Source organism: Chanodichthys erythropterus, chromosome 19 (assembly GCF_024489055.1).
Source record: "Chanodichthys erythropterus isolate Z2021 chromosome 19, ASM2448905v1, whole genome shotgun sequence".
In the NCBI taxonomy this organism is placed as follows: domain Eukaryota; kingdom Metazoa; phylum Chordata; class Actinopteri; order Cypriniformes; family Xenocyprididae; genus Chanodichthys; species Chanodichthys erythropterus.
Genome location: NC_090239.1, coordinates 32,701,459 through 32,773,547, shown reverse-complemented (window position 1 = coordinate 32,773,547; position 72,089 = coordinate 32,701,459). Strand labels below are relative to the sequence as shown.

General features: G+C 36.5%; 1 protein-coding gene and 1 long non-coding RNA gene across 2 annotated transcripts; both read left to right on the top strand.

The window, feature by feature from the left end:
- Positions 1-26,359: 26,359 nt before the first annotated feature.
- Positions 26,360-28,295, top strand: LOC137007428 (uncharacterized). Its single transcript, XR_010892618.1, has 3 exons — positions 26,360-26,568; positions 27,466-27,733; positions 27,873-28,295. It is a non-coding gene; the product is annotated as an uncharacterized lncRNA (long non-coding RNA).
- Positions 28,296-35,866: 7,571 nt separating this feature from the next.
- On the top strand, positions 35,867-50,624 carry slc35d1b (solute carrier family 35 member D1b). Its single transcript, XM_067369591.1, has 13 exons — positions 35,867-36,137; positions 36,542-36,575; positions 41,211-41,297; positions 41,391-41,458; positions 41,593-41,664; positions 41,773-41,841; positions 42,081-42,183; positions 46,363-46,455; positions 46,588-46,655; positions 49,323-49,401; positions 49,557-49,639; positions 49,943-49,995; positions 50,146-50,624. The coding sequence occupies exons 1-13, from the start codon at positions 35,956-35,958 to the stop codon at positions 50,154-50,156; spliced, it is 1,002 nt and encodes a 333-aa protein (XP_067225692.1). The 5' UTR covers positions 35,867-35,955; the 3' UTR covers positions 50,157-50,624.
- Positions 50,625-72,089: the final 21,465 nt, after the last annotated feature.

The following is a 72,089-nucleotide window of genomic DNA, read 5'->3' as shown; positions in this document are numbered from 1 at the left end:
CACTGTCAGATTATGCAGACTTGTGAGAGGGTGGAAAAGGGACTTGATTGAGGAAAGAAAAAAAAAAGAAAGAAGAATACACCTTTTCTCCCCTTCAAAAATTTTAAATTTAATCACTGTTCAGACAAATAAAAACACTAAATGTATGCAACACTTTGGGAATTTTTATTCACCATTCATTAATTTTCACCATTCATTTTTTGATTAAAAAGCACATTAATTTTAATTTTCACTTCAGTAAAAATCCAATTTAGTAAATGAAAAGATTTGTCCAAAAAAAAAAAAAAAAAAAAAAAAAAATGATGGCAGTAGATGGCTTTAGTGCTTCATGCATTGGTTGATTTTCAATGTAAAAAAAATATTAAGTTAAAAACAGTATGACTGATTCTGTTTGATTTTTATTTTAATAATAAAATAATAATAAAAAAAGTTACATAGAAAATGAATGTTTAAGTGTGTGTTTCTGTGGTTTCTGCATTGTAAATGTGTTAGAATCTTACCACTTCATTTATGTTTGTGGTCTACATTGTGTCTGATTTTTATGCAGCAAGCCTAAAAAAAGAAAAACAAATGTGAAAATTGCACTTACAGTTTCACCCATTATACCCCATGATCAGAGCCGATCCTCCTTATACGCAAGTTACGCAAGTTGCATAGGGCCCCCGAACCACCAGGGGGCCCCCTTGCTCATCAGTATATAAATAGACATGACGATAATTTACCATAATGTGAATGTTTCTTTATAACATGCAAATATATGTGTGGTGTCTACTAAACATTGGCGGAGTCATGTGGAAATATTTTAATAATGAATTATTTTTATTCAGTAACTCGGACATCATGCAGTGCGGGAGTTAGGCCTAGTAACAGACAAAGCAATAAATTCAAGTCGTAAAGTCGTAATAAAGGTCATAATAAAAAGTCGTAATAAAGCAAGTCGTAAAGCAATAACAGACAATCCAGGGCTCCACAGAAATGCCCCATGATGAAATGTAACTTTCAGTTTGTGTTATTATACACATCAATAATCAAAATGTTCTTATGCGTGGTTCATAAGAAATAAACATTCATGTTCAGTATTACACGTTGTTGTGTGACTCAGGTACTTTAAAATGCCCATTAATCTAAAATTAGCTCATATAGAGAATTATTGATATATTTTCGTAGGTTTATCTAAGCTTTCTTCACTCTAAAAAATGCTGGGTTGTTGATTTGGGTCAAAATGGACAAACATGACTGTTAGGTATTTAATTAAAATATGTACCCAATGATGGCTTTTGTCCATATTCGACCCAAAATTTGGGTTTAAAGGTCCCGTTTTTCGTGGTTTTTTTGAAGCTTTGATTGTGTTTATAGTTTGCAATATAACATGTGTTCATGTTTCGCGTGTAAAAAAACACAGTATTTTTCACATAATTTACTTATCTGTATACCGCTGTTTCCACTGTCATAAAAACGGGCTGATGACTTCCTTGTTCTATGAAGTCCCTCCTTCAGAAATACGCAACGAGTTCTGATTGTGCCAGCGGTTCCTGTGTTGTGATTCGACAGCAGCTTAGCGCTCCTTGCCCGGAAAGGTCACGCCTCTTACCATAACGTGTGCTGCACATAGTTTTACATGTGGATTATTGTGGTATTGTGCCAAATGAACACAAAAGACAATAATTCCCGAGAGACTGAACTCTTTAATCTCCACAAGCAGCGACAGAAAATGTACAACGTTAGCACTCACTTAGAAGAGTACATCATATGGTAAACAGCCATATACATAAACATAGTCCCCTCTTGTGGCCATTATGTGCACTGCAGTCCAACATTAACTATTGCAGTAAGGATACCACAATTATAATTTTCGGGAACCGAGTTAAACATAAATTGTAACCATTGATCTCTAAGTACAGCGTCCCTGGGAAGGCCAAACAAAGGTGATTGGACTGCGGGATGAAAATAACAGCGTTTCGACGTCATGGCGACAAACACACTCTACAAACGCAACTCTTGCTCTTCTCCGTGGGAGCGCAACAAGACCACACCCCCTTTTTTGTGTATTCCTGTGGGCGGAGGTTAGCCAAAAAACTGTTTTAGTAACGTCATTAAAGAAGGAAGTAGAGGAATGTAGTCCAAACTGGCCGTTCGATGTAGGCGACTTCTGTTAAATAAAATATCTCGCTTGGCATTGAACTTTGAGCTTTAAAATTTTACAGATTTTATTTATACTTTAACAACAACATTACACACTAACTAAAGTTTGAAACATGGGATCACGAAGAACGGGACCTTTAAACAACCTAGCATATTTTATTATTATTATTATTATTTTTTATCATGCTGTAATTCGTTAGTAAATCTCGCATTTAGAAAGCCGATTTAGCTGTGTGTTATAGTTTTTCTGACAGCTGGTACCAGAGCATTACTACTAACAAAAAGTATTTATTTTAGCTGTCAATGAAAATTTGGTTTTAATTTTACTTAATTGTCTTTACTTCCAATTTAACATGTTTTAATGGGTTTCCTTTATATTTATATGCGTTTTTTATAACTTTCAGTTCATTTTTCCTTGATGTTTTAATTCCAATAACTATAGAAAACCGGTAGTGCACCTTGCATAAACCATTGTAATTATTGGTTCAATAAGAATGCACTGACAAGGGCCCCTTTACAAAGTTTTGCTTAGGGCCCCCAAAAGTATAGGATTGGCACTGCCCATGATTGCATATTTGTGTGTATGTGTGTGTGTTCTATTTTACTGTTTATGATCACCCAAGGTAGCGAGTCCTCGCGATTATGAGGTCTACTTCCCTGCGTACATACAACAGTGACTTGCATCATAATTGTTGTAATCCAGTAATCCAGTCTGTGTTGGTAGACTGTATGTCACGGCATAATCTCTGGTTAATGTTAGAAGCAATAATGCCATATCCATCAGCAGTGAGGGATCATTCACATGTGATAAATTATGTTTGAGTTAAGTGAGAAAGAGAAGCAGTCAGCTGCTTTGGATACAAATCCTGACCCCATACAGATTATTACCCACCTCAGTCCCTAGACTAGGTGTGGGGTGGGGATAGATTTAGACAGTTGGATAGCAACCTTAATGAAAGGTGTAATAATCTGTCAAGGAGGTAAAATTTAGCACAACACCACCAATAAAGGTACCATAGTAGAGCGGATGAGTGACAGCTCAGCAGCATAGCTGCAGAGAAAAGTGATATCACTTTCCCAAACAGGTTCGCCCTGCTTAGTGATGCACCCACTGAGGAACCTGTGGAAAGCTCCCTGGTTATTAGGGATTCTATTTTAGGGAATGTGAAAGTAGAGACACCAGCCACCATATATAACCAAATATATACCAGGATACCAGCTAGAGATCCTGACATTAGAGCAAATTTTAAAGGAACACTCCACTTTTTTAGAAAATAGGCTCATTTTCCAACTCCCCTAGAGTTTTACCGTTTTCGAATCCATTCAGCCGATCTCCGGTTCTGGCGGTACTACTTTTAGCATAGCTTAGCATAGTTCATTGAATCTGATTAGACCATTAGCATCGTGCTTAAAAATGACCAAAGAGTTTTGATATTTTTCCTATTTAAAACTTCACTCTTCTGTAGTTAAATCGTGTACTAAGACCGACAGAAAATGAAAAGTTGTGATTTTCTAGGCTGATATGGCTAGGAACTATACTCTCATTCAGGCGTAATAATCAAGGAACTTTGCTGCCGTATCATGGCTGCAGCAGGCGCAATGATATTACGCAGCGTCTCTCACATACGTCTCCATGGTTGCAAGGCACGATCCCTGTGCAAGCAGGGGCAACCAAAGATAGCCTACGATAATTTTCTGACAGTGTCAGAAATTCAGCATGATCATCGCACAGTGTGTTTGCTGCTACGACCTACGTCTACTGACCAGCCAGTAAAATTGCGAAATGAAATCAACGCGACATGGCGCTAAAACTTAAAACTGCTTACTTGAAGCTCTTTTCCCTTGTTCTTTCGCCGTTTCCTTTTTTTTCAACACATATAAAAAGTACAACTGCCAAAGTGTGATTCAACATGGTATTTTTGTTAACCACTAGCGCATACTGACGTTTTATTCTTCTAAACTTGCATCGTAGCCTACGGTTCAATAGGTGTCATCATCGTACAGTCTACATGCATGTCGTACCCAAGTTTAATAGATCTATGTCGCACAGTGTGATAAAGTAATGATCTTATAGGATTGCTAAATCATGCAGTGTATCCCAGGCTTAAAGTCAACTCACCTTTATTTACATAGTGCTTGTCACAAAGTGTGTCTCGAAAATAAAAGCAGAATTTAATTGCAGCAGTATTTCAGTAACTCAAAACAAACACTTCAGAATGTACACGGGTAGCAGAGCAACACCTAACTAATGACAAAAACAGACAAAAGCCAACTGAAAAAGGCTGTATAAATAAATATAAAGATAAACAAAGGAGATAATCAACGAAATATAGATAGTGTGTAACTGAATCAGTAACCTAGGCAACTAACACAAGTAATCAAAACAGTTGGTAAAACTAGAACAAAGGAAACACAGAAATACAGTTTTAAAAAAGCAGTAATAAACAGGAAAAAATAATGATTCAATGATGCAAGCAGAATTCAATTCTGCTGTAAAACAGCTCTAAAAACACATTTGCCCAGTTTTACAGACAAAGCCTAGCCCCAGAATAAAATGCATTAAAGAGCTGTTTTAACTGAAAACAACTTGCACTGGCATAATCTTAAAATATGTCAGTGTCATTGTTTTGTCTTAAGATGCACACCAACTATGTGTTTTTCAAAGGCATGGTAATAAAAGCTACTTAAATGTCCTAATTGAACTAAGACCCAATCCTGGCTTAATCTAAGCCCCGTCTCTGAAACCGGGCCAATGAATGTCAGACACTGTAATCTGCTCTGACCCTATCGTGACGTGAGTGTAGGCCTACTAGAGTCTGTCAGATCCAACTCCTCTCTATCCTGATGTTGCCATTTGATTATTTCAAATGGCAACCTGTGCCAAGCGACCAGTGAGGGACATTTCAATGGTCAATGTCTGCATCTTTTCTATAACTGACCTCACATAGAAATTAACCAAATGAACTTTACATCTGCCTGAATCTTCTCATTCAATGCTGGATGGACCTCAAAGACCCTTTCCCCCTGATCGTACAGTTAAATCAGTAAAATAATAATAATAACTATTAATTATTAGCCGCTTTTCCACCGTCGGGCCAAACAGTTCTCATTGTGTAACCATTCCATTCCGTGCTGATCCGGGCCAGCGGTTATGGTTCCATTTTCCACTGAGGGGCCGCTCTTTGGAATGTAATATAAAAGTGTCAGTCATTGCCTTGGTAACACAACGGTTTACTAATGATATGAGATGTAATAATGGCCGCGTTATAGAGGATGATTAGATATGTCTTTTAATTTTATTATTAATTTGTGTTTATGTAGCTCAAATAGAGAGCTTAGCCAGCCACGGAGAAACTGGTAGCCAGGCAATAGACAAGTGATCAATCCTGTGTGGCGAAGTCACTTCACGGATTCTATGGGTTGTAATTGTGCCATACCAGGCTCCAGTGGAAACACAACTGGAACTGTTCCTCACCATTTTAAGAACCGTTTGGCTCGACAGTGGAAAAGCGGCTATTGACTTGTGATTTAACTGTACTGTATCCAGAGAACTGGCCCCTGGTGTTTCTCCCAAGGTTTCCCCCATTTTACTCATTATCCAACATCAAATGGAGTATTTAATCTTCAATAAAAATGAACTGCGCTACTCTCTCATGAATAGTGAATCAAACTGACTTTCTCTATGTTTAGGTGATTGGCGGTTAGCTGTAGATGTCACACAGTCAGGTGCACAGGCTTCAAAGTTCAGCATAAACTCTGAATCAAACCCTGGACTGACAGAAAAACATTTATAGCATGGTTAGACCACTGAACCTGGGTTGGATTTGTTGTCAACTTAAACATACTCTGAAACTTTTTCAGCTTTTTCAACTTTTTTCCCCGTTTTCTCAGCCAGCTTCAAACAGCAGACCTCAGGAGTGCTATTAGAGCTGAATCAACAGAAAATAACATAAGTGAACCGATGAGAAATAACTTTTTTTTTTACCCATTTGTGCAAGTAGGTACATAAATATTGTCTGTGCATATCAAACAGTGGGATTCTCGAGTAAGAGCTCTCTCTGTATTATAGAATAAAACTTAAGGACAAAAAAAAAAAAAAAACATCATCATGCAAGAGCTGCTTTGAAACATTGTGTATGGTGTAAAACATTATTCAAATAAAATTGACCAGACTTGACATTTCAAAGCAAGATGGGAGGAGAATTCATGTTCACATATAAATCTAAGTTGAATTGATTTGATGTGGATCTGTGTACATCTTAATTTTTCTTTTTTTAATGATATGAATTATACAGTTACAAGAAAACAGTGCCTTGTCCAGTAAACAAGAATTAGGCTTGAATTTTTTGCTTTTAGATTTATAGGCAGAAATTGGAAAAACAGCTTGAAAATCAATTTCCACATTTGGGCAGGCACAGTTTTCCATTGATTGGTCAACTAAAGATCGCCCCGTCCCATTGTCCATTCTTACTCGGTTCTGTGCAACAAAATAATAGTCTTCTGTTGCTGTAGTTGTATTGATTCTTTAAAGCAGGGGTGGGGAACGTTGATCCTGGAGGGCCATTGTCCTGCAGAGTTTAGCTCCAACTCTAATTGAACAGACCTGAAACTAATCAAGGTCTTCAGGATTACTAAATTTACAGGCAGGTGAGTGTTTTTTCAGGGTTGGAGCTAAACTCTGCAGGACAATGGCCCTCCGGGATCAACGTTCCCCACCCCTACTTTAAAGTGTTTATTGCAACTACATATTGCAGGATCTTATAGCAAATCAGGCAGTGATGACTTAATCAGTACTGTGCAAGAAGCAGAATTCTATGAGAGGCCTGAATCAACACTCCAGGACCATACAAGTGTCCTGTCAATGTAGCAAGTCTGAGCTAGTTAGTTATTTCTCCATGGGCGATTATATCAACTAGGACAGTTCTTCTCAAACCTGTCTTGGAGACCCGCCTCCACTGCACATTTTGGATGTCTCTCTTATCGGACACACCCATTTGGGGTTTTTCAGTCTCTACTAATGAGCTGATGAGTTGAATCAGGTGTGTTAGATGTGACATCCAAAATGTGCAGTAGTGGGGGGAATCCCAGGACAGGTTTGAGAAGCACTGATCTAAGAAAGCCCCCTCCAACATTGTCAACTTTAGGCAGTTAAACCAAGTCAAATGTATCTGAACTGCAAGAGCAGGAAAAGTAGAAATTGTGAACCACATGGTGATTAACATGAAAGGAGGAAAACATAGTTACACCCCGAATTAAAGGCAATGTCTAATTGGTAAGAACCTCTTTAGGGGTTGGACAACCAGCAGAACTTAAAAACTCTAGATACAAAAAAATCATAGTTCTAGTCTAGTCACACTATTTTTCTTATCTTTCTTTTACTTTAGTTTCTTCTCTTTTCCGTTGAGAGTCTCATCTAAGTTTAGTTTTGCCGCAAAGCCACCAGTATCTGATGGGCTCTAATCTTTTCCTACCTCAAACTTCAATACACTTATGAGACTCTGCATCTATTCATCAATGCTGATTGGCTTTCCAAAACGTCACCCCAGAAGTGAACAAACTGCCTGCAAATCAACAAATCTGGGAAACACCTTTCAGAGAATGATGCAACAGAAGGAAATCCCCATTCAAAGACATAACCCAAGAAACACAAGTAATACCTCCAGATTCTAGCTGAACTGGTGCATTAAAGGATTAGTTCACTTTGAAATTAGTCCAAGCTTTACTCACCCTCAAGCCATCCTAGGTGTATATGACTTTCTTCTTTCTGATGAACATAATCGCAGAAAAATTAATATATATCCTGACACATCCAAGCTTTATAATGGCAGTGATAGGGATCAGTGAGTATGAGCTGAAGAAATGCTTCCATCCACATCCATTTATCATAAACATGTGCTCCACACGACTCCGGAGTGTTAATAAAGGCCTTCCAAAGCGAAGCGATGCATTTGTGGAAGTTATGAAGTAAAATATTGCGCTTTTGCACAAGCCTCCTTCCGTATTCATCGTACACATAAAGTGTAAAACTCTTGCAGTTCACAAAGTTACGCCATGTACGCCTTCCCTATTCAACTTACGGAAAAAGTCTAACTGACGTGACACCAGTTTACACTTTCTTCATAACTTCAATACGTAAGGCAGTCTGGCGGAAGCTACATATTTGACTTCATAACTTGTTAAATATGGATATTTTTTTACACAAACACATTGCTTCGCTTCGGAAGGCCTTTATTAACCCCCCAGAGCCATGTGGAGCACATATTTATGATGGATGAATGTGGATGGAGACACTTCCTTCAGCTCATACTCATCAATCCCTATTTTAAGACTATAATGGTAGTGCCATTATAAAGCTCAGATGTGTCAGGATATATTAATATTTCAATATTTCTGCAATTATGTTCATCAGAAAGAAGAAAGTCATATACACCTAGGATGGCTTGAGGGTAAGTAAAGATTGGGCTAATTTTCATTTCAAAGTGAACTGATCTTTTAAATGTTAAGTTTCATAGCCTCATTGAAAACTCAATGTGAGGGTTAAATTAATGATTTAGTTAATGTCTTAAACTTGTTACCGTGCTTGTTACCTTGCTTTCACTATACTTAGGATATTAATATCTGTTGCAGAGTTTGCAGTTGCAGCCCGTTCAATTTGCTGGGCGATTCATTTGATCTGCCATAATATTCATTGTTTATTTTGGAAATATCAATGTACCTCACATCTGCAGATATTCTAGAGCTGTGTGTGCTTATTTCATGCACACTTGAGTGCTCTTTGTCCCAGGGGAAAGTAAATCTGCTGTTGCAGTTAACAGCTTATAAGTTTAGCAAAAATGCTGAAATAGCTAGATGGACAATATGATCACTTATAAAACATAAATTTGCTCAAGGAACACAACACTTAACATTGGGGAAAATATATTAAACTGCTAGCAGGTATTGAGATGTGTTAAGGAAATGTTTCCCAAAATTTTAGGCTACTAAAACAAATTTATAGACTGCATGGGCAGGCAGTTTCCTATGTGCTGAAAAGCATGATTTTTCATTGCTGTCCAAAGAAAGAGAAACTTTTTTATTTTCTGGGATTATTTCCTGAAAGAATACAAATTAAGGATCATGAGAAAAACAACTCTGGTGAAAAATGAAAAAGTGAGAACTTTTTCGAAAGCAAAATCATTGATCAATCAGCCAGAAAAATGAGTTCAAGAGTGTCTAATGTTGTTGATGTCTTCATTAAAATCATAAATGACACAGAAATTAACTAGAATAGATCAGTATAACAGCCAGCTTCCTTATTAGGCCAGTTCATAATTTCTTACTGCTATCTTGTAGTTCTAACATGGTTGACTCACATCCCCTACAGTTTCCCCCTGAAAATAACTCTTGTCATCTCTCAAATGCAATGTGTGGTTGCATGGTTGGACACAAGACGTGAGAATCAGTGATTATGTTTGATGGCATCTTGGTGTGACACATTTTGAGTGTCACGTTTGAAATCTATATACGCATACAAAGCTATAATTGACAAGTTGCATTTAGTACTTAGTACTTTTATGGTACAGCAAATTTTTACACCAAGCTTGGTGGATCCATAAATCAGCTGAGCTACTGGCTATATTCATAGGTCTGTTTCTTTGGTTTGAACTTTTTTCACACCCTCAGGTGAATCAAACCGCAACTGCTGTTTTGTGACAATCAATGATTTTGGAATTGCGTGTTGCGATAATGGAACATTCTGTCATGAATTTATGAAGCTGTTATGCTTTTATGTGTTTATTTAAATTCTACGCAATCAGACTTTTCACCTGGTGGAAAAAAATAGGGTGAATTCAGGGTGATTGAGGCAAATTTTGCCATTGAGATGACTTAGAAAAAGTGTCCCAATCAACCTGAATTTACCCTATATAAAAACAGACCAAAATATAAATTTGAACAATAAAAAAACACCCAGCAACAAGAACATTTTGGCAACAGAATGGCAATGTGCTAACAACTACTGAGAACACCTTAGAAACAACAAGGAATGGATGGGCAAAAAAAAAAAAATACTTTAGAAAATTTAAAAAAGTATATATATTTTTTTTTTTTTTTTTTATCATACCTATAGTCTCTCTCCAGTAATTAGAGACGGATGAGAGGAAGTGAATGAACCTACACCAGAAGTGTAATATTTCCTCTGACACACAAGATGGCTGGGACTACAGGGACTATCAAAAGACCAAGGGTGATTTTAATCAGTTCTTATAAGAGTTACTGATCCTCGCAATGGGCCTGTCCTGTTTCACCAGCCACTTAATGATGTGGATCGGTGTTCGGCAAAAATTGTGTTCTTTCTGCTTCCCATGCTGTGGGCATAAACTCTGGGGAATGTGATAAGTAATGTCGGTTCTCAGCTGGTGTCTGTCAGAGTGAGAAGCATGTAATCCTCCAAAGGCTTTGACTGTGGCAATCGCTCTAGCTATAGTGTGTCTCTAGAGACATTCATGCATCTCCATGATCAGAAGTGGTTTGTTTATGCTTTATGCGTTCATGCTTTTTGTTTGCCAATCATGGCTGAATGTACTGTATTGTGTTTATGTTTTACCATAAAAAGGATTATAAACTGAATCATGCTCGTTTATTGCTATTGAAATTGATTCCATAATAATCAATATTCAATTTTATATTTCATGGTACAAGTAATATGTTCAATCATGGAAAAAGGGACTTTAATGGTTTAAGGCGGATATGTTTTCAAAGCCTGCTTCCATGTTAAATGTAATGGTTGGAACAAGACAATTTAGATCAATTCAGATACATTTATCAAGAAGAATAAACATGTGACTTTGGACCACTCTACTGGTTTTTTATATGTAAGATTTGCTCAGCCTTTCCCTTTTCTCTGAAGTACAAATTCAAGCAGTAATTGCAGAGGATAACCTATTAAGGGCCCATATAAGTAAAGAACATATGTGGATTACTACTATATTAGAAATTTGGGTCACAATAATTAAAAAATCTAAATTGAAAGATACTCAAATAGTGAGGTGGTGTGCATATGACACCGAGTTTACACCTAAAACTTTAGACAAATTTTTAAGAAATGGATTAAGAAATTATTCGTATTATTCTATCAAGAATAACAATATTTCCTGAACCTTTCAAGAATTTAGGAATCGGTTCGAGTTGGGTAATCATGACTTGTATAGATACTTCCAAATAAGACACCACTTCAACACAACAATGAATAAGGGGAATTGGGAACAAAATGATTTTGTGAAGAAACTCTTGTCTGCATTTGAGGCTACTACAATTATTAAGGTTATTTCTAAATTGTATCATTGTCTTCAAAACCACAGAGCAGAATCCACCTCTTATGTCAGAATTAAATGGGAGAAGGAAGGAAACATGACTATAATAGAAGAGGCTTGGTTAAAAACATGTAGATCCTAATGGAAAACCACAGGCTCTCATCAATGGAGGTTATTTGCCTGGAAAAATGTAATTAGATTTTTTATTTCACCGGCTCAAAAATGCCATAGTGAAATAGGATAAGGATGTTGGAGACGCTGTAAGTCAGAAGTAGCAAATCATCACCATATATTTTGGGCGTTTCCAGTCATTCACATATTTTGGAAAGATGTACACAGGACATTAGAGGCTATATTAAAGCTCAAAATTCCATTACATTTTTTTTTTTGTCTTATATTTCAGAAATCTGGATTTGCATGAAACCAATTATATAGACCTATGGAGAATATTTCTGGTTGCAGCTAAAAAGGCCCTTACACGTAAATGGCTTCAACCTACTTCACCCACTATAGAAGACTTGAAAGCAATTTTAATTGACATATGTAAGATGCAAATCCTTACCTTTTCTTAAAATTAAAGCAAAAAGGGGCTCTGTTGTGGAAAATATGGAAGGAAAATATAGGAGTAATTATTTAATAGATTTAATCATAGATTATTGTTGTAAATTAGACACTAATTATGCAAAGTTGCCACTAGATTAGACTGGGTAACACTATATTTTACAGTGTCATTGTTACATATGGTAGGAAGAAAGTCACTATGCATGTTACAAGATATGTCTAGAAAAGATTATCATAATTAATGATAAAAGGGAAACTAATCTGTCAAGTTGGTTTGGGGGGTGTCAGTCCAACAGTGTTTAGTTCCAACCCTGCAGCAACACACATACCTGTAGTTTTCAAATAAGCCTGAAGGACTTGATTAGCTGGATCAGGTGTGTTTAATTAAGTTTGAAGCTAAAATCTGCAGGACTGTGGCCCTGGTTCAGATCCTTGAAGATACAGATTGGTGTGGGGAAATTATTCAATTATACAATTAACTGTCACAGTTGATGGTGAAGTGCACAACGAAAGGAACAGGGAAACAAAACAGTCTTTATTAGGAGGCCTGAAAATGCAAACTTTTGAAAATGGGTTTCAAGGTGTAAGTTTTTGAAAACAATACTATTATCATCTCTGTGTAAACTGCAAAAACGCAAATCTGTGAAAACGGTGACGGCATGCACATGCGTATTACGTGTTTGGTCTATCCACCTTATTTTGTGCGACACTTAAAGAATATCAAGGTGCAGTAAACTGTAAAAATAAGGTGGAAAGGCATGTGCGAAACGAGTGCTCTGTAAAAGAATGCATATATGCGCATGTGGTATGTGTAATGCAAAGTTTTTAGTCATTTAGTACATCGTTGTCATGTAAATGTACCCTAAATCTACACAGAACACTCTGTGGAGAAAACATAAACAACCACATTAAACTTAAACGATACCGGACAAAGGAACAGAATGAAGCTCAGGGCTTAAATACATAGGGAATGTAATCAAGCTGAACAGAAACAGGTGTGTGGAAACTAAGGCTGTTGCCTGCTATACCCTTAAATAAGGCACAATTTCAGGGGACAACCATTTGTAGAGGTGTCTGAAACCACAGTGGCTTTATTGAGTGAACTCATTCAATCCAACAATGCACCGCAATAACAAGTGTTATTACACTAGACTGGTGGTTTCACATATAATTCTTTGCCTTAATAATTAATCTGCAATGCTAATATTAGCTTTTTTTTTTTATCAAGCTTGTATGTTCAGTTATTTCACTTTAATGGCAATTAAAAGGACCTATTAATTGCCTTTAAAGTGAAATTACTGAACCTAAACATACAAGCTTTATAAAAATGGTGATGGTAATTTTAACATTAAAAATCGTGTATGAATAATCAAGTAAACCCAAGTTGCTTCAGTCCAGTTAATGTTTATGTTAAATTTACTTTATAAAAATCATTAAATGATTTATGAGCAAAAAAAACTTTTCTTGATAAAAAAAGTATGAAGTATCAGTCAGAGGACAGAAGGCATGAAGTAAATTTGCATATTAAATATGATACAGTAGGCTAATATATTCAAAACTAGGCATTATACTTATTGTTCAACAGAATTTTACAAAGAATGTTTAGTTTAATTTATGAAAGAGTAAATGTTTTAAAAGTTTATATAAAATTTTGTAACACGAATTGCCAAACAAGCATTCTTTTTTCAACAAATTTATACTCCGACGTATCCTGTGAGATACAAACATTAACAGACAAATTATGAAAAATGTCAATATTAAATTCTTAAAACTTGTAACAAGTTAACGCTTAACAACAACCTTTTAAACATGTAAGCCCCCTCCAAATATTGTAAATATGTCAAATATATCAACTTTTATCAGAAGGTGAGTAGATTTCCCACTACAAGTGGTCATGCTGTTTTTAAATGCTGCCCATGACCTAAACAAAGAGTGTAGGAACAAAGTCACCAGATCTAAATATTCACAACAAACACCCCTTCAACACGAAACCAAGAAATGAGACCTAAACTTTCCCTGACTCTCCCCACACTCCTCTCAAATGTTTGCATCCCCCAGGATACGCCACCCATTTTAGGGTTAATTCTGCCCTTATTTTGTCATTGTTAATTAAAAAATATATATTATTATAGGCCTATCCATTTCTGAAAATTCCAGGTTGCTATGGTCGCTCAGGTTCTTTATGCATTTAACTCGTGGATATGAGAAATATGTCGTTCCCTTAACATGAAGAAGTTGTGGCCACAAGAAAAAAAATATGTTTTTTCGAGGCCATGAGTTTACATTGAGTGGCAAAGACATAAGGATGTCGTTACCTCGAAGAAATGATCTCGTGGCCACAACTTATCACGTTCCCACGAGTTAATATGTCATGGCCACAACAAAACTAAGTGAACCGAACATGTCCCCTCTTGGTCACCATACCCGAACCTATGATTTTCTCTGATTTAGATATCCGCACCCGATCATCACATTACAATTATTCTAATTCTCAGTGTTAAAGGTGCCCTCGAATGAAAAATTTAATTTTTCTTGGCATAGTCAAATAACAAGAGTTCAGTACATGGAAATGACATACAGTGAGTCTCAAACTCCACTGTTTCCTCCTTCTTATATAAACCCCATTTGTTTAAAAGACCTCCGAAGAACAGGCGAATCTCAACATAACACTGACTGTTACGTAACAGTCGGGGTGTACGCCCCCAATATTTGCATATGCCAGCCCATGTTCTCAACATTATGAAAGCCATTACACAAGGGCAGCCAGTATTAACGTCTGTATCTGCACAGCTGAATCAACAGACTAGGTAAGCAAGCAAGGACAATAGCAAAAAATGCCAGATGGAGCAATAATAACTTACATGATCCATGATATCATGATATTTTTAGTGATATTTGTAAATTGTCTTTCTAAATGTTTCGTTAGCATGTTGCTAATGTACTGTTAAATGTGGTTAAAGTTACCATCGTTTCTTACTGTATTCACGGAGACAAGAGCCGTCGCTATTTTCATTTTTAAACACTTGCAGTCTGTATAATTTATAAACACAACTCCGTTAGCCACGGAGCACAGCCACAAATTCATTCAGAATCAAATGTAAACAGTATAACAGTATACAATACTCACATAATCTGACTCATGCATGCTGCATGCATGACGAACACTTTGTAAAGATCCATTTGAGGGTTATATTAGCTGTGTAAACTTTGTTTATGCACTGTTTAAGGCAAGCGTGAGCTCCGTGGGCTTGGAGCACGAGAATTAAAGGGCCAGTAGCCCTGAATCGGCTCATTTATCATGATGCCCCAAAATAGGCAGTTAAAAAAATGAATTGAAAAAAATATATTGGGTATTTTGAGCTGAAACTTCACAGACACATTCAGGGGACACCTTAGACTTATATTACATCTTTTTTTAAAAAGTTCTAGGGCTCCTTTAAGCATAATGATATTGCAGCATATTACTCTAAAGTAGGCTGCTTTTAACCCTTTCACATAAGTTTGAAATATTCTAGCTGACCCAGAGTATTTTATTTTTTTTAAGGGAACCGTTATTTTAGAACATTTCCATGGTGATGCGTCATGCTTGTCATGTGACACACCGCAGCCATAATAACACTGTATGACAAATGTAATTTTATTTAAAATTTACAAACTTGCTTATTATGTCATCAACTATCTGATATTCCAATTCTGAAATATGTGTAAGTGAGTGTGTTTTTTTTCCCATATGTGGGACCGTACTCTCAGGGGCACAGAAATAAAAATCCGATATGTGGGAATATACTGCTCTAAAGGTTAAATGAACAATTACTTAAAGTAAAAGTAAATTACATTTCATTAGCAGCCAAAACACAGGCCCTTCAAACTTAAATTGTTACTGTTTCTGTCACTGCAACTTCCCAAACACACACACACAAGAAATTAAATATGTTCAGCCCAAGCAAAAGCTGGATATAGGCTTTATTAGTTTATTGGCATATACAGCACTTTACAGCCATTACATATCACATACCCAGTACTTGATTCATCCTGGTTAACTACTTCACAAAAACACACCCACACGGTTCTTTTCTTTCCTTCTTTTTGTTTTGTTTTATTTCTCCTTTTTGAAATTTCTTTTACCGCCATTGCTGCCTAAACAAGTTGACGCCGCAACTGTGTAGCTTAAGCTTGGCATTGGCAAATATCGTTGCCTATAATAACAAATTGCTTGTGATGTTACTCATTTTGTAAGTCGCTTGGAATAAATTAATAAATGTAAACGTAAAGTAAGTGCAAATTCAATTAGAATCGATTGTGTTTCCCATGTGCTTCACATAAGGAGAGCTATTCCTATGGTTACTGACTATGCAGAATCAGTAATTTAGGTTCCATTCCAGTTAAGATACTGCCTTAGACAGAACCTGCCTATGTAGACAGTAGGCAGCACAGCAGCTCATTAGGTTTATAAGTAATTTTGGTATAAGTAAGTAATTCTCAAACTTTGATTTTTGACCACTTTGAGGACTTTTGCATTCGAAATATGCTATACAGTACATTCTTTTATTAGTTTGTTTTTATGCTTTTGTTCCAATGTGATTTTCCATCTTGCCTTTAATAAGGATTTGCTTTTTTATTAAATCACAAGGATATTTTAATAGCATGTCAGGTGTAATTTTATAGTCAGTATGTGCAAGAAACTCAAATTTCAATGCTTAAACAGCTCAGTTTTGCCTGCTTAGTGCTTGATTAAAAAATTCTACCTCATTATATCCTCTCACAGTGAAAGTCAATCTGTGAGCCAATTATGGATGAATAAGAGTTATAGTGATCTGTGCCATAGTGTGGTTCACTCGTGTATAAAGCAGGTATACTGCCAGGTCTCACTAGGAGCCCTGTCAATATATTGCATAGGAAAGTGTGTTTCATGTTTTGATGCGTTTCCTTTTGAAACAGGAATTTGGAATGTGACATATCGAAGGATTTGTCATTTTATTAAGTAGTCAATGGTCTTTAAGGGTGCTTTTATACTTGGTTTGATTGCCTGATCCGAACCAGAGTTCAATTGCTCCCCCTGCCCACGCTGGACTGTGTTCAAATTTATATTATTAATTATACACTTGTGTCTATCTGCCGTGGATGTACTGCAAATGCTCTAAAGAATGCTGAAGGTGAGCAGAAATGAGATATACAGCTCTCTGCATGCAATACACCAGTCACGCTCATCAGGAATGTGAGTGGAACACACACAAGCACACATTTTTATCAAATTATGTTTCATTAATAGCGGTTCACTTCTGCAATTTAGTATTCATAGCATTCATAGCAGTGAACCGTACCGGAGTTCACATGAACCGAAACCCAGGTACAGTTTGCGGGTATGCACCAGAGTTTGGAAGACAGCGTTCACATCATCCAAACGAACCAAACTCTGATGTCAATTGAACCCAAGTGCGCTGCAAAAGTGCTAGTGTGAAAACACCCTAAATGTACATCACAAGTGACAAAATCATGATTTTTTTTTTCATTATTTGAGAAGCATTTTAAAAGCATGAATTAGTTCAGCACTGTAACACTGACCTAACCAGACACTGTGTTACACTTTTATGGCATGAAAAAACGACATACAGAAAGGAAACTATTCCACGTTGTTGTCTTAACCGACAAGTGGCACTGCATTTTGAAATCTTATTTGACTCATATTAACTCATGGGAACGTGATAATAAGTTGTGATCACAAGATCATTTCTTCGAGGTAACGACATCCTTATTGAAGTACCGTTCTTCATGTGTATTATGCTTTTTCACTTTTTCAACTTTAGTTAGTCTGTAATGTTGCTGTTTGAGCATAAAAAATCTGCAAGGTTACAAAGCACAAAGTCCTCTCCAAAGAGAGATGTTTTATTTAACATAATCTACTTTTCAAGAACTACAATGAACAGCTCGTTTGGACTACAATGCGTTTTTTTTTTGTTTTTTTTTTATGGATCTTGTGAAGTCGCAATATTGCTTAATTAAATAATCTCCGCCAAACAGAATTTGCAAAAATGGGGGCAAGGCCTGGTTGAACTGCACTAGAGACGATGAATATTGTTGTCCCTGTTTTTTCCACCCTGGAAAAAGTTTGTCCTAAGGCCGATGAACTTAGAGTGGTTAAAATTATTTTTAATGCTGTTTCTGTACATTATAACCCCAACATTTGTCTGTGCCCTGCACATTTTATGGAAGACAGCTTCCAGAACTTAAGAGAGTACAATGCAGGCTATGCACAAAAGCTTCTCCTGACGGAGCCATTCCCATTTTGTCAGGACAATCGGTTGTTTATGGATCACAACTTGTAAGTATGTCTTATTATTTGTAGTTGTGTTTTCTATTAACAGTTCCAATTATTTTGTAGTTTTATGTAGTTGCTATGATGTAAACAAAGGCCAAAGCTTTGCCTCCACTAGCCTGCTAACTAACATTACAGTATTGATGTAGTGTTTACTGTAGCTTTTGTTTAAGCTCTTGATTTTTTAAGACTGTTCAACACCCCTTAGGAAAATTAACCTTGGTTTTGTGATTGCTAACTGTTTGTATTTCTTGTATTTCCATAGTCACAAATTCAATGAGATTGCATACTTTCTCAGTGATAATATTAATAATAATAGCATGGCGATATGCAGGTCTCTTTGTAGCTTTGACTTTTTACAGCCTCCTCCACAGGAGCTTAATAGAGTGGCTAACTTTGAGACAACTGCCTGCAAACCTCTGCAAGAAACAGTGCAGCACCTTAAACATTGACATTCTACTTACATCCTTCTTTAAAAGTGTGTGTAGTTGTCTGGAAGCTGACCTACTAGAGATAGTAAATGCCTCTTTCTGGCATTTTTCCAAGGTTTTTAGGCCTATACTAAAAAGGAGCAACTTGGATAACTCAGTTTTGAACAACTATAGATTTATCTCAAATGTATGGTAGCCGAGAGAGCTCAACTTGCTGCAAATGTAGAAAACACATACAAATAGAAAAAACACCAGCAAATTAAGAAAACATCTTCTTTTTTATATATTTTAAAAGATTTTTGGCAATTTTTGCCTTTATTGTGATAGGATAGTAGAGTGGACAGGAAGCGAGGTAGGGGAGAAAGAGAGAGGGGGACGGGTTCGGGAAAGGTCCATGAGTCGGGACTCGAACTTGGGTCGCCTGGAGCTCAACAACGCATTATGTCGGTGTGCTGCCCAGGAGGCTATCGGCATCGACAAGCTACCGGCATTTGACAGAGCATGCGCTGAAAATGCTCACGATGCAACCAAATACAGATATGAGCTACAAATACTCACAATGCAACCAAATACAGAAGCGCTGTAAATAGCATAACGTTCAACGCGCTGCAACTGAAGAAAACACATGCAAATAGAAAAAACACCACCAAATTAAGACAACACTGATGTAGAAGCACCTGACCCTGGTTGTAAGCCTAAACTTGACATAAACTATAAACTTGTCCCTCAATTCTGATTGGAACGTTGTTCCAGGATCAACAAAGATGTTGATCCAGGAACATGCTGTACTTGGTGAAGTCATGTTCACCTCAATCTCAGCATGCTTTGATTAAACCCAACGTGTTTTAACTGGCTTAATATTAGTGATCTTAGTTTTATTTGGTTTATATTCTACTGCTAAGTTCTGCTAGTTATTTTGGTCCTAGGTCGTTATAGTATTTATGTACAATTAAAAGTACTTTGAAGTTAATTACCATGTTCAGAAAGGAGCCCCTAAAGAGACATGGTGATGGAATATAATTGGGTAATTAAATTATATATTATATGCTCAGTTTTCTTGGTTTTGGTCAGGAACCTGGCAGCAGAATTTTGTATGAGCTGCAATTGTCTAAAGGTCTTTTTTTGAAGGCCAGTAAGAAGTCCATTGCAGTAATCTACACTGCTGGTAATGATTAAGCTTCTCTAGGTCTTTATTGAACACAAATAATCTGATTCGTGCTATGTTTTTTAGATGTCAGTAGGTTGATTTGGTTATTGCTTTGATATGGCTCTTCATGCTAAGATCAGATTTCAGAATTACCCCAAAATTTCTGAATTCAATTTTAGTTTTTAGACTCCCTTGAGTTAAGGTATGCCTTCACCTTTGATATTTGTATCCTTGTTTCCAAATACATTGACCTGTGTTTTGTCTTTATTTAGCTAAAGATTGTTTTGGCACATCCAGCAGTTAATTTCATCTATGCACTGGCACAGAAAGTCTATGGGACTGAAGTCATTTGGTGATAGAGCTAGGCAGATCTGGATGTCATCTGCATAGCTGTGATTAGCAATATTATTGTTTTGAATTATATGGCCTAGTGGGAACATATACCATTCAAGGTGCAAGGATTGAACCTAGCTCCCAGATGATGTCAGATGTGCCTCATCGATAACCTGTTTTAAGCTCAGACTAAAAACATCGTTTTAGCTGTGCATTCCATGATTGAGCACTTAGAGTAATTAAATCAATCCACCAAAATTTTCCCAAATCAGACTCATGGTCTGAGGATGTAACCTCTCTCCGGAACTCAAGCCTGTGCCTTGAGAGATAATCTACTTCTAGATACTACTCTCATCTAAGATCAGAAACTGAGGAAGTTCAACTGATAGTTAGGAGGGGTATAAAATAGTCTTTTACCTCTTTTTGAAGCAGACGTTTTTTAGAGCCCTGAGATGGCTGAGCTGCAGGGAAATCCTGCTTAGGCATGGCCTGCCAAAAGAGCAACATCGTTGACATGCAGATTAAGGCTTGACTCGTGTCCCAAAGGCAAAGGAACGCAGGGCATGAGAGAGTAGTTTGTCATAAAGCATGTACAAATGGACTGCTGTCATTGTAGATGCCAAGTCCTGTGAAATTAGCAGAACAGACTCCTTAAGGCAGCAAAAAGAAAGTCCAGTATGCTTCAAGGGTCTGACACAATTATCTATTGGGGAGCCTGCCCTGGTTTCCTGACCAATTGATCAGGGACAACCTTCTTGAGCCGCAGGCTGGGAGGATTTAATTGCAGACCATAAGTCTTTCTGATGATCATTTTGAGGATGCTGAAGAAAACCACAGTGGGAACAGCCTGCAGGTGCTGCAGGCTCTTCAGTCTGTCAGGGAAGTTGCTTGAAAGCTGCTGACTGCTGTTTAGCAGTACATAACTTAACAATAACTGTGTTCACCACGGCACCAAAAAGTCCCATTTGAAAGATGGGGCATTCAATAGAAAAGCATTGTCTTTGTCTTTAATCTCAGTGAGATTCAGGTAAATATGTCTTTCTGTCATAATCATACCTGCCATAGAACAACCGATTGTGCAAGCTATGCTTTATCACTCTAACTGCAAGATCAGTCGCTCATCTGAGCTCCTTGGCAGCCTTAGGAGTCAAGCCAGCTTCTTCATCCAAGTCCTCAAGGATGTCAGCTCGGAATGCCTGTAATACTGCCATGATATGCAGAGCAATGTGACCAGCAGCCACAGAAGACATATAAGATGTAGACTCTGTCCTACACAGCTTAGACAGCAGTGTTGAACGTGATTTCCAGGCAAGAGATAAACAGCTAGTGTCTCTTTAACTGCCGGCATCTCCAAATACTGTTCCACTAACCCAGAAATAGTGGTGACGTCAGAGGTAGCTGGTTTAGACACTTGTACTGAAAAAGGCTGCTTCCAAGAACTCGAAATCTACTGATGGATGTCTTGAAAACCAGGCAGTGGTCTGCAGTATGTGCAGTACAATTATCTAGGATTGAGTGCAGATGTTGAGCTATTAACCACGGTGCAGGTGGTTTCTAAGCATATTGCTTAAATATTGGAGTAACAAATCTTTAAGGACTAAATTGTGATCTTTTTTCTAAATAAACACAAATACATTTACTTATAGCAGATCATGAGTTCTGCTATATAGAACGCAATTTAAAGCCAAATTATCAAGCAATCCTCGCTGTAGTTAAAACTTTAAAACACAGCATGCTAAAGGAAAAGTGTTCAAAAGGAGCGCATCCACTACATATATTTCTATTTAAATTGACATAAAAACGTAAATTCTGGATTCTGATTTTGTGAAATTTCAGTGCTTAACTCCATTAATGAGAGCGCCATTTTTAATCTAAGGGCCAGATTTAATAAACGGGGCAAATTATCATGAGAACGCAATTCCACAAATGCTCCGATGGGAGTGGCGAGTTTTGTGCATGAGCTACTGCTGATGGGCAAATTAAAGAACACAGATGCAGTCAAATCATTTACATAATGACCAATGCAATCTACCAAGAGCAGTTCAAATTAGCGCTGGGTTGCACATAAGCAGGTGCTGGTCAACACAGGCACAACTTGTTGCATGTAATCTGACAAAGACGTATATATAGGCCAACATGGCTTGGAAAACGATATGTTCGGGTAATGTCTTCCTCTTGCATTCCAAAGAAATGAATACAAGTGGAAAATATTTTCTCCCTTCTACCATGCGCTCTCAGTTCTCTGTGGTGTCTCCTCCTAGCAGCAATAATTGCAGCAATGTCACAAATAATTTGAGGCAGTAAAAGATGGCGCAAATACCAGTAAATTGACTAGCGCAAAAATTGCATTGCTTGATTCATTTAAATACTCTCCTCCCATAAATTTTGCATCTGAAAGGGAAACTCCTACAAATGCATAAAGGTCAGCCACAAAAGCAACTCAGTCCATGGCTTTTCAGTGCTAAGTTTGCACCGCGTGTCTTTAGTAAATCCCGACAGTAGTTTTTTAATGCAAAATTTACTTCATTAATTCACTCACTCCAGTAAAAGAGTGCGTAGGCCTACGCATGTCAAGTCAATTCAAGTCAAGTCACCTTCATTTATATAGCGCTTTTTACAATGCAGATTGTGTCAAAGTAGCTTTACATTGATAATTGGTATATAATTTTTCCTTTTAAAGAATAGTGTCAATGCAGGCAGATCAAAAGCACTGTTGAATAAATGTCAAGGATACTGTTGAATATCAAATGTCAAGTCAAATTAAATTAAATTAGGGCTGCACGATTAATCGTATTTTATCACAATAACGATATCTGCTTCTCTCGATTGATTTTAAATAATCGTCACGATATTGGCCCGCTCTATGAAAATGAACATAATTTGGAAATATTGGAAGTAATATTAGGAATTTCCCTGTTTTATCTTTTGAAGTTCCTAAAGGTTTTACCAGTTTTCATAATGTTGATCAGCTAGAAATGATTTTTCTTTGCTTTACGAATTTGCCGGGCAATTTGAATCTGGTTTGTCTTATTGCAAACAAATTGTGTTGCTTTAAAATCTAATGTGAATACATATTACAAAGCGCTCACCAAAACCATGTTTTGTATTGATTTACCATCTAACGAAGTTATCATAGTTGGTTAAATTTAAGTCTTTGTGCCACCTACAGGCCTTTTGGGTGAAGTGTAGGTTGGTAAAGAACTTGCAAAATATAGCCATAGTTACATTACTATTTTGATAGAATAAACATGATTAATAATCGTGATTATAATTTTGAGGAAACTGTGGCACTGGCTGTCTGATGATGGTCTAGTCCATACAGTGCGCATATATTTATGCCTAGTTTATTTTTTATAAATCCCTAAATATGCATATTTCTATGCCCGTTTTGTTCATACGCAACGTTTATACGTCATTCTCCTGGACATGCTTTATATTAGGTGTCCTTAAGTACTATATACAATACCTAAACTTAAAGGTGCTAAAGAGGATGTTTTGTTTTATACATTTTTGCAATATTACTTGAAATTGTCTTTACTGACAGATAAAAGACTATTTATTAGGTGCACTGAAATGAAAAATATTAAAATAAATCATCTGTGCACGAGGTAGGGCCTTAAAAACATTCAAAAACTCACTAATGGTCTTTAGTTTCTCAGTCGACGAAAAGATCCTCTTTAGCACCTTTAACCACCTTACTAACTATTAATAAGTAGTAAATTAAGAGTTTATTGAGGCAAAGGTCATAGTTAATAGTGAATGTGTTCCCCGAACTGAAGTGTGACCAGATATTTTTTAATAAAACCTGAGAGGTTTCTGTTGCTTCAATGAAAGTCCAGAAAACGAAAACTTAAAAAAGGTATAAAGGCATTTAACAAATATTGAGAGGTTTAATCCATGTTTTATAAATAGATACAATTGCTTTATATGAACGGGTTTAACAGATGACATGAGTGAGTAAATGATGATAATTTAAATTTTTGGATTAACTATCCTTTATTTTAAACATCATTGACTAAAGATCTAGCAGAAGGATGAAACTCAAATTGTTTTAAAAATTAACACTTTAATGAGAGTAACATTATTTTGTGATGTAGTCACCATTTTATAAAAGTAATATGATACTCAAGGCTGTGCTAAATATAGTGAGAATACTTTGCTGTACACCATGCTTAATGACACCTTTTAGCTGTAAATATATTCACAATATAGCACAGACTTTCATATTCTTTTCTTAACTGATGGTTTATTAAATGTTATTAGTGTTTTGTTAAGGTCAGTAAATTGCAGTAAATGTTGAGTGTGTTTGGTGTGTTCAGGCCGTTGTCTAATATAGACAGAACTCTAACAGAGAGTGAAGACTACATCACAGAGATAGAAAGCAAGAACTAGAGGAAAAGAACGGGAAAAGAACTGGAGGGTCTCAGTAGGGGAAAAGAGATTCTCGGTATGGCAGAGAAAGCTCTAATTGAGAGAGTAATTACCGTGTTTGTGAGTCTGTATTAAACATTAGTATACCACTAAATGAACTGTGAATGTGTTTGAGCATTTTCATGTTTGTACTGCTACTGCCACAAGGCATGAATAGATGAATATATTTAATAAGCATTCATAAAATTGAAAATATGCTTCTCCCTATTTGTCCTCATAACAAAGACATCCATATACAATTACTTTTATTATTGCTTTTACACCTAACTACACCTCTGTTAGGTTATGAATCAGTGATTTTCAAACTGATGTTGGAGAGTTTTTCTACACAGAATATTCTATTGCTAAGATTAGAAATGTCAAACAGTTAGAGAAAGTCTAAAAAAATCAGATGTGCAGAAGAACCAACACCATGCACCAACATAAATTATAAGCTTTCAAACTACACATCATATGCACATTATTTAAAAGAAAAAGGAAATGGTGGTAATGATGAACAAATCCTTTGTCATGGTTTCTGACACACTCACCTGTATATGTTGATTGTGTGCTGACTGAAACAGTAGTTGAAACAATAATAGATACAGTTCCATCCGAATCAGATTCCAGATTCCACCCGAATCTTTGTTCCAAGAGGCACATTCTATGAAAATGCAGACATTGAAGAAACCATGCCCATGACAGAAGATCCACCTCAGGCTTCAACAATGAATCGGCAGACATTATGTGAAAACTTGAGAAATGTGACTGAAACAGTTGTAATTCACAGAGTTCACTGTAAATGATATTTCTAGAATATTCCTGTTCAGTGGGAAATCATGGGGGAAATCCAGCAGGCTCAATTGGAAGAATCTGCTCCTGCTCAGTACATTTGTCCTCTCAAAGTCATGGAAAACATTGTTCAGTGGGTGCATTTCTCTTTGTGTTCTGGGCATCCAGGGGAGAACAGGACAATTCAGCAGGACCAGAATCACTTCTGGTAACCTTCTTTTTCAAGAAATGTCACCCACTATGTCAAGAATTGTACTGTATGTGCCCAGTCTAAGTCATCTAACTAGTTTCTGGCTGGTCTCCTGCAACCTCTGCCCATTCATCACTTATTGCAGCAGCAACCAACTAGACTGGTGTCGATATCTTCCGTGGGCAGAGTAAACTATCTGTCTATCCAGAACTATCTGCAGAAGCCTGCACTTGGTCAACATTGTTCCAATGTAGTTGCTGGTTTCAACCTCCTCTCTTCCCCTTGCCTGGTGATCACTCTAAACTACATGTGGTCGATCACTGGATGCGAAAAAGCAATCAAGTCTAGGAAACGACTCATGTCTACCAGCAGAGAGCCATTCACCACCAAAAATTACAGGCAGATCACTACATCTGCCCTTCCCCATCCTCCAGCCAGGCCAGAGGGAATGGCTCTATATTAATGACCTCTGTCTTTGCCTCCCCTGCAAGAAACTCACCTCCAGATATGTTGGCCCCTTTAAAATTCTTATTCTGTTTGTTAGTAAATTAACTAAGTAACCTATATACTCTTACTTCCCACTAATTGCAGCAATTATTCTACATTCCATGTGTCTTTGCTGAAACCCCCAGGCATTCTCGGGCCTGGGGACCTGAAAATGCCTGAGGACCCAGCACTTCCACCTCCCCTGCATGTCGATAGTCAAACGGTCTATCTTGTCTATTCCCCACTTGATTTTCAAGGAAGGGGTTGACGACTGTACTACCTGGTGGACAAGGAAGGCTACAGAGGAACAGTCATGGGTGGGTGCAGATGAGGTCTTGGACCCACACCTCATCACATTTCATACCAACCCAGAATGACTATGACCCAGACCCAGTGGAAGGCAAAGGCCCCAAACTAACACATCTGCTCTTCCTTGGGAGGGGCCTAAAGGGGGGAGTAATGTCATATATACAGTACGTCTATATTTCTAACAAAGTTTTGTTTAAAGCACTTAATTAATGATATCTTTATATTTTCCATGACCTAATCTAAAGTGAGACCTATTTACTCATAATAACAATTAACAAATCCTTTACTACTGGTTTAAAATACTCTACATCACTTATGTTCAATAAATTGTTAAATACATTGTTAAAACAATTTATTGTTGTTTAATAAATTGTTAAAGCAGACAGTTAAATTAGTGTCACTATTTAAGAAATTTGTGAATTAAGTGTGTGCGTGCAAATGATTTGCATAATTTGCGTAATTTGCAACAGTAGCATAATTTATTGAATAATACATTTATGAGAGAGATTAAGGATTGTTATAGAGGTTTTCCATCTAAATGTTTGCACATTCTGCCATCGCCTAAATTTCACACAACCCTCACATATTATTCATCTGTTATTTAATGTTATATATTTATTATATCGTCTAAACTTGAAAACGTGTCTCAGGGAACAAGTATACTTCTCTGGAAGTAAATTAATGCCAAAAGTTTTTGAAATAAAAAGCTTGTTGAATTGCACTAATTGAAAAAATAGTGCATTACATTAACTGTGCTTGCATTTTGATGCATTGTATTTTTAGGGCTTAAATTCAACATGGTCCTGTATTTAAGCTGTGAATATTTCAAATCAAAATATTTCACACACATTTTCATTATTAAAAATTCAATAATTTATATTCACCTTTCAGATTTCACTTCCAAAATATTTATTCTGTTTAAAAATACAACTTATAAAATTCGATTACTAACATTAGGCTACTTCCAATTGTCAAATGATTGTATACAGCATGGCAATGTGTAACACAGTGTGTGATGTGATTACTGTAAATGTGTTCTTACTGTGACTTCTTCCCTGCAGAATTGAGACTAGGCCAAATAGGCAGAAGAAAAATTTTGACTTACCAACAAGAGCAGGCTGTGGTCAATTTGGTTTGGGCCAGAAATGATATTCGCCTTACAGACATTCAGCAGTGCAACTTGGACAATGACGACATATTTACCAACATGGTTTGCTGACTATTGCATGTGTGCTGAAAAGGCATCAGGTGTCTTTAAAACAGCTATAAAGTGTGCTTTTTGAAAGAAATGCACATAGAGTGAAGGTACTGAGGACTGAGTATGTTAAGGTATGATCAGTTTCAAGATGCCTGTTGTGAAAAATTTACCAAAAATTCTATATTATTGTAATCAGTAATTGTTTTTTCTAATTGTCTTTTGATGGAGCTGGATGCTGATGAAAACATCACCTAAATTCATATTTTTCAGTGAGGCATGCTTTAACCTGGCCAAGACAAGAAGGAGAGGTCAAAATTTAATTGGCCAGCAGGAAACCGTCCAAGTACAACGTGGAGGCAATATGCACGGCTATATCAGAAGACCTCATACTGGGTCATATAATGCAGCTCTCCTTGTAACATTCCTCAAGCTAAATCAGGTCTGTAGATCTGATAGTGTGACCTATGCAATAGTCTGGGATAATTTTTAGTTTCACCATGCTCAATAATGCAAGCATGGTTTCAGGCCCATCCTCAAATTATCAACCTGTATTTACCCCCATACTCCTCTTTCCTTAACCCATCTGAGGAATTTTTCTCCACATGGAGGTGCCAAACCACAAACCAGTCATTCTTCTCCAGGCCATGGATGACGCATGCAAAGACATCAGGGCAGACCAGTGTCATACCTGGATTCCCCATGCCAGAAGATTTCTTGCCAGAAGTGCAGTGAGGAACACTGCAGTTGACATTTTACCGTACTGTAATTTTTCTTGTTTTTTTTTTCTTGTTTTTTTTTCTGTAGCTACATTTTTATTTTGACTGAAATAAACCTATGTTCTGATTTGATTATTTCATCAATACATTTTAGATTTCGTTCAATGATTCCACTTATCTGTTCTATTCTCTCGTCCTATTACAGTGATGTATGCATGTGTAGAACCATGAAACCTTCATCACATATTTTGTACAACAATATTTAATGATTGTACTAACAACTACAGTGAAACTATGGTATCCTGTGTGTGGATGATCTAAAGTAATTTTCCTATGATATTTCATGATAAATTAGTTGTTTGAACCAATAATTCTGCAAGTGTAGTGTATTGGACAGCCTGTGTTACAAGTGATGACTGTTTTATGTCTAGAGTTTTGAAAAATTAAAATCAAGGTTCTGAAATGATTGTAAAGGATTGTGAAATGATTGTAAAAAAAACTGTAATAGTCCAGCAGAGTGTGACAATGGCTGTGATCTCTTCAACATATTCCTAAAAGCAGTTTATGCTCATATAATTGCTTCAATCTTTGCAGTAATTTCACAAATAAATATACATGTGTGAGAAGGAGCTGTTTTGGATGCAAAATTATCCCTGAGACACAGAACTGCAGCATCCTATGTACTAAATCTGAAACTGTTGTCACCATTGTTGAGGTTCATACACTGAATCTTGATGTCTGTGTGAGTCTCCATAATCATGTCTGAATCATTTCTGCATACTGACTTAAACTTTCAAAATATCAAAACAGGACAGGATTTTAGTATTATAGGGCTTCAATAACATGACAGGAATACTATATTCAGAGATCAGTGAATAAGGCCACTGTATGAACGTATAACGTATAACTGTATGAACGTCCCCAAGCCTTAAAAGAACTCCACATCGTGACCATCTCGGAACATACTGGGAAGGTTATAGGCAACGTCCTTAACACCAGTGGGAACGTAAAATTTCTAGTGGGAACTCCAAAGAGAAATAATTTACTTTTCAAGAACTATACAATGAATGACTCATTTGGACTACAACACGTTTTTTCCAGCTTTTGTGAAGTCACAGTGTTACTCATTTAAATAATCCCTGCCCACGAAATATGCAAAATGGGAGCAAGGTCTGGTTGAGCAGCATTAGAGTAGACTGGTGTTGTTGCTATGTTTTTTCCCCAACCCCTTTTCCAAAACTCATTTGCTTCACCTTCCTGAGGTTGGACATAGAGTGGTTAAAATTTATTTTAAAACTGTTCCTGAACATTATAACCCTAATGTTTATCAGTATCCTGCATATTTTATGGAGAACAGCTTCCAGAACCTATAAGTACAATGCAGGCTACCCAGAAAAACTTCCCCTGAAATGGAGCAGTTCCCACTTTGTCAGGACAATCTGTTGTTTGTGGATTACAACTTGTAAGTATGTCTTATTATTTGTAGATGTGTTTTCTATTAACAGTTCCAATTATAAGTCAAATGTTGTTGCTACAATGTAAACCAAGGGCAAGGTCTTCCCTTTACTTGCCAGTCAACATTAGTGTAGCTTTTGTAAGCTCTTGCTTTTGCAAGGCTGTTCACCACCCCTTAGTATAATTAACCATGGTTTTGTGATTAATTACTTTTGTATTACCATAGTTTTCCAACAGATATCATTGTTAGATAATATCTAAAATGTAAAAGAAAATTACACATAAATAACATACCACTCTAAAACTTCCTGTGAAATTCGTGTTTACAAAGTCTGTGGACGAAATCCGTTCGGCACAATCCTCTTGTTTGAGTCTGAATCAGGCTTTAATTGGTTTGAAATTGACACCATCCTTAATATTTACATCTGACTAGAGCTCGCTGTTATAATAAGGGGCGTAACATTTTCCCGAACATGGGCTAAGCAGTGCCAATCACAACACACTGGGCCAGATCCAATCACAGCACATTTTGTTTTTAGGAAGGTGAGGCTTTATCGAAACAGGAACTAAATGACACGTTTGAGACAGACTGGGGAGAGAGGTGCTGTAATGATGTAAAATATGTAAAAAATGTTTTTTTAATTAAATAATAATTTTTTGAACAATCAAGCATGAAAGCACATTCTGGTACACCCCAAACATAAAATCAAGACTTTGTAAAAGGCCATAATAGGACCCCTTTAATTGTAAATAAAATGCCTTGAAAGAGCCATTGTTAACTTCTCAGTAGTCTTGCTGTCTTGTTATAAATATCCCGTAGCTGTCAATCACTGTGACAAAGAAGCATTGAGTTGCCAAATAGAAGCCTTCCAGTCTCTTCACCTCAGATTTAAACTTGTATGTCAAATCAGACAGCTTGTAATAAAATGTTAGTGATCCAGAAAGACTGACAATGTTTTTTTTCTCTGTACTTTACTCATTAAATGATATATCACCTTTGAGTCACACTGGGTGAAGCAACATTAGACAGAACATGGGTCCTATACAGCAGAGGTTCTTAAATATGTACACAGGCAAGTCAAGATATTACATTTCAGGTTGAATCCAGTATATGAATCTAGTATCTGACATTAACATTAAGAGCAACAGATAGAAGCTAATACAATATGAACTACAGCTCATTGAAATACAGAAGCAAGTTTTCTCTTCATTTGCTTCAGTGCATGTCTGTGCAGGGCCCTTGTCTGTGATACAAATGACTAGCAATCATAACATGCTGTTTTAATCGTTTAAACAACCATATGGTCCCTTATAAATAATTAATACCTATAATGTAATAAAACAGAACATTATGTATTACACAGTGCATGCACAGCTGTGAAAAAAAGCACACTGCCATCTTATCAGTGGTGTAAGGGAAGGACACGCACTGTGGGAGGGCCCTGCATGGTGGGGGGCCCCCTAATGTTGGACACACATAAGTAGGCCACAGTTTATTTGACAATGTTAAAATGGGCCATTTTGTACACCAATTTTACTGTAGAAGCCACGTCACAGCAGCAAATAAATTGTGTTTACACAAACTTTTGTTTACACAAACTGTATTAGACAAGAATGGGACAACATTCCTATTCCTAAATTTGAGCAACTTGTCTCCTCAGTCCCCAGACGTTTGCAGACTGTTATAAAAAGAAGAGGGGATGCCACACAGTGGTAAACATTTTTTTTGAGATGTGTTGATGCCATGAAATTTAAAATCAACTTATTTTTCCCTTAAAATGATACATTTTCTCAGTTTAAACATTTGTCATCTATGTCATCTATGTTGTATTCTGCATAAAATATTAAAATTTTAAACTTCCACATCATTGCATTCTATTTTTATTCACAATTTGTACAGTGTCCCAACTTTTTTGGAATCGGGTTTGTACATGATTTAAATTATAGAAGTAGATAATGTGTTATATATGCTAGGTTAAAGAGATGTGTTTTTAGTTTAGATTTAAACTGACAGAGTGTGTCTGCTTCCTGAGCAATTCTAGGAAGTCTGTTCCAAAGTTTAGGTGCTAAAAAGGAAAAGGATCTACCGCCAGCAATCAATTTTGATATTCTAGGTATTATCAACTGGCCAGAATTTATATGTGTAGTTTATAGCGAGCTCTATAATGTGTTGAGAGCTCGCTCAAGTACTGGGGAGCTTAACCATTTAGTGCTTTGTAAGCAATTAGCAAGATTTTAAAATATATACAATATTTAATAGGGAGCCAATGCAGTGTTGACAGAACCAGGCTAATATGGTCATACTTCCTGGTTCTAGTAAGAACTCTAGCTGCTGCATTTTGGATCAGCTGGAGTTTGTTTATTAGGCGTGCAGGGCAACCACCCAGCAAAGCATTACAATAATCTAACCTTGAGGTCCTGAACGCATGAACTGTTCAGCATTTGTCACTGAGAGCATATGTCGTAATTTAGATATATTTTTAAGATGGAAGAATGCTTTACATTTTTCTAGCATTACAGATGCTAGAAATGTGGCTTTCAGATGAAAGATTGTTATCAAAGAGCACACCCAGGTTCCTAACTGACGACGCAGACTTGACAGAACATCCATCAAGTGTTAGACAGTATTCTAGGTTATTACGTGCGGAGGTTTTTGGTCTAATAATTAGATTCTTTTTTTTCAGACCTAAGTAGTAGGAAATTGCTAATCATCGAATGTACAAAGTGAACAGCAACGGTTGAGTCTTGCGGTACTCCGTACTACTACAAACCGATAACAGTCGGATAAGTCTAATTTGAACCATGCCAATGCAATTCCACTAATGCCAGCATCATTTTCGAGTCTATTCAAAAGAATGTTGTGGTTGATATTGACAAAAGCAGCACTAAGATCCACTAACACTAATAGAGAAAAACAGCAACGATAAGACCAGTCCACTGATAGATCCCTGCTTTCAAACGCTCCTTTCAAATTCAAATACATCTGTGTGCTTTCAAATGCTGCGTTGATCATTGTAGCCAATCACAGACATATTCGATATTTTTTTGTGCATCTGATTAAACTGCTCCAGTAGTCTATATTCACAAGCAGGGGCGGAGCCAGACATTGTAAACATTCGGGGCTTAGCCCAAAATCTAAGTTTGTCCAAAGCCATTTTAATTTTCTATTAACAGCTTTACTGACATGAAAGGAGCTTTTGTTGTCGTATTCTTGTTCAGAAAATGTACATTATTTGACACTGTAATTTGTAAAACTTTATTGAACGTATCAGCACTAGGGGGGTCCGGGGGCATGCTCCCCCGGGAGAAAATTTTGTACATTTTAAGGTTAAAATGCATCAATCTGGTGCACTCTGGAAACTCAAAATTAAGAGCTTCAACACATGTACAGTGTGCAAATTGAACAAAGAAACAGCATTGACTTGTACCTGGACATTAAAAAGGGTTCAAACATCTTTTTTTACAATACCTTTGTACTCATTTCTTTTTAAAAGATAAATCCTTGAGCTTTTATTTTTATAATCACCAGCTGATCGTGTGCGCAAATGTGCGAGAGAGAGAAAGCGCGGCCGGTGTATGGTCGGATACTGTAGAAAAGCGGTATTGAACTGCTTAACGTATTTTAATAGAGAGATGTGTTAAGAAAAATTATATTTTGAGAGCACTATTAAGAAACCTCTAACCTGAAATTCCTGCTTGCTGACTGTCTCACACTCTTGCGGTTGACTGTGCTAGCTCCTCCCCTACCTGCTGCATATTCAACAGAGAGGAAGAAACGGAGTAGCCTATAGGCTACCGACAGCAAAGAAATGTATTCTATAGGCTAGATTATTTTTAAGGTCTATTTCTACAGGCTGTATGCAGTATATGCAAAGCCAAAGCGCAATGAAATAAAGCAACTTATGATTTCGGGGGTTTACATAGGCTATTGTCCAGTTTCATATTTTCTCAGTGACAGTCATTACATTCGGGGCTTGACTCAAAACATTCGGGGCTGAAGCCCCGGCAAAATCGGCTGGCGCCGCCCCTGTTCACAAGTGGTATGGTCTGGTCTTAATTGCACTAATACCTAGTTTCTGATGTAAATGTCCTGTTAGCCATGGTATAAAGTTTATTCTTTGATCTTTCACAATCTCATCTCTTATCCCCAATCTGGAAAACAGCTGGAGAAAATAATTAATTTTCTTACAAGGAAATGCCTTGGGATATATGGTTGCATAGTCAGTGATTACAAAGGTGTATTGATGTCCCGCACTGCTTTTCTCAAGCAGACCCATGATGTCTATGGTTATGAGCTCAAAGGGAAAAGAAATTACATGTAATGGGTATAGATGGAGAGACAGATGAAACTGTGAGCTCAGGTGTGTATTTGTCTCTTGTACTGCCAAACGTTCTACCCACTACGTGTTATATGCAATACAGAGTGCGACAACAAGCAGAAACTACTAAACGGGTTGAATCAGCAGTTTGCATATACTAAACATTGTTTCCAGTGATATAATTTTCATCACACAAGTAATGTAGACACAAAACTTAAAAGCATAACAGCATAAACAGCATTTTCAGATATTGAAACCAAGCTGCAAAAACAAATCTTTGTCTAATTATGATGTCACAAAGGAATGCATACACTGAAATGCATCAGTGCCTACTTTTACATCATTGCCTTCACGGCCTGCCCACTGGCACACAGTACAGACCAGATTAGTCCAAACACTAAGGTTCTCATAGTCTTATAATTTAAACTAACTAGAAACAATACAATGTCTGTTAAATTCAGCAGACATTGTGGTGTTCCTGTATCAAAGGATCAAGAATCCCAGCATTAAGAAAGAGTAGTGGAAATGGTAACACATTAGAATACTGTTCGGTCATTAACGAATAACTACACAGGAAAAAGTGGTGCAGGGCACCACCTGCCTTTCCTGCCACCTCATATGACTTGCCAACCAGCCTAGATGTTGTGTGGCACTGCTTAAATGGCATTCGTGCATAACCCTGCTCACACATTCCCCTCGATATTCGGGATATAAGGGACCATGCAAGCAGAGTACAGGTGTGTCCATGTACCTGCCAGCTCAGTGTGCATGTCCAGAAGAAAGGGAAGGCTCACCAGAGCTGTAAACTTATGACCCAGCAGATATTTCTCGTCTAATCGACCATGTGTGATGCTTCGGGCCGGACTAATCAAAACTGAGTTGGGCTGTGGCATGAGGCACAAATTACTTATCATATCCTGGGCTTTTACTGTATTCACGAGTTCACACTTACAAATAATCAGATAGAGTAAAGTAGTATGCATATTTGGCATGCTGTCTGAGGAGAGGTATCGTATCGCAATAGCAAAATTGTCTCAATATAATCATGACTGTATGAAACAATGCACTGAATGCACTGAAAAAAGAGAGAGAGGGAGAGAGAGATGCACAAAGCTGCACGATTAATTTTTAAAAGATTGCGTTCTCAATTTCATCACCACATGATCTAATTCCTAAATGACAACAATTCGCCCATGTATATTAAACCTTTGACAAAAAGAAAATCATGACATTCAAATCTGTGTTTGTGCAGCTGATCAAACATTAGAAAAGCAGGACTAAATGTAATTCTTAAATAACCATTTAATAAGTGATATAATAACGTATCATTACTGCTTAGCTAAAACATAATGCCATAATGTAGGGCTGGGCTATATGGACAAAAAAATCATAGCTTTTTTGGACTGAATGGCAATGTATAATCTCAGTATTTTGTACATTTTTCTTTTTGAATTAAATAATAATAATAAAAAAAATGTTATTTCAAAACTATAAAAATGAAAAAAAAAAAAAAAAAAAAAAAAAAAAAACAGACTAATTGTTATGCTATTTTGATTAGGCTACCTGGTGTAATCACTCTATATTTTTTCTCTCTTTTAGAAAGTCATTAAAAAATTATATTTGCTGTCGTTTCCTTCACCTTTTTAGTTTACCCAACTATGACGACATCCACTTCTGAGAACCCCAGAAATGTGAAGGGTCCATTAACAGTATCAGGGACCCGATACCCTATCAACGGCCCTGCTTCCGCGTTCCACACCCGGAAATGTGAAAATGGTTCGTGGAACACTGTCCCTTTAAAACTTCAGGGAACATTTTATTGTGCAGAAAAGTAGTTGGACCTATTTGCCCGATAACAGCAGCATGGCGGACATACGAAAACTTCACTCTGTGAGAAATACTAAGAATAACGCAAAAGATAATGTTTCGCTAGGAGAAGAAAGCGGCACATCTGCGTTATATATGAAGTTATTTGCTGCAGTTTGCTACGGGCTCTCTTCTTTTTTCATTGTTGTCGTTAACAAGAGTGTTCTTACTAATTACAGGTAACGTTAACGTTAATGCATCGCTTTAATATCATATTCATAAATGTTTTCTTTCAACACATTCATATTCAGTATGAGCTTTTTATTAATGCTGACCGAGAAAGTGTGATGATGGATCTGATCACTTAATCTCTGTCTTTCGAACGATTTTTACTCTCACTCACCTTTGCTATGATATGACATTGCTTGGTCATAGCTGCTAACACACTTGAATAAATGACTGCCTTACTCTAATGTAATCTAATCTAATTATTCTTAACCTTTTAAACAGATAAATTAGCTGTATAGACAGTGTGTACATACTTCGGACATATGAATCGTTTTGAGTAAATGAGCACTCTATATGCATTTAATTAAGATTATTTATTATTTTGTGCACTGTTATTTTGTGTTTTCCCACTCAGATTCCCTTCCTCTTTAGCAGTTGGAATAGGCCAGGTAAGAAAGTTATTGCTTATTCTGTTACATTTCTGAGAATTTTTACTTCTCCAGGTCTCCAGTGTGTGTTAAATTTCCTCTCTCAAGATCCATAAAGGTACTAAAAACATATTTAAATCAGTTCATGTGAGTACAGTGGTTCAATATTAACATTATATAGCGATGAGAATATTTTCGGTGTGCCAAAAAAAAAAAGAGAGAGAGAAAAAAAAAGGAATTATTTAGTGATGGCCAATTTCAAAACACTGCTTCAGGAAGCTTCAGCATAATGAATCAGTGTGTCGAATCCACAGTTAGGTGCGATAAAGTCACGTGATTTCAGCAGTTTGACACACATTCCGAATCATGATTCGATACGCTGATTCATTATGCTCTGAATCTTCGTGAAGCAGTGTTTTGAAATTGGCCATCACTAAATAATTCATTATTTAGTTTTTTTTTGGCGCACCAAAAAATATTCTCGTCGCTTTATAATATTAATATTGAACCACTGTACTCACATGAACTGATTTAAATATGTTTTTAGTACATTAATGGATCTTGAGAGAGGAAATGTCATTGCTGTCAATGTCATCGGATTTCAACCAAAATATCATAATTTGTGTTCCGAAGATCAACAAAGGTCTTACGGGTGTAAAACGACACGAGGGTGAGTAATAAATGACAGAATTTTCATTTTTGGGTGAACTAACCCTCTAACTGTAAATCTCAAGAAGCCAATTAGAGCCATCAGGACTTTTTTGCATTGACATTTTCATAAATATGTAACATTTAAAATAATAATAATAATAATAATTATTATTATTATTATATTGTTGATTTTTAATTTATATTAAATATATAAATATAATTTTATATGAAATTATTTAATAATCTTAAAGCTTCTGCTAAGATAACTAGTCTGTTACACCACAGAAAAGAACTGGCCTAGCAATAAAATACTGCATCAATATTACATTATTCAGATACATTATTTGTCTGCAATCCAATCAAGCCAATCATCAAGAAATGAGTAGAAATTACCGAGCATAAGCTTCCAGAAGTACCAGGCTTGCTTGTTCAAATTTAGCCTGCTGTTTTGTTGTCCTTCTAAGCAATGTTTTCATTTTCTTCTTTAACTGGAGCAACAGATGTTCACTGTGAGAGTTGTACTAAAGTCAAGTTTAACACAGTAAGACACTAGATGGTGCCAATTTTACCTCTTCTCATCTGCGTTTGTGTAAAGAGAGAAATTTTGAACAAAATGAAACTAAAATTCAAATAAGATATATTTAAAAAACATTAACAAATTTCAATAATTTTCCTTGTACATACAAAATCACATTTCAACGTTTAATAAAAACCTTCTGTATTCAATTCAATTCAGTTCACATTTATTTGTATAGTGCTTTTCACAATACATATCGTTTCAAAGCAGCTTTACAGAAAATGCATATCAACATTACAATTTAAAGAATGCAGTTAGCAAATAATGTAATAATTTAGGCAATTAATTTACAAACACTGTTACCAGTTTAAGTGAAAGTAGAAGCAATGAGCTCCTGGAAAAAATGAATTACATATTTACAAATTAACAGCTAAATAGGTCTGTCTGTCACTGAAAAAAAAAAAAAAAAAATTAAAATGAACATGAACTTAGAATTAAGAATCCTAAGGGACAGTTCACATATCACGTCTAAAAACGCATGGAAGGCGCGGCCGCACCGCTTCTCCTTTCCAAAGCACTTGCGCTCCCGTGGCATCGGTCGTTGCTATGCAACCATGAACTGCGCCAAAGACTATAGAATAACACAAGTGACACGTGTCACTCGTATTGTTTTGAATGGGAGAAAGTACAACACGCAATATGGCGGAATTAGTCCCGCCTTCTAATTAAGAGCCAATCGCTGACTGGTAAATTTATTGCATCACTGCAGCGGCCGTTAGAAACTTTGGTTCCTATAGAAACAGTCAGACGCGCGCCTCCGAAATGAGGCACAAGAGATGCGCATTTAGGTCTGCGCATGCGCATTAGCTTGATCCAGCCTGAAAAATACAGTTTTTTTTGTCATTATTTGAGCGTTGGAAAAAAAATTATGAGACAGTTGTTGTCAGATTTTATTGGTGATTACAAATATGAAATTTAATCGAAAGCTTGTCAAACAGCTTTGGAGAATTTGATGTTTCCCCATTCAAAGAGATAGGAGTTGCACTTGCATGCCCAAGAGGCGTTTCAAAGATGGCCGCCGAGTGAAATGACTTGTCTTAAAAGGGCGCTTGCCAAGAGGATCAGGAAGTTTCAGCAAAGGATAAATTGATTTCTAGCCCTTGCATTAGCTTTACTACTAGATATATTTACGGAGATAAGATATAAAAACACTTTGCACAGCTATGATCAGCTGTTCGGCTGAGATTTCGATGTTTTGTTATGGAAAAGCCATAGCTGATCGGTTGGTTGGTTCTTGTCACATGGCCTGTGGTGCGCTTGCGGCATTTTGAAAATTTGAGAATTTTTCATCTCGATGCGCCTGGAAAACCACGTTGCTTCCATTATGAGCGCGCCTGCCGCATGGCTACATTTGAAATAACTGACTAAGTTGCACGCGGAAAAGACACAATATGTCAACGGCCCCACAGAACCTCTTAAAGCAAAGCATCGCAAGCATCTTTTGCTTTTCTGTGAGCTCAGCTGTTGCTGTGGCACTGCGGTGAAAGAAAGCCACGACTTTTCTCACGTGACCAAGCAAGAGACTGATGTGGGAAACGTTTAAACCTGCTTGCAAAATTTGATGTGTGCGCGAAACACTTACTGAACTAGAGAGCTGAATGAGACACACCCTTAAATGGTTAGTTCACCCAAAAATGAAAATTATGTCATTAATGACTCACCCTCATGTTGTTCCAAACCCGTAAGACCTTTAACCTTTAATAACTAACCCAATAATATGCGGTGACAACCCGGCTTCTCTCACTTCCACCTACATATTGCAGAGTAGGTCACATCGGCAGCTCAACCAATAAGATTAGACTGCCGTCATATCGTAAAAGTATCGACATCACTCTTCGATACATATCGTAACATTTTTTGCATCGCGAAATATCGTACTGCGATATATCGTTACACCCCTATTCATTGCATTCAAATATTTGACTGCTCAATCCGGCAGTTGACCACAGGATGTTCCAACTGTGTAATAAGACATTTTCTTGACCGGTTTTCTGAGATTAACCGCATTTTAGTTTAGTGAGATCACTACATTGACTTACTCTGTTCATCTAAACAGAATGATAGCTCTCAGACATAAGGTGAAAATGTACAGGTTCAGCATTTAGCTTTCATAATCTGTTAGATTTTTTCACACATGTAGGCCTACTTACAGTAGGCGTTTTTAGTATTTTAAAGGGGTGGTTGATCATGATTTCACTTTTTTGACTTTAGTAAGTGTGTAATGTTGCTGTTTGAGCACAAACAACATCTGCAAAGTTACGGTGCAAAGCCAAAGCAAGATATTTTCTTTTAAAAATTCTGTTGTGACATCACTAACCCTAAAATTTACATAAACCCCATGACACTTTGCATGAATTATGGGTGTAACTTCCGTTAAGCTGTAAACAGTCAGTGAAAGGCTTGCTCTATGAATGCAATAATGTTTTTTTTTTTTTTTTTTTTTTTTACTGTGTACAATGAGATGACATTATTCTACTCACCCTTCAAACAGCAAACATTAAAAGGACATTTAAAAGTGTAAAAGCATCAACAAGGTACTTTCAACAGACAATGAAAAAGCGCGATTCTTTCCACAGCAATAACGGACGGGTTAAATATAACTATATATCTGTATTATGTAATATATGTTGCCTAAATAAAAAATGTTCATGAACTTCAGCATTGCATGATACTATTTCAAAGTGATTCACATCATTTTAACAGATAATAAATTGTATCTACCTGTGAAAACAAACCTGGAAAGAGACGTCGGGCTTTTAGGAGAAAAACGAGAGATTCTGAAAATAAAACATGAAAGAAAAATTGACTGCTCATTCAGTCAAACTGACGGATAAGCTTTATTTGTAGGGCAACCTTATGATTTGGAATGATTTGTTTCAGTCTTTTTAAATGGAAGTTCCCCAAACCGGAAGTGCAACCCATAATTCGAAACGCAGTAGGCTAGTCAGGAATAAGGTGGATAGGCATCTTACAACAGTTCTCACAAGAGCGATTTATAGATCATGACAGAATATGCTAATCAATGATTTATCCCACATCAGCTACATAAATTAGCAACTAACCATTCAGAAACGTCCTGTTGCATTCTACACTTCTTCTTGAGTCTCCATCATTGGCCGACTAATAAGAGCTCTTGAAACCCCGCCCTCTTCTTAGGAGCAGCAGCTCATTTGCATTTAAAGGGACACACACAAAAACTGAGTGTTTTTGCTCACCCTCAAAAAGTGACAAATTTAACATGCTATAAAAAATGATCTGTGAGGTATTTTGAGCTAAAACTTAACATACACACTCTGGGGACTTGTAAAAATGGCATTATGACCCATTTAATGACTGTGATATCAAGCATGTTGTTAATTGAACAGATATTTTGCATACATGTAGCACTAAGATTCCAGCAGCTGATAGGTTCATTATGTTGTTTGCAGATGTTTGCAACGGTTGTTGTGCTGCGAGTAGCAAAATTATTAAATGTGGTTGATTTCTCAGATTTTGATAGGTATGTGCCTCATAAGGTAGGTCTGAACACACTCAAGGTCAAACTATACTTCAGTTTTCCTGTACATATGCACACTGTAAATTCAGTTCTCACAACATTTACTGTGTAGGTATTACCACTCCCTTTTCTGTATGTGGGAAATCAGTTAACAGGCCTGTTTGGAACAAAACAACTGAAGTAAGTGTGTAAAATTCAGAAGAAAAAAAGCTTCAAAATCTTTCAAAACTTTTGTAAACTTTAATGCATGGCTGTTGTTGTTATAATATGCTGAATGTACAATAATATAACATGCTTTATGATCTCTTTTGCAGTCTGCCCATGTTTACTGTGCTCAGACGATTCTCCATTTTATTCACAATGCTGTTTGAGGGTTACCTCCTAAAGTAAGTCTATACAGTATGCTCATTGTTTTCAGGTGACCCAGTTTAAGTTGTACAAGATGTGAGATTTACACTCACATTTGTTGTTTGTTGTTGTTTTTTTATTTGTAGAAAGAAGTTTTCATGGTCTATAAAGGCAACCGTATTTACCATGATCCTAGGAGCTTTTATTGCTGCAAGGTAAGCTTCAAATGGCAAACTCAATAAAAATATTACATTTGAGGTTTAATTCCTAGACCTCACAGAAAACCAGTTTCTTTTCACCTGTTTATAAATGTAATTGTAACTCTGCAGTGTTTTAGAAGTATTTATGAACGGGCCTAGCCAGCTTTTTACTTCATAATTTGGGTGCAGGTTCTTTTGAAATCTGAGAAATGGCTTGTCACTTCAATTATTTTGCCTTTATTTGATTTTCACAGTACAGATTTAGCTTTTGACCTCCATGGATATGTGTTCATTACACTTAACAACATTTTGACTGCTGCTAACGGGGCTTATATGAAACAAAAACTGGACTCCAAGGTAATTTAACCCTTAAAGGGATACTCCACCGTTTTTTCATATTAAACTATGTTATTCCCTTAACTAAGACAATTTGATACATACCCCTCTCGTCTCAGTGAGCCAGTGAGAAGACTTTTCACGAGTGAAGATATTACTGCGCCAAGTCAAAGTGCTCCCGAGCACTTGCTATGGTATTCCGCCATACAATATAGTTATTCATTTTACATGCTTAGAAAAGCCAAACGTTTTGTTTTGCGTCCTAGGTCGAGTTACACTACTCGAGTAACTGTATTTCAGTATTCGCCGCAAGACAGAGTGATTTAGTGCACGCACTGAGACGAGAGAGGTATGTATCAACTCGTCTTAGTTAAGGGAATAACATAGTTTATTATGAAAAATAGTTTAATAGATGCTTGACATGTCCACACAAATCCAAATGTATGTGCACCAAAAGTCCCTTGGTCTTTGTTTCGCATGGCCGTGAATGTGCCAGTTCTTTTCAGTTTTGCGAACAAGGCTTCAAATCCAGTAGCTCTATCATTTTTTCCTGTGTAGAAAGACTATGCCTTTTGTATAAATGTGTTCAGAATATGACAAGTGTATAATATGCCTTCCTTCCACCGGAAAAGATAGTCCTTGACCGTGAACAGAAACAGAAGTTACATTATTATGCCATTAGATGGCAGCAAAGACTGTCTTTATGAGTGTGTCAGTCAGTAGCTAAGATCAGAATTTATCAGAATCAAGAACAGGAACTAACCATTTACACACACACACATAGATTATATATATATATATATCAAACAAACAAACAAAAAACAGCTGTGGATCATCGAGGTAACAACACTATTAAGAATCAAGGGTATGTAAACTTTTGAGTGGTCATTGTTATAAATTCAGCTATATTTTTATTTTATCTTGTGGACTACATGTAAACATTGTTTATCTAAAATATCTTTTTCAACATGCACCTCTATACAGTTCATGTGTACGTTTGAAAGAGAGAGAGAGCGAGAGAGAGTATGCGCTTTCAGAACACAATGTATTTTGTGGCAAAAACCATGACAATTTTTCATTTTTATCCTATTGTTTACTATATTTATTAGCTTGATCAGTGCTGTTGTGGGTTTTGTTTCGTTTTCGGTTGTAAGCTGTAGGACCTATTGAAATAACTGAAATCATGTGGCTAAGTGATATAGAACTGCATTGCGGTCAAAACCTGCCTAGAACTATTTTAGCCATGCATTTCCCTAAAAAGTAATTGCACACCATAGAACGTTCAACCAATTAGATTCGAGCATTCAACAGCCCCGTAATGTGTGCGTGTGTATATATAATATAATGTGTTTGTGTCTGTGTATGTATATGTGTGTAAATATATATATATATATATATATATATATATATATATATATATATATATATATATATATATATATAAAATATATATAAATATATAAAATACATATACATATATCATATAAAATACATATACATATATCATATAAAATACATATACATATATCATATAAAACACGGCTATGACCGTTTTACCCAACGGTTCTATGCATCACTACACAACACCCTTGGCAACCACTCTTAGCAATGTAAACTGTTCTTGTTTATATTGTTCATTGGAGCTTACTGTATTATGTAGAAGAGTATTGTGAGAAAGACATCGATTGAGCGAGTTTATTACCTTCATTCAGATTTAGCATTTTCCTTCAGGTCAGTCCTATGTTCATAATAAAAAAAAAAAATCTGTTTAAATGTCCTCTGCAATATCTTGTCCTTTTTACAGTTAAGGGGTTTTGACCTGTGACTTGACAGCGCTAGTCAAAGCATTTGTCAGCTGCGTCTTGTTCCGTGTTCACAACAATTCAGTCTTTTCAATATAAAAGTCTTCTCTACTGACTGACACACTCATAAAGACAGTCTTTGCCGCCATCTAATGGTGTAATAATGTAACTTCTGTTGCTATTCACAGACAGGGACTATTTTTTTTCAGGCGGAAGGAAGGCTTTTAGTGATTTCCTTTCACGAAAGTTGCATTGATAAATATTTTTTGTTTTTAATATTTGCATTGTGTGGTAACCGTTTTATAAAAGCAATAATGTACTTGAGGCTAGTGCTGTATCGTGAATAAGTCACGCCCTTCAGCCGTGGCTTATTCACGATACAGCACAGCCTCTCGTACCTTATTGCTTACATACACACAACTGTTCTTTCTGGTTCTCGAATCTGATTGGTTGAGAGGTCTTTCTAGCCATGCAGTATTCTACCACAGGAACCGTTTCACCGTTTGAATCACTCCACTGTCAGCATTCTCACATTCTCCCACCACATTTTTATTGATACTACTGTTGTTTTGTAATGGAATGTAGTTTTAAGAGTTTTTTAGGCTAGAGTATAGTTGTTTAGACCACAGATATATGATTTATATGTAAACATATAACATACATATTTGAAAATGTATGTAGACTCATTCAAAGATGTGAGCTCTAGGCCGTCAGCGACCGTTCAGCGCTCATGTACGCGGAGAGAACAGCTTCATTTTGGCCAGTCCTTCAGGGAATTTGCTGCTTACTCTTGTGTGGATAGTGTTTAACATGAGGTATAATTTTTTTTTGGGTTTATCAAACGGGCAGTCCTTGGTCTTATTAATATATTACTTGTTTCAGAGCTAATAGATTTGACTTAAGGGCTATATTAAGTTTTATAATTTTATATTTATATTAAAATTAAATATAAAATGTACTAACTAGAGTACAGGACTCACTACGTTTGAACGGTTTGCTTGTTTATTTCCTATTTTACTTATACTGTTATAATGGCCATTGTTGTTCATTTATATTATTGTTCAGTACATAGTATTTTATGTAATTAACTTACCATGTTTTTTTGGTATTGAGAAACAGTCCATTAGTGATTTTGACTTTGTTAGTAATTTTGTTAGTGATTTCAACAGTGAAAGTTACATTAATATGCCATGAGATGGCGGCAGAGACTGTCTTTATGAGTGAGTCAGTCAGTCGTAAAGACTTTTATATTGAAATTACTGTAGTAATTAAATATTTGTTTAGTTCTCACTAAAGTTCACGCTATATTGCTGTAGATCATTAAACTTTTACGCTGCCTCAGAAGTCTGTCCGAAATCAGTTTCGTGAGGTACCTTCATGTACAAACGCTGCCGTACAAGTAATTCTCTTATAAGACAGTGAGGCAGCCAGACAGCTACCTAGGTTTTCGGATGCAGCCAGCATCTTACGAGATGCAACTGACAAATGCATTGACTAACGCGCTGTCATGGGAGTGATGAAAGCCTAATGTTAAAAGGACAAAGACAAAGATCGCTTTCCTCAGTGGACATTCAAACTGATTTTATGATTATGAATAAGATTGACCTGAAGAATATCAGCTAGATGCAGGTAATACACTCGCTCAGACGATCTCTCTCATAATACTTTACATACTACAAAGAGTTTCAATGAAGCGACTCGACGTTCCTTGGTTACTAGTTTAAAAGTGACACTTTAGAATTAATAACGGAGGCTTGGGCTTCAACTGTTAAACTGTCAACTAAAGCAATAAGCCCCAAGAAGCCATAGTTTACAGTTAATTTATAACAGATAAGAGGTGTGTTAGGCATCACGTAGAGCTGAGCTTAGTTGTTATAAATTCACTGTAAACTACGGCTTCACAGGGCTTATTTTTATGAAAACGGTTACCACACAATACAAATATTAAAGCTAAAAAATATGTATCAATGCAACTATGAATGCAACTTTTATAAAGTAAAATCAGCAACAGAAGTAACTTTTATTACGCCATTAAATGGCAGAAAAGATTGTCTTTATGAGGGAGTCACTCAGTCGCAAAGACTTTTATATTGAATAAAACCTATTAAATGTTAGTATATATATAATATAATATAATATAATATATATATATATATATATATATATATATATATATATATATATATATATATTATATTATATTATATTATATTATATTATATTATATTATATTATATTATATTATATATATACACTATTAACTGTAACTATACACATACTATTTCATGCTTTCATGAGCCCACCCATATTCATTTTAAAATAAAGTTCAGTTTAAAATGAGTTTTGTTCATTTTTCCCTTATTTAATCAAATGATTTGTTTCCCTCCTTGCATTTCAGGAACTTGGAAAATATGGGCTGCTCTATTATAATGCTTTATTCATGATTATTCCCACTATTATCTTAGCATACTTAACCGGAGACATTCAGAAAGTAAGAATTGTAATAAATACAAATATTTATTACAATAAATGTTTTGAAAACTACTTGAATACTTGAATTTGCATGAAAATGTACATTAAAAAAATCAATAAAAAATAAATATGAACTCTTGTGAATTTTCAGACTTTGGAATATGATGGTTGGACTGACATTTTCTTTGTGATTCAGTTTGTGTTATCGTGTGTAATGGGGTAAGTCTAATATTTCCAATATTTTTCTTTACTTAAAGATCAGGTATGTGAGATTTCGTTGTTGTTGTTAAAATACATTCTCTTCTTAACCTAGTTTATTGTCATTGACTACTGTTGGGCATATGGGTTTATCTCCCCAAAAAGTGTTTGAGGCCCCCAGGCACCAGCAAAAGATTGAGAGTGGTCTGCTCAAATACGTCAATCTCTTTTCAGCTCAACCTTCTTATAAGTGAGATGCTCACATTTGCTCTACAGCGGGGGTGTCAAACTCATTTTAGGTTGAGGGCCGGATGGGAAAAAATTTAACCATGTGCGGGCCAATTTTTAAAAAAAAATTTTTTGAAACCATAGTAAGCTGACGGTTACATTAATATTAACCATACAAACTACACATTAATTTGCAAGAAAGAAAAAAAAAAACACACACACGCTACTCTTTGAAAACAGCTTTTGCTTTTACTGCAAAAAGACTTCATTAGACTTTTAAAATAATGTTTGATTGGTAACACTTTACAGTAAAGTTCTTTAGTTAACATAAGTAAACAACATTAGTTAACATGAGCTAATAATGAACTGCACTTATACATCATTTTATTAAAATCTTGTTAACATTAGTTAATGCACTAACATGAACAAACAATGAACAACTGTTTTTTCATTAACATTAATGAAGATTAGTAAATACAGTAACAAATGTATTTTTCATGGTTATTTCTTGTTAGTTAAAGGGATAGTTCACCCAAAAATGAAAATTTGATGTTTATCTGCTTACCCCCAGGGCATCCAAGATATAGGTGACTTTGTTTCCTCAGTAGAACACAAATGATTTTTTTTTTAAACTCCAACCGTTGCTGTCTGACAGTCGTATAATGCGTGTCAATAAACATGCACTGACAAATCCAAATTAAACCCTGCAGTTTGTGACGACACATTGATGTCCTAAGACACGAAACGATTGGTTTGTACAAGAAACCGAACAGTATTTATATAATGTTTTACCTCTAATACGCCACTATGTCCAACTGTGTTCAGCACTCTTTTAGTGAGGTCTGATCGCGCTCGGACAACGGCAGTGATGTCTCGCGCTTATACTTCAATGAGTGCCAGATTTAAGACAGATTTTTTTTAATTTTTTTTTTTATGACCAATTCCATTTTTTTCTAGCAAATTTGATACCGGTTGCCTTTTTTCTTTTCTTTTTTTCTTTAAGCAAATTTATTTGTTCTATACCAGGCCAAACTAGCTTTAAACAAAAAATATGTGTAGCCATTTAGTATACAGGCACCATTGCATTTGATTGTATATTGTATAATTTCAAGATTTACAGCAAAAACAGCATGATCTGACTTTATAGCTTTGTGAAATGCTACATAAGACACCTGCACAAAACAAATAGCAGATGGACTGAATGAAAATGCAAATTCACTCTCTAACAGTAGGTGGCACTTGTGGAACAGCAGCCATATGGTGTTTCCTTGGTTACCGCTGTACACAAAACAGCACTGCGCTTATAAAATAGGCTACTTATACGGAGATCAACTTTTCTGAAGACAGTTCCCTTTTACGTTACATTAATATAAAACCCAATTCAATATTTATAGTTTTCTTCCTATATTTCACAAACAGTAAGCTTGGCATGGTACAGTATTTGCTCTGCTGGTGCGTCTGTGTCCTTCTCTTTGCTTCCATATTCAGCATGTGGCTGTGTTAACGTCCTGTTTACAGACTTCGTAATATTTTCAAATGACAGTTTAGGCAATGATTGCAAAGCAGTTTGTTTAAAAGTCCAGAATAGATATTGGCCAAAATAAAATTAATAACCGTTCAGATTTATAGCTGGTGGACCATGCATAACTGTTTTTTATTATTATTCAAATCATCCCCCAGGCTGGATTGGACACCTTTGTGGGTATTCGGCCCACGGGCTGTATGTTTGGCACCCCTGCTCTACAGTATTATCCTACTCAACCGCTTACTCATGACACATGGCAACACAGCTAAAAGTATTCCTAATATGTTTGACCTTACATTGAAAGTAGCCTACTTTTACCTATTGAGACTAGGGCTGGGCAATATATCGAATGCTTTTGTCACGCGCATTTCGTCAGTAAAGCCGGTTCCCTGATTACTGCTAAATCGCCATCACCTGCTTTTAAATGGAGCGGCATTTAATAGACAGAGCCGTAGATCACTGATAAGCCACGAAATATCGCGTTCAATATCGATATGAATCGCCGTCGATATTGAACGCGATATTGCGTGGCTTATCAGTGATCTACGGCTCTGTCTATTAAATACCGCTTCATTTAAAAGCAGGTGATGGCGATTTAGCGGTAATCAGGGAACCGGCTTTACTGATGAAATGCGCGTGACAAAAGCATTCGATATATCGCCCAGCCCTAGTTGAGACATTCCTTCACAAGCACCCATAAGAGCTGTATTTGTAATGTTTGATTTGGGGGAGGCATGACGTGTAAAAGGGGTGTTTGCAAAATATGCTGTACTTTTCTAATTCCGATAGGTGCTACTAGTGTCGCAGAAACTACATACTTCACCTTTAAGCTGTATTTTTAAGACGCTTGTAATTTTTTGAGATTTTAAAATAAATAAATAAATATATATATATTTTATGTTTGTGATTTATAATATCATTGGTTGTTTTGGCAGGTTTATACTTATGTACTCAATTATGTTATGCACCCATTACAACTCTGCTTTGACAACTACAATTGTTGGCTGTATCAAGGTTGGTAATTAAGTCGTTACCTTGATTTATATTGCACTTTATACAATACATATTGTTTCAAAGCAGCTTTCTTAACAGTGTCTTGGTGATTGAGCAGTGTACTGTAAATATGATCAGTTAAGAGTTTACTGTGTTTCCTTTAACTAACCCAACAGAATATCTTAGTGACTTACATCGGAATGGTGTTTGGTGGAGATTACATCTTTACTTGGGTTAACTTTATCGGCCTAAACATCAGGTAAAATGGTCCATTGTAAAATGACAGTGAAGAAACTTCCTTTTCCACAGATTCCTTTCTCAGTATGAGGGTCATTCTAAGGAAAAGACTCAGGAAAAAGTACAAAATTTGATGTCTTTTCCTTGAATATTTTCTCAGAATGATCAAGGTGCAAGAACATTGACAAATACTGGTTTTCCTCAGAAAACATGAATTTAGACAAATTAAGATACTAAAATGTGATACAAATTTTAGATCAAAAATTCTTTATAACCAATACATTTAAAAAGAATAATAATTTATTTTTTCTTATCCCCCAAATAGCATTGCTGGCAGTCTTGTGTACTCGCACATCACTTTCACTAAGGAACAAAAAAGTAAGTGAAGGAAAAATGTGTATTTGTGTGTGAATCAAAATGAGGATCTGTTCAAATCCATCTCCATGTCATGGTTTCATTTTGTTTAATAATATTGAATAAGATTAAGTGTATTTGAGATGACATGTAAAATGTTATGTCTTTTAATAGAAACAAATTGATGGAACATGAATAAATTGGATAATAGGAGAATGTTGATGATACTCATGGGAGTCAAGAACCCAGCCAGCAGTGTGTAAAGTCTTCTCAGTGTCTTGAGTGCAACAGTGACCAGCAATTTTTTCAGCAACTGTGATATTTTTCATTAACCAGTTCTTGTTGACAGTTCCTGTAACTGACTTACTGAAATGTTTTTGTTTTGTTTTTTTTGCATTGCATAATGTTGATTTTTATTTATTTTTTTAATAATAATAATAATTTTGCATAAACTAAATCATGCACAGCATTTCAAGTTTTTGTAATTTTTTTTAATGGTTTAATGATATTTGGAAAGGTGAATGTTAAAAGTATATACAAATATTGAAGATTTTGGATGGATGACAAATTATTTTCTTTATGATATGATATTTAAATTGTAAATGTCTCAACCTTAGTTCAAGGTGGACTGATCAATTTTAAGCAATAACAAATAAAAACTTTTCTGTATTGGATGATTTTATTTGTTTTTCAACTGAGGGATGAATCAAAATGATTAGAAATTTACTCTTATCACTATAATGGTAAATTGAATTGTAATACACACACACACACACACACACACACACACATATTATTTATATATATATATAATATATATAATTTATTTATATGTGTGTGTGTGTAATTATATATATATATATATATATATATATATAATTAAGTAAATGCACCCTTGGTGAGCAGACGAAACTTCTTTTAAAAACATTAAAAATCTTACAGATCCCAAACTTTAGAGCGGTAGTGTATAATATATATATATATAATACACTACCGCTCAAAAGTTTGGGTTCGGTAAGATTTTCGTCTGCTCACCAAGGGTGCATTTACTTAATTAAAAATACAGTAAAAACAGTAATATTGTGAAATATCATTACAATTTAAAATGACTGTTTTCTATTTGAAAATATTTTAAAATGTAGTTTATTCTTGTGTTGGCAAAGCTGAATTTTCAGCATCTTTAATCCAGTCTTCAGTGTCACATGATCCTTCAGAAATCATTCTAATATGTCAATTTGCTGCTCAAGAAACATTTATTGTTTACAATTGTACAAAATATTTGTGTACAATATTTTTTTCAGGATTCTTTGATGAATAGAAAGTTCAAAAGACGGTGTTTATTTGAAATCTAATCTTTTGTAACATTATAAATGTCTTTACTGTCACTTTTGATTGATTTAATGCATCCTTGCTGAATAAAAGTATTAATTTCTTTAATTTCTTTTCAAAAAAATAAAAATAAAAATTCTTACTGACCCCAAACTTTTGAATGGTAGTGTAAAATGTTACAAAAGCTTTGTATTTTAGATAAATGCAGTTCTTTTGAACTTTCTATTCATCAAGGAATCCTGAAAAAAAGTACACAACTGTTTTCAACATTGATAATGTTTCTTGAGCAGCAAATCAGGAATGATTTCTGAAGGATCATGTGACACTGAAGACTGGAGTAATGATGCTGAAAATTCAGCTTTGCCAACACGAGAATAAATTACTTTGTAAAATAATAACAGTTATTTTAAATTGTAATAATTTTTTCGCAATATTACTGTTTTTACTGTATTTTTAATTAAATAAATTAAGCCTTGGTGAGCAGACAAAACTTCTTTTAAAAACATTAAAAATCTTACCGATCCCAAACTTTTGAGCGGTAGTGTGTATATATATATATATATATATATATATATATATATATATATATATATATATATACAGGTGAAGTGGATAACACTGATTATCTCTTCATCATGGCACCTGTTAGTGCAGGGGTTCTCAAACCTGTCCCCTTTGAGGGCTCTGCCCTTCGAAGAGAGTAGGGCATAGGGATGTTCCCTTCCGTTTGGAATTTGCCCAGAGTTTAGCTCCAACCTTGATCAAACTCACCTGCCTGTTCTAGTTATCCTGAACAGCTTAATTAGCTGGTTCAGGTGTGTTTGATTAGGGTTTGAGCTAAACTCTGCAGGACAGTGGCTGTAGTTTTTTCCGCAAATACATCATACCACTCTGATTTCTTCCACGTGTAATAAAAAGCCACACAATCTCCGATGGACTGAGTTCTGACCTGAAATTGGATAAGGTTTGCTAAACACTAAATAAGGTTTGAATTGCCACATCTAGTAGTCCATATACTTATTTAGCAGAGATAACTGCTAGACACATTTAAAAGCCCCACATTTTTTTTTTTTTTTCTCCAGTAATTCCATTTAAAAGCAATGATGAAACGTCAATATGGGAAGGTGAGGTGACCGATATGGATTGAAATTCATCAGGTGCAAATGAAGTGATATACTGATTGGATAAAATGAAAATCTTTTCCATAAGCCTTTAATCCTTATTCAAAATTCCTGCATTCTTCATCTGTCCAGACAGATAGTTCCTCTTTAAGAAAGATAAAAAAAGCAATTCATGTAAGATTAGGGCTGGCAATGGATTAAACCTTTTAATTGTGATTAATTTTTGTATTGAACATATTCAGTCTTTTAAAAGAAAAAAATATACTTTGTGTAATTAATACTTTCAGCAATTTGTGTGCAGTTTAATATATGCTATGAGGGTTATGATCAGTTTTTTAGAAGTCAGTCATTACAGAATTAAACAGTTAAAATAAAAATGTTACCAACATTTAAAAAAACAAAAAAACAGCTTCTACATGTTTTTTTATGTGACAATCCTAACTGCAGTCCTCTTACACCACAGTCCACATCAGACACTATACAGTGATCTATCAACAGATACCCGCATAAATCAAGGTTATACAACTAATCAGACAAAAGTGGGAAAAAGTCTTAGTTTACTCCAGCATTTCCTCCAAACTTGGTGGTAACACCAGTTATAACGTTTATAAATGAACCATAGAAAATCACATTTAAAATCCAATAACAATATTCAACCAAAAAAAATAAAAATAAATAAAAATCTACAGTATGGGCCATGTGCTTGACATTTTTGGCAACTAGAAAGTAAAGGAGACATTTAGCATGTTAGGTCACATGCTGTCAAGGCTCCATTGTGAGTTTTAGACTAGGAAATACAAATAAAATTCAGTTAGGGCAGGGGTCGGCAAGTAAGTTTGGCATTGGGCCATAAAAAAATGTTGCCACTATATGGTGGGCCAGAGCATAGTCAAAGGATAATTTAAGAAATTAATTGATGAAAAATAACTAGAATTGCCTGTGACAGACAGTTACAGTGTCTTTTGTAACTGGTATTGTGCTGTTACATGTGTTAAATCCTGTAGTAGGACATTCATTAACAAAAAGACATTTGTGTGGAGGGATTTACACTGGATAAATTAATAAAGCAGAGTAGTGACACATAACCTGGCAAGTATCTTCATTCACCAAATTTCAACACAGACTGCCTTGCTAAAGCACACATATGTTGGAGATGCGGAATGGATAAAAATAACTCAAAAAATAAAAGAGGACTTGAATAAGCCCATTAATTGCATGTTTGAGTCATGCGCTTAACAAACTATGTTCCTCTTTCAATATTGTGAATAATAAATGTGTATTAAATTATTTGACATAGCCTACTTTTATACTCAGAATTATTCCTTGGCATCCTCACGTACTAAACTGTTTTTTTTTTTATTATTATTATTGAACAAACGATATAGAGCAGTGCCAGCTACCGTAACACTCTGGTTGAATGTGATTGACCTTATGTCCTAATGAAGAAACTGCCCTTGATAAAAATACAGCATTTTGTTCATTATTTGACAGTACAATGTTAGCAAAAATAACTCTTTATTTTAATAATGTATTAGTAAATGTTGAAACTAACATTAACAAAGATTAATATGCTTTAGAAATGTAGTTCATTATTAGTTCATGTTAATGTAGTTAATAACTAATGTTAACTAATGAACCTTAAGTGTTAACGAATTTGTTGAGATTAGCAGTCTGTTAAACTCATTGTACAAGTATAATAAACACAAAAAGGACTGTTTGAGTCAATCACAGTTTGTGTTCAATCATCGTTTAACACTTATGTTACTTTTCCAAGTCTTAATTGTACTGTGGACTTTATACCGAGGTATCATCGTATCCGTACCGTGAGATTTTGATATCGTTACATTCCTAGTCCCCACTCATGCTGGGTAGACATGTTGATTACTGACTGCTGGTTGGAATGATGAGATGATTAGTTTAGGTCATTTGAACGTGTTCCTCTCGAACTTTTTGAATAAAACATCATTATGAGAGGAGTTCACATTTGCTCTCTACGCTACGCTCTCCATTTGCCACACTTTCCATTTGAGATACCCATGATCGCAGCCACCACGCTGCCTCAGCAGACGCAGGGCCAGAACCTCAGGGCTCAGAGGCTTGACTCACATCCCTCATGATAAGAGACAGATGGGAGCGCATCTTTCTCACAGAGAACGTATCACAGTGAGTGCATCCAGCTCCCTTGAGGGTGGAACGCACTTGCTCTGCTCCGAAGCAAATCACATAACTCGTGTCCATCGCCAGGAGATATAAAATGTGAAGTCATCTCTTGAATTGTTTGCTCACCATATCACACCACACAAAGACAATTTTTTTCTTCCTGCCTGAATGTAACTAACTTCTGACAAGACAGGTCTTACAGCTCCAATCACACTACTTTGCTAATTAGCACACACAAGCACCTTCCTGGAGGCAAAGAAGCCAATTATGTGTTTGTAGGCATTGTCCATGTTGCCTGTTGGTGTAAATTCTATAATAGGGGTGCCCTTAATTTTGGTTTCTTTGGGATTTATGTTTGGAAGTCAGGAAAGATCATTGCACTTTACTTTAATTTGTGTAGATTATTTTTTATACCTTTTGTTTTGTTTGAGATTTGTTTTGTTTATTGTTTTGGCCTTTGGCCACCCTGAAGCTTTGGCTTCTAAATTATTTAACAATTCAAATAAAATAACATTTTCTTTTATTTTTATGTGTTGTATCTTTTTTTTTTATTAACTTTTTTTTTAACTATCAAAAACGTAAATCTAAATGTGGTTGTCATTTATGCATGAATCCAGTGTAGTGAGACGTGAGTACACAAATGGCACCTTCTCCTGAGAATAAACCTTACATTTTTATCTGTAGTTTTTTATATTCTGCATGGTCTTACTATTATTATTTATTTTTTTTTAAATGACCAAATATATCAACACTATACATTCCATTCTCACAGAAAAACTATTTCCTAATATGTCTAACAATGTGTAACCCTGCATTTTGTGGCCAACACATTCCTTGGATGCAGTAGTCGATCAATCATTATGTTGGGATTCATATTTTTTCAATGTGTCATATTGATTGATCTGCTGTGCCATATCTCATTTCAGCTTGGCTATAATGAATGAGTGTGTGTACCCAATGCTGTGCATGAATGCTTCTGTATAATTACTATTCCCTGATCATGCTCCTCAAGGCGGCATCCCGCTAATGATCAATCACCAGAAGAGCTTGCATTTGCCTTTAAAGCATTACATCCTTTCATTGTGCACAAATGCTTGTTTAGTCGCACAATGTGGACACACATAATGATGAAAGGGCATGTTAGGACTGTTGGGGATACAAACCTTATGGCATTGGCATTGCATATTTATGCACATAGAGTTTGTTGAATGATACTAAAGGGAGTGCCTACTAAAAAATTGCAACTCCACACTGAATATAATACATAGGACTAACACAAAAACATAATTTGTAACTATCATATCCTTAAGGATGTGCCAGACAAAGGTGACAAAGGTGACCTGACTGAAACTGGATCTTACAACACAAAACAATTTTTTTATGGTGTTCACTTTATTTAAACAATTTATTTTGGTTTAACACCATTGTATCAGGTTTGTAGTTCAAATGTAATTGCTTCATGTTAAATTGAATTGAAACGGTTACTTGATGTTTTCATTTTGAAATAACATGTTTCAATCAAGTAAGCCAATCAACTTTCACTTCCCATCATGCTTTGCTAATGGGCTGAATTAGGAGAGTAAATGTTGAAAAAAGTGTTATTTTATGCATTTTTAGCAAGATGGAGAGACTTGTTAATGTTTAATGTTCTATTATGTTGGTATTTAAAAGTTTCTGTTATGTTAGTGTTTTGGGGGTTACCATTATGGTAAAGTATGGAGCTTGTGATTGGGTTGAGGACCTGCTAACAAATATTTAAATTGCATTAATAATAAAGTTTTTTACTACGGTAGTAGTCTGGGTGAAACCAGTATCACTTTTGGACTGCTAACACCAAACATTGTAAATGGAAAGAAAAGTTATATTTAGTTTATGAAAATCACAGGATTAAACAAGAAGCATTATTTGAATGTCAATATAAATGAAAACCATTTAATTAAGTAAAACTAAAATCATTCAAGTTAAATGAACACCAATTATTCTAGTTAGTTGTACATGGTTTATTCTATTTGGTTTTACTTGTTTTGGTCATGTGGAACCACTGTCCATGATTGAATCATGTTCAGCCAAAATGCTATTTTTATGGTATTATTAGAATATCACAAGAAATGTCAACAAATATCATGCTGTATTGAGTTTGTACCAAGTAGCAACCCTCTGTTCTCTTTCCTGAACCCTAACACGGAAGTGACTTAAACTGCAATTCATCGAATGGCTGCTAGAGACAGGCTCCAAAAGGGAATCAATCCCATAGATCTCCCATGTTAAAATAGCCAACTTTACAGAAGAATTATGTTTACATTCTGGTAAAAAAAGTGGTTTTGGTCAATATCACAAATTTTGTCCTTCATGACAACTGTGAGGGGGTGACTTTTTTTATAACTCATCCATTTAAATTATATTAAGCCTTAAAGTTCTGCATAATTAAGGGCGTGGCCACTTGAGTGACAGGCGGATTGCCGCTGCTGTCACTAGCTGTTTGTCTGCTGTCTGTTAGCCGTCATGTCACCTCAGCTAATTCACCCACTGAACTTGTCATCTCTGCCGTGTTTGTGCTTTTTTCAGGATTATTTCATTCAATTATCAAATAATATGGCTTGCTGTGCAGTTAACTGAATTAACAGATTTAAAAAAAAGAAGAAAAAAAAAGAAACTTTAAATCTGTGCATATGATTGTAGTGTTTTTAGCACTAAATTGACACAAAACCTAGCTGTATACAAAAAGAAAGAAAGAAAGAGACCTTTTTACAGTTTTTGGCTAAACAGTTTTTGTCTCCATACATGGAAAGCATGTTGATTGCCATTCGTTTACAGAACAATCATGTATCCATCCATACGCTACCTCGCTAGGCTATTGTAAATAATATCTATATTGATGATCGATTCAGACAGCAATCAGCCTCCAAAAGAAATTGCTGGGAGGCTATACATAAACTATTATCATTGTAATGGCCAATCGTTCTGGCAAAAGACAGCATTTAATCTCCAAAAACAACCAGTTGTCTCAATACATAGACATTCCACTAATGGCGTCTACCCATACAGAACGAACATCACTATGATTCTGCCGATGACTTCACTCTTTGAGTCATTCTCCTCCTCTCTTCTTCTCTAAAAAGTCCTCATGAGAGAAATAGATGAGATGATTTTGGGCAACAAGGATTTGTTTTCAAGCAAATGAAGAGAAAAACAGCATGGTCTGGGATGAGGAAGAATAACAGTGATGTGACTAGTGACAGGTGCACCTGTAATATGAGCTCTGATTTCTGAATGGTCGATACAGATGTGTACGTCTGTGTACATGTGCACATATGTGGAAGGTAAACAGAAAACAAGTTGTTGGATCGTCTTTGCATTGTCTAAAAGTTTTGTCTGTCAGATTTACTACAATGACAATGGCTGGAGAATATGCCTCTCAAGACACCACAAAATCCAACAGCACTGCCTGGATATTATAACTAAAACTGCTGCACTATTTTGAAAAAATACTTTTGATGCAGGCTTGTTTGTGAGAGTCTAATTTTGTGGACAAAAAGTGCTATTGGATGTTTTTCAATGGACGCTTATCATGGACATTTTACCCAAGGATTCATCTTGCAATCGCTATTTAATCACAAAGGTATGAAGTCCCGTTTTGATTTTGTGTGTTGTCATTTGCACACCCAACACAAATTACAATTTCACTGTTTCTGGAGCATCTACATTGTAAAACAGACACCGTAGAGTGATAAACTCTACAGAAAAACTCATGGACTGTAGTGGGCTCTGGAGCTAACTCATAGACTGGAGCAGGCTCTGGAGTGGATTCTTGGACTGAAGCAGGCTCGTGGAGTGGAGCGGGCTCTGGAGCAGATTTTTGGACTGGAACAGGTTCTGGAGCTGACTCATGCACTGGAGCGGGCTCTGGAGCAGATTCATGGACAGGCTCTGTAGCTGATACCACTGAGTCAGTGTATGTTGCCCAAACGCCCAAAATGGCCACTACCATAACAGGGAGTACTGAAGATAAAGGAACAGTCTTTGAGATAGTCAGCACTGCAGGAGGCCTTGGGATACCAGCTGCTCTTGCTGAAATCAGAGGTGGGTCCGCCAAACTGGAGATCAGTCTCAGATGGTCTTGAAATGCCTGGGTGTCTTCAAGTGTGACATTCACGATGACCGGACATACTGGTGTGGTATCCATGATGGCTGAAGACTTTTGCGTGACATCTATGAGGGTAGGGGGCTCTGATGGCTAGAAATTCTGGAGTGGTGGATATATTGGACGAAGACTGTGGAGTGGCGGCCATCTTGTGAAGAGGCTCGTTCTGTAACAAGGAGCCATTCAGGCAGGCAAAGGAGTGTAGTGAACAGCAGACATGATGGCACCAGAGCTTCACAATAGTTCACACGTCAAAACAAGAATCCTTTTGCCCCACTGTGGTTAAGACAAAAGGGTGTGATAGGACCCTCAACGACAGCTAAATGACTATTGTAATTAGGACTGCCAGAGGTGGAGGGCAGGAAAGACGACATCAATGGCCCACTGATCACAGGCTAATCTCATCAGGAGTTGCCTTTGTTCACCTCAGCCCTCCGTGCCTGAGTACAAGGTGCGAATGGCCATGGACTCCTATGGACAATTTCTATACACATTGGCTTGAAAGAATAGAGAGGAAAACTATAAGGAACATTTCTTATACATCTCCTTATTCATCAAGGGAACTGTGCACACACAGTGGAAACCACACCTGGAATTACAGTCAATATACTCTCACCCTCTGACACAGAAATGGACATCTGGGTGATACATCAATAATTTTACATCAAGTTTGGACCCTACGAGTACAGAACATTGCCACAAGGACTTTGAGAAAGGTTTGGAGAAGAAATAAAGCATTTCCAAGGTCCTAAAGACATTGTTTTATTTAACTATTTTGGGACAGTGCAAAAAATTCCTCTGGATGGAAAGACGGGATGTGATGGGTGGACACCTGAAATGCTACGATCCAATCACATTACCACAGCAGGAAAGGTGGGGATCAGTAATCCCCTCTCAACGGGAAGGAATAAAAGCTTTCCCAAGGAAACAAACCCTTGTTCTAAGTTTCTGACCCGATGAGGGAAGAGCAACAGCACAACCAAAGTTATACTCTTGAAAGTAAACCTTTCACCGCACGGACCTTCAAACAGCCCAACTGCTTCTGCAGAGGACTTTGGCTCCTGACTTGCATAACTCAAGTACCTCCAACCTACAGAAGATCCTGTGGATTGACCACCATCTGACCTGGATTACACAAAGACCCCCAGCACTCAGTGAATCTCTGCAACTGTTGGAAAGCAATCCAGTCTCTCCCACTGCAAACGGAAGGATACCAGTGGAAGACATTTCCCATTGCCGGACTGATCATCCGACCAAGTGAAATGTAAATATAAGCTAACCAAACTGGTGGACCCGAAATGGTCATTATTCACATTCATACATTTTTATTAATATTTAATATTTATGTTAATCATTTATGGCTTATGATTTATCAGTTTCACTTTTGATTTCCTATATTTATGTACTCATACTTTATATATTTAATTATTATCTTATTTTCAAGTATTTACTTGTTATTGTACCCTTATTGTTATTCTTATTTTATCTTTAAGAGTATGTATGCTTGTTATGTTCAATTGTTCTTCAAAGTGTTCCAGTGTGACAGGTCACGCTGACACTTTTGTGGTAAGACATTGGACGCCTGCCAAGTACGGCAGAAGTAATGCTTTTTTTTTTTTCAGAATTAATGTTTACTGACATTTAATAATGTAAGATTTGCAAAATTCCCAAAGGGGGTCAAAACAACTCATATCTATTTTTGACACTGGACCAGTCTATGACGTAATGGGTGAAATTAACCTTTTCTTTTAGAACAAAAACATCAATTTGTGTGGGATGTAAATTTATGCTCATGGTATAAAGCTGACCGGGTCATTGATAATTCAGCTTTTTTCCCTCCTTTGCTCTCCTTGGCTTCTACTTCTTGTCTCTTATCTGCAAATGTCTTAATTATTGATCTTTTTGATTTTCATCTATTAGATACAATACTCTAAATTTATCTTTAACTATTGACTACTCCTCTATGATGGTTATTTTACCTTTTGGTTTTATTAAGTATTTTCATTATCGATTAAAGTTTGTGTGTGAGGCTAAATTTAATTGTAATGAATACATAATTTTCCATCAACTTTATCTACTGCCTGGATCTCATTTTTGCATTACAAACCTTTTCCCAAAGGCATTGGCATTAGGTTGTTGCTATAAGAGATTGTTATTTGTGTAGGGAATGTTTATCTAGGGTCAGTGTATACAGATAGATATACCAGACACGTTATCTGTTTTTATTCATTGACTGACAAGAACCAAAGAACTAATGGGCTATTATGGAAAATGACAAGATGTCTGAGTATCTATGACAACAAAAAAGGGAACAGAGCAGCAGGGAAACATGAAGTGAACAAAGCAACAAATTTAAACACAGATCTTCAAAATAAAAGTCCATGACAACAGACACAGGAATCAAAGGCAGGGATTGTGATAGTAACCCACTAATGACTCAAATATTTTCAAATTCTTCATAAGGAATTACTAATTATTTGGATCAGTATTCTAAAATGAAAAGCATTGCACATTATGCATTATTCATGTTAATTATGAACCTATATATGTAGCTCCTTGTAATAGTAGTTATTGATTATCTAGTGAAATACCACATTCAACTAAGCACTATTATTTACTAATTCATTAATCAGAGTTTTTTTTAGTACTTTTTACTAGTGTTAATATTGCTTTACTCATTTGTTCCTGTGTAGTTATTCATTAATGATGGAACATTCTTAAGTGTTACTTATAGCTTGTTTCTACAACACTTTGAGCTCATTTATTTCCCATATGACTGATCTTTATCACAAGTGCAATAATGTGCCAGTTGAGTTACCAAGCTTATTGCTGTCAGGATCACCATTCACCAGTCACCATGCCTGTTTCCATTGTGTACTACATTTCACAATGTAGTGCACAAAGTAGTAGCACATTTCACACAATCCTCCCTGGTAATCACCTGCACGCACTTCCCAACCACACACCTGTCTTCCATTATCAAGTCAAGTCAAATTTATTTATATAGCGCTTTTACAATTGGTAATTGTTTCAAAGCAGCTTTACATATTAGAAGCACAGAAAAAAAGGGAAGTGGTTAAAACTGTACAAACAAGCGTGGTAATATGTAACATATACAAGATGGTGCTACATTAAGCCAATGTCGGCTGACTTCCAGGGGTGGAAAAAACCCCCTAGGAGAAAAACCCAGCGTGCTAGCACTGGGAAAAAAGTCCTAGGAGGGAAAAAACCCCTTGGAAGATATATATATGTAAATGTATATGGAGATCAAAATCTGAATTGTACATTTTTATTATAGAGATTAAAAATCGATTATATATAAATATATGTAAGCGGATACGGGGATCCTGGGCTACGTTGTAGTCAGGTCCAGACGCAGGTTCTCCATCTGACCTGGATACGGCCTGGATCCAGCACCCGGCAAACCTCAGGATAAGCAGAGAGACAGATATTAGCGTAGATGCCATTCTTGTTCTGATGTACAGGTATATCTAGTGTTATAGGAAATGTTCTCGGTTCCGGCCGACCTAATTATTGCAGCGTAACAATCCTTTAACGGATTTGAAAAATGTTAATGTATTGATAATGTGTTATGTGTATGCAAGAGCAAAGAGATGTGTTTTTAGTCTAGATTTAAACTGACAGAGTGTGTCTGCTTCCCGAACAATGCTAGGAAGATTGTTCCAGAGTTTAGGTGCTAAATAGGAAAATGATCTGCCGCCTTCAGTTGATTTTGATATTCTGGGTATTATCAACTGGCCTAAATTCTGAGATCGCAATAAACGTGAAGGACTATAATGCATTAAGAGCTCACTTAGGTACTGGGGAGCTAAACCATTTAGAGCTTTATAAGTAAGTAGCAAGATTTTAAAATCTATACGATGTTTAATAGGGAGCCAATGTAATGTTGACAGAACTGGGCTAATATGGTCATACTTTCTGGTTCTAGTAAGAACTCTAGCTGCCGCATTTTGAACCAACTGTAGTTTGTTTAAAAGCCGAGCAGAACAACCACCCAGTAGAGCGTTACAATAATCTAGTCTTGAGGTCATGAATGCATGAACCAACTGTTCCGCATTTGTCATTGAGAGCATATGTCGTAATTTAGATATATTTATTATCCTCATCAACTCTCCATAAAAGACAGCACCACACACACAGACGAAAACCTAGGTAGCTGACTTGCTGCCTCGCTGCCTTATCAAGCAATGACTTGTAAGGCAGCGTTTGTGCATGAAGGCACCTCATGAAACGGATTTCGGACAGACTTCATATTGCTATAGCGGGAGCTTTGGTTAGAACTAAACAAATATTTAATTACTACAGTAGTAATTTCTTGCTAGAAATGACATCAAAAGTGGAAATGTTGGTGAAAAATGTACATTTACTCACAAACTGGCCAGCAAACGCAGCTTTCGGATGGCATCTTTATTTTTCTAGCTCAACTGTCACAGAATGGAAAGCACAGGATTGATTGTGGGATATCAAAGGCAGCTAAGGATACATCTATGCTGCCTTCAAAAATCGATCAGATAAAGTTATCTCAGGAAAAAGGAAGTGAAGCTAACATTGAATTCGGACATGCCTTGATGCCTTTCTACCTTGAAATGTGTCCTCTGAAGGCAGCATTTTCCAGTTTTCGGACGCAGCTCTTGTCTGACCTCGTCTTTGTTAACTTGGATAACTTATATTGCTACTTGCAACTCAACTGGATCTACTTACCTGTATCATCTTTCTGTCCTCCATTAATCAGTTCTTGCTTCCCTGGATTCCCAATTCCTCCATTATCGTCTGTTCAACTCCTACAAAGATAAGAGACATTATCTTCATCATCTTCAGCAATCATCAAGATGTGTGTGGTGCATATACCTGTTTGGACTGTTTCTATCCACATCCATTCTGATTGTTGTGATTTGTGTCATTTGCTATATTATTTCACCCTGTTGCATAATAAACTGTTTCATCATTGTACTCACCCTTCTCCTGAGTCTGTGTTCGGTGACAATTGCATCAAATAAATAAATTAATAAATCTAGCTGGTTATGTGATGCAAACAATAAACTGTATTAGGTACACTTTTGGAAAGTGTCAAGTTGAGTTACATTTCCCCCCCCCCCCCCAATAAGACTGTGTTGCCACATTCATTTAGTTCATAAAGAGAGAATTTCCAAGCTAATACCACATGTCCGGGCCTCTAATTGTATCCCTGAAATAAGACTTTGTTTTCATTTTGTGTTAACCCCAAAGCATCATTCGGGTCACAGCCCTGATTTAGTGGTGATTGCAGTTTTCAGTAAATTAGTTAAATGACATAGCCAATGTAACAGCCTAATAGTGAAGAAAAGCTGGATGCTCCTCTGGTCCTTGAGATGATTTGATTAATAGATGGCAAAAAGTTATTCATGGGCTGTCACAGGAAATTGTTGAAAGCCAAATGCACATACATCAAGACATGGAGAGCAGCATTTAGTGTGTATGTGAAATTTAACCATGGACAAAACACAGCAGCCAACTGGAAAAAATATGTGCACATTGGAATACAAGTCTAGATTTCTTCCTCTAAATGGGTTGCTGCATTTGATAAAATTGTGATAGATCTTTTTACAAAAAGGCTACAGTGAATTATAATTAATGATGGTCCTTAAAGTGATCCAGCCATGCACACTTAGCCTTTTTGACAAGATCTATAAATCAGGGCTGTCATGGTTATTATTCCTACAATATTGTTGCACACACACACACACACACACACACACACACACACACACACACACACACACACACACACACACACACACACACACACACACACACACACACACACACACACACACACACACACACACACACACACACACACACACACACACACACACACACAGCCTAGCTTTAGAAACTTTAACTTAGCTTTAGAAACTTTAGAAAGACTCTTCTATGCAAATATTAGCCGTTCTCCATCTATGCATATAAAGACATGCATTTCATTGACTATAAAAACAACTGATGTAAATAACTGTTTTTTTTAACTCCACAGTCATTCATCATCCTTATGTCTACTGTAAATGTGATCATAAATACTTGTTGATGCAAAATATTGTTACAGTTTTTTTCAGTTGCTAACAAGCATTGTTCAATATCGAAACCACATTTTCAAAACTCTTCACACAGTCTGCATTACCAGCATGAATGATGGCCAAAAAGTTACAGTTTTTTCCAATTGCTAACACACTAAAATGACATGCACAGCACAATTATTTAAACTGACACACAGAGAGCAAAACTTCTTCTCAAGTCTCCAAAAGTCTAAACACCTTTTCTGTTTTACACACATTTTGCATTTCAAAATAGCACTTTTTAAATTCACTAAATACAGTTCTCTGCATAAGACACAACAATCTGACATAAAGTCACATGTTTGCCATTTCAAAACACTGCCATTCAAAATGACACGACATGAGCTAATTGGCCAATTACATGTGCCACCTGGCCAAACACCTCAGTGGTTAATTGTTAACACTTCAATCAGGATGTAAGCACTATGAAAAGACCACAGGTGAGAACCTTTTTTTTACAACAACAATGGAAGACATTGCAGAGAGAGGAAGAGGAAGAGGAAGAGGGAGGTTGAGAATAAGAGGGGGAGGAAGAGTGAGAGGTAGGGGTAGAGCAGGTAGAGGAGTTCATGGCCAAAGAAGACAAACACTTTCAAATGAAATCAGAGCAACCTTAGTAGATCATGTCATCAACCATGGGTTGACAATGCGTGAGGCTGGACAGAGAGTGCAGCCAAACTTGAGCCGTTTTACTGTCGCCTCTGTCATCCGGACCTTTAGACTGGAGAACAGGTATGTAACCAAAATTTCATGTAGTACACATGTAGTATACCCCATGTCATAGTGTATCAGTTGGGTGACACCTGTTTACTTAGTGTATGACATCAGCCATTCATGAACTGTACAAGTTTCCTGTACAATGTACTTTACTGTGGGGGAAAATATTTAGGCTGCATTGTCCAAGCCCTATATATATTTTTATTTTATTTTTTCTAAAGGACTGAGAGACGACACCATGGTGGAGGAAGGGGCCAAATGTTCACCGGGGTACAGGAAGCTGCCATTGTAAACTTGGTTTTGGAAAATAATGAAATCAGATTACGAGAAATTCAAAGCCACATCATCCAAGACAACACCTTATTCAACAACATTCAACGAGTTAGTCTGTCCACATTGGCTCGCATTCTCAAGCGAAACCAAATCAGAATGAAACAACTTTATAAGGTGCCGTTTGAGAGAAACTCTCAAAGAAACAAAGAGTTCAGACGAGCATATGTGGATGTAAGTACTATATTGACTGCAGTACACTACACACAACATTGTTTCCCAGTGTACTGGATAACACCATATTGAGTGATTTTTGTTCTTTGTTTTCAGGGAGTACTGGAAATGGATGCTCATGCAATCCCACATGAGTTCATCTTTATAGATGAGGCTGGGTTCAACCTAGCAAAGACCAGAAGAAGGGGGAGAAACCTCATTGGCCACAGAGCCATTATAGATGTTCCTGGCCAACGTGGTGGGAACATCACAATGTGCGCTGCCATCTCCAATATGCATGGTGTCCTCCACCGTCATGCCAAACTTGGACCATACAACACAGCCCATATTCTCACATTTCTGGACAGACTTCACAACATTCTCATACCACCGGAGCGTATGAATGATGCAGACCATCAAAGAAACCGGTACGTTGTAGTATGGGACAACGTGAGCTTTCATCGTGCAGCCCCAGTCCAAAACTGGTTTGCTGACCACCCAACATTTCTCGTGCAATACCTCCCACCATACTCACCATTTCTGAACCCCATAGAAGAATTCTTTTCGGCATGGCGGTGGAAGGTATACGACCGGCAGCCCTTTGTGCGCATGCCTCTTGTGCAGGCCATGGAAGAGGCATGTGGTGAGATTGATGTGGGTGCAATTCAGGGATGGATAAGGCACTCAAGGCGCTTCTTCCCTCGATGTCTGGCAAGGGAAGATATTGCCTGTGATGTTGACGAGGCGTTGTGGCCAGACCCGGCTGTGCGGCAAGATGCTGCCTAATTATTTTTCTTGCCTCTTTTTTTTACTGTAATATATTTTTTTTCAGAAATTTTCTTTTTCAGTTTACTTTTTTTGTAAGAATATTTTTGTTCAGTCCCATGTAAATATATCTGCTGTGCTTATGTTGTACTGACTTGTTTACTGTAGTGAAGGAAAAAAAATAAAAATGTTGCAACAGCATGTGTGTGTATCTGCAAATATTTCTGTGCATGTGAACAATCTGATACATATTTTAGTATTATGGCAAAGCATACTAAAGATGGGGGTGCTTTTCATTATGCCCAACAGTGTGTAGGTGGTTAGGCAAAAATCTGGTAATATGAATGAAGTGTGTGCCATTTCATGCAAAAGTTTGATTTTGATAATGCTCTGTGTAGTTTCGGTTGCAGTGCTTCATTTTGCAGGATATATGAGGTATTTTGCAGTTTGGGTGTGTGGTTTTGTGAATTGTGTTAAGTGTTTTGATAAAACCAGACTAGTTTGAAAAATTGTGTTAGCAATTGGAAAAAACTGTAATAACTGTAACTGTAAAATCCTTTATACAAAATGGAAGCAGACAGAAACTCTCTGTATATAAGGCAGTTTGCATGATGCATGTGTTGTAACGGAGTACAGCACTCAAAAGTTACAGTAGAGTACACTGAAGTACACCCACCTGTTTTCCTCCCTGAAGGTTCTTATGAGCAACTTAAGTTTGGCTGAACTCATTGCCCAGCCTCCCTCATAGTCATACCATGGACAAGGACATGGTCAACTAGTGGCACGAATTTCATCTGAGACTCCTTGTCTCCTTGCACCTCATCCTCATGCTCATCCTCCTCCTCTTCCTCCTCCTTAAACTGACTCAGGCTCTTTTATCTCTCTATCGAAGGTTCTGATTGGTGTGTGATAAATTTTGACACTTAGTGTTTCCACATGGGTAACTGTGTGCTAATTGGGCTCAAGCTATGCTGACTTAAGTGGACAATACTGAATGCTAGTGCTTTCTAAATGACAACATGGTGTAGGCAATGAGAAATGAAGGGATTTGTGTTTGCAGTGACAGTTCAACAAATCTGATTCATGTGTCAAAACAGGGGAATAGTGTTTATAGTTTAGGGAAATGGGTGCTTTTTGATAAATGGCATTATGGTTTTGAAATTTTAGTTCAAAAGCCTGGTTATAGTGTTTAAGCAATCGACAAAAACTGTAACCAGATGGAATTTATGTTGAGATGTAAATGAGCAAATAAATATGATACAAATAAATGTGGAAAAATTTCAGAATGCACATAATGAACGCTGTAATGCAAAAGTAGGCCTGTTTGGCAGAAACATGATTTATACCACAGTATTCTATTTTAATGCAGCAAAAGTGATTAATAGTAGTTAAAAACAGTTAGGATAAGATGAGGGAAGATGCCCTCTAAGAACAAGGCATTTGTATTGAATGTATCATTTGTCTGGCAAGCAATCCTAGAATCAAAATGCAGAGACGGACATATAATATAATAATAAACTTATAACTTATAATAAACTTTCTATTAATAATATTGTTTTCATAATTTATTCCACAGTCAAAGGTGCAGTCAGTGATGTTGCACTAGACTTATACTGACATCTAGCGGTACGTATGCAGTAAGTATCAAATAATAGGTATAGAAGTTATTTTCATAACAGCATTTTTCATTTTCATTTTTGATCTGGTGAAGAATTGCAAAGATGATGTTATCTCTTAATCTGGTCCTGAAGAGCATGTACTGCTTGCACAGGAATGCGAAAAGGTCATATGATTGGGATGCTGCCTATGTACAGCATTCCAAATTGGATACTTTTGAGGTACCGTGACCGTTAGGAAGGCAGTTTCATCTGAAGGTAGGAAGGAGTGAGGCAGCTCATTAGGTTTCGGAAAATTACTATTCAAAAAATTTAACTTTTTTTTTTTTTCTCCAAGCATTACTTTTTCCAGATGAAGGAGAACCAATAAAGCAGAAATGTTGACAAGTTATTGTAATTACTTATGATATAAAGATATAAAGAGAGACACTTACTACCCGGGAATAATTTAGGAGCATGCTACTTTAATTGTTACTGGAAGTATGGGAGAATCAGGATCATCTGTATGCCTAAAAGACTGCATTGTTAATTAAAACCACAAATTGTTCTTTTTCCTTGATAAATTTACTAAATTTGATTTGATTAATTTAACATTAACACAGAGCACTTCTGGGAGCTGTCAGGTGGCATTGCGAGTGAATGTGCATGCGGTTCTCGCATTACATATGAGAAGAATGAGAAACTGATCTGCCGTGGTGCTCCACACATGTGGCTCGCCACAAACCTTTAAAATACACTTAATCTGGTTTCTGCCAAACTGCCATTCTCCCACTTTCTTCTGTTTCACATCTAGGCAAATATTGATCCACTAAATTACTTCTCAAGGTCAGCTCCCCGGTAGAGCCATGCTGATAAAGTTGCGGATGGCTTGTGTCAGTCATTCTATTTGCCAGTTGGTTGCAGTATGAAACGATACAGATGACACAGGTACTTGAACAGCAGCAGTGATGGAACATGAGATATCATTGTGTTCATATCATATTCACTTTTTTTCTGTCACGTTCACCTTTTCTGTCTTAATATTCACCTTTCAAGCTTTTAAACCTACTGTTTGTAAAAGCCAGAAAAATAAATATTTCAATCAACAAATCACATTCTTAGGCTTTTTATTCTGGTAGATCATAAAAAATCAGCTGGGACATTTTAATGATTAAAACAGGCATGTACCTCTTTCCTGAGTTTTGTCCTACCAAATCATCAACTGGAAATAGGGATTAACCCCAAAATGCAAGTAAGTAATGGGGATCTCCACATGAGCAATAAAGAGTTAACCAAACTTTGGCGCTCACTGGCAATTTTCAAGTGTTGGTCACTTTCAGTATTTTAACTGTCATGTGCAAATGTTCTGTTTCGTAAGGAGTCATTTACATTAAGGAATTAATTGATTGCTATAGCATTTGTCCAGTAACATTCAAGTAAGTAAGGTTAGCTGAAAAAAAACCAACAACAACAAAACACTACATTACAGTAACAAACAGCATTTTACGGAACACAATTTAATAAACTTTTATTGTCCCAAGGAGTCATCCATTTAATCATTTTAATACATATAATAATTTACACTATATTATTATTGCATCCTGTTAATATACAACAATACTGAGGTGCAAACAGTATATAAGTATAAATAGCACTCAACAACTATTTGCACTTTGCAAAGAATTGCTACTTTAATATAGGCCCAGTGTGAATAGAATATATCGCTATTAACTAACAAGCAACTCTGATTAATAAAGTAATAAGTAATAGTGCTCAGTCGAATGTGGTAATTCAACATTTGCTAATCAATAACTACTATTTTTTCATAACTCCCAGAGGACTTCCAAGAACTACTACATACAGGTTCATAATTAATATGAATAATGCATTGTAAAAGTTTACAATGACTTCAGTAAATGGCGTCCGCCACAGCCCTTCCAGAAGTGGTGGTGTCCGCTGGTGAAAACTTTGCTTGTCCTGGCCCGCTATTACTCCATGATCCAGGTCCACCATTGCTCCATGGTCCAGGGCTGCCATTGCACCTTGACCCTCTGCTCCACGATCTAGGTCCACCAATGATCTACAGTCCAGGGCTGCCATTGCACTTTGACCCTCTGCTCCATGGTCCAGGTCCACCAACGCTCCTTGGTCCATTGCTCCATGGCCCAGGTCCGCCTTTGCACCACAACCCATTGATTCACGGAGCAGGTCCTCCATTGCTCCTCAGCCTGGACCCACCACTACTCCACGGTCCAGGTCCACCACTGCTCCACGGTCCAGGTCTGCCACTGCTCCATGGTCCAGGCCCATCACTTCTCCATGATCCAGGTCCACTCCCCCTTCACGGGGGAGACCTCCTGGACCTCTGTCCCTCCCCTGGACCACATCCGCTCCACCATCCTCCTGGATTTTGTTTCATTGTTCTCTTGTCTAGTTTTATTAATGTATCCACTGTTGGTGAGTCTGCTATGTTCAAATTCATGTACAAATTTAGTCAAGTCAAGCCATTCCAAGTCCTTAGGCTTGTTCGAGATGCATCGGCACTGCGCACGCCGATGTATCTCAAATAAGCCTAAAGACTTGTCATGGCTTGACTTGACTAAACTTGTACATGTACATGAACTTTTCAATAAACTGCACATGGGTTCTTCAACTTGCCTTCAGTGGACTGTTCGTTACACCCCGAAAGAATGGAAGTGAAATGTGACAACATGCCCCATAGGTGGGGCACATTGTAACATGACCATGGCAGCTTAAAATGTTATCTGATCTAAAAAAAAAAAAAAAAAAAAAAAAGAATATATGTAGGGAAAACACCCTAGGAAGTAAAATTAGCTCAAATGAAATATTTAGGGAATTATAAAGAGTTGTTTAGATTACGACCGAGCAACTGATTCGTCCAGCGTTCATTTGCTCGAGCCGTAATAAGCTCTTGTAATGGATATAAATATCCAACAATCGTGAAAACACTGATTAGAGCACGGTAACTTGATCACAGTTTAAGACATTAAATCATAAAGCACATAATACAAGACACTTTCCTTTTAAAATCTACAAGAGATTTTATTTATTCTAACACAAACTAATCTAACACAAAGGCACGCACACACACACACACACATTCATACGCGTTGCAGTAAGAAGGAAATGGGAGAGAAAGAGTTTTGAAAGAGAGAGAGAGAGAGAGTGATCTGATTAACCGAATTCCTATCAATGCATTTCAAGGACCAGAACGAACCATGAATCATTCATTTATGCACCAGTTCAGTTTTGGTCTGGAGGTACTTGCTTGCGTTGACTTAAAGGTGAATTTCCCTCGTCGTGCAGAGAGGGGTTTCCCAAGTCGATGATTGGTCCAGATCAGGTCCGTGTGGAACAATGAAGGAAGTCTCTTTGTCGCTGGAGTTGAAGCGGCAAAAGTCGTTGGTTGAACTTTGCGGCGAAACGTAGGACACAAGACTTTCAGCGGTAAAGGAAAATTAAGTAAAGAAAAGAAAAGTGAGAGAAGGTTGGATGGCTTGAATGAGCAGCTGGTCTGTTCTTCTTGTTACTCCATTGTTCTTGGTACTCTGGTCATGCTTTCTCTTACCAGAACTAACCAACTCCAGTTCGTTTACTAACCAACTTCTCTCCATTCACTATCTTGCAATATGATCATTTAAACTTAGTTGTTTGTCACACCTCTGAGGAGTCT

Coding starts and splice junctions, on each gene's coding strand:
- slc35d1b (XM_067369591.1), top strand. CDS start 35,956: ATGGCGGACATACGAAAACTTCACTCTGTGAGAAATACTAAGAATAAC. Junction 36,138..36,541: donor AGTGTTCTTACTAATTACAG/GTAACGTTAACG, acceptor TTTCCCACTCAG/ATTCCCTTCCTCTTTAGCAG. Junction 46,456..46,587: donor TAACCGGAGACATTCAGAAA/GTAAGAATTGTA, acceptor GTGAATTTTCAG/ACTTTGGAATATGATGGTTG.